This window comes from Mirounga leonina, unplaced genomic scaffold (assembly GCF_011800145.1).
Source record: "Mirounga leonina isolate KUSES-001 unplaced genomic scaffold, KU_Mleo_1.0 Mir_114, whole genome shotgun sequence".
NCBI classification, from domain to species: Eukaryota; Metazoa; Chordata; class Mammalia; order Carnivora; family Phocidae; genus Mirounga; species Mirounga leonina.
Genome location: NW_023270265.1, coordinates 23,786,493 through 23,855,771, shown reverse-complemented (window position 1 = coordinate 23,855,771; position 69,279 = coordinate 23,786,493). Strand labels below are relative to the sequence as shown.

At 51.1% G+C, this 69,279-nt stretch overlaps 3 protein-coding genes across 3 annotated transcripts; 2 read left to right on the top strand and 1 right to left on the bottom strand.

The window, feature by feature from the left end:
- The first annotated feature begins 1,337 nt into the window (after positions 1-1,337).
- On the top strand, positions 1,338-30,252 carry RRP12 (ribosomal RNA processing 12 homolog). The gene is made up of 34 exons (XM_035026302.1): positions 1,338-1,555; positions 2,092-2,321; positions 4,514-4,597; positions 6,074-6,150; positions 6,634-6,739; positions 6,946-7,062; positions 8,172-8,310; positions 8,416-8,543; positions 9,422-9,520; positions 10,189-10,280; positions 12,375-12,486; positions 12,722-12,819; positions 14,042-14,156; positions 15,373-15,515; positions 15,720-15,841; positions 16,773-16,837; positions 16,928-17,090; positions 17,525-17,679; positions 17,928-17,995; positions 18,551-18,644; positions 19,241-19,399; positions 19,537-19,617; positions 19,841-19,946; positions 20,172-20,279; positions 20,792-20,949; positions 22,321-22,412; positions 22,551-22,715; positions 22,837-23,015; positions 23,235-23,372; positions 25,823-25,872; positions 27,379-27,451; positions 28,936-29,003; positions 29,298-29,380; positions 29,734-30,252. The coding sequence occupies exons 1-34, from the start codon at positions 1,417-1,419 to the stop codon at positions 29,834-29,836; spliced, it is 3,909 nt and encodes a 1,302-aa protein (XP_034882193.1). The 5' UTR covers positions 1,338-1,416; the 3' UTR covers positions 29,837-30,252.
- A 20,343-nt stretch (positions 30,253-50,595) lies between these two features.
- On the top strand, positions 50,596-52,804 carry FRAT2 (FRAT regulator of WNT signaling pathway 2). Its single transcript, XM_035026289.1, has one exon. It carries the CDS (start codon positions 50,625-50,627, stop codon positions 51,405-51,407), a length of 783 nt encoding a protein of 260 aa, XP_034882180.1. The 5' UTR covers positions 50,596-50,624; the 3' UTR covers positions 51,408-52,804.
- An 8,125-nt stretch (positions 52,805-60,929) lies between these two features.
- FRAT1 (FRAT regulator of WNT signaling pathway 1) lies at positions 60,930-63,381 on the bottom strand. The gene has a single exon (XM_035026276.1). The coding sequence runs from the start codon at positions 63,350-63,352 to the stop codon at positions 62,501-62,503; it is 852 nt and encodes a 283-aa protein (XP_034882167.1). The 5' UTR covers positions 63,353-63,381; the 3' UTR covers positions 60,930-62,500.
- Positions 63,382-69,279: the final 5,898 nt, after the last annotated feature.

Genomic DNA, 69,279 nt, shown 5'->3' with positions numbered 1-69,279 from the left:
GAAGTGAATTGCTGGGTTATAGAGAAGGTATACATTAAGTTTTACCAGATACTACCACACAAAAGTGGGTGTATCAGTTGATACTCCCTCCAGTCGCATATTTGGCCGGTGGCTCCACACCCTCACCAACACTTACTATTGTTAGTCTTGCTAATTTTAGCCATTCTGGTGGGTTTGTAGTAGCATTTCATTGTGGTTTTAATTTGCATTTCTCTGTTGATTAACGAGATTGAGCATTTTTCCATTTGTTAATTGGCCATTTGGATATCCAGTTTTGTGAAGTGCCTGTTTATGTCTCTTGCCCATTCTTAGTGGATTGTCTCCCTAGTTCTTATTGATTTGTAGGATTTCTTTTCTTTTTTTTTTTTTTAAGGTCTTATTTATTTATTTATTTATTTATCTGACAGAGAGAGAGACTGCGCACAAGCAGGGGGAGTGGCAGGCAGAGGGAGGGGGAAGGAGGCTCCCCACTGAGCAGCGAGCCCCACATGGGGATCGATCCCAGGACTCTCATATCATGACCTGAGCCGAAGGCAGATGCTTAACCCACCCAGGCGACCCTGTAGGATTTCTTTATATATGCTGTGACTGAGACATGTGACTCTTAATCTAAGGGTTGTGAGTTCAAGGCCCAAGCCTACTTAAAAACAAAACAAAACAACTCACCAGGATCCAGCCATAGTTTGACAAAATCAGGTTTGTTGATTTGAAGTGGGGGAGGGAATTCCAGAGGAATCTTGGAATGCTGCACCCCAAGACAGGGGAGGAAAGTATCTTTTTAAGGTTTGGGTTCCAGCTAAATGGTTTTGGGGAGGGTCGAAGTGAAAATCAATTCAGGATTGGTTGCTGGTTCTGATGTGGGATTATAAGAGATTAGTGAGAGGGTCTGAGTGCTGCCATGAGGCAGGGGGTTTTAGCAACTGGGTATCCCCAGTACTAAATGAAAATAACTAAGCGGGTTTAGAGCATCACTGGCTGCTTTTTTCTCGTTTCGGGACAAACTGATTTTCTACTCTTTCAGGTCTGGCCAGGTTTTGACTCTTTCAGATAAATTTGTTTCCAAGCTTTACTTTCGAAATTAGATCTTAAAAAATAATACAAACAGACGTTTGATTGTTTTTTAACCTGCAAAGTAACTCTAGTTTTACAAGGCTCACTCTTGTGGCCAAGAACCGATGCCCTGGAAGATAAGCCCTAGGGAATCCCTAGCACCCCATCTCTGAGCGTCTCAGGGATCGGGAGCCTGGAGGAAATGTAAAACCGGATGTTGACTATTTCGCCATAGAAACAGACGCGAACCCGGAAGTTACGTCAGAGAAAGAGGAAGTGAAGTAGTCTACTTATCCACGTGGGTTCTGCGCGTGTTTCCCGGTGTCTGGTAGCCGGTGCTTTAAGCTCTGTCCCGGCGTAGTCGACATGGGTCGCTCGGGGAAGTTGCCCTCCGGTGTCTCGGCCAAGTTGAAACGCTGGAAGAAAGGCCATAGTAGCGACAGCAACCCTGCCATCTGCCGCCACCGCCAGGCCGCCCGCAGCCGCTTCTTCAGCCGGCCCTCAGGTAGCGGGGTTGAGACTCCCGACGAGCGGACGGCGGGCTTGTGGCGGGCCTGGGTCTGATGGTCTGCGCTTCTCTGGAGGCTCCGGGGCCCAGGCGCTGGACGTTTCTTCTCGTAGAACGTCGCATGTGGAGCCTGCTGTAAAGACCCACCCTCCCCGTTTGACAGATGGGGAAATTGAGTCGACAGTAGGGAAATGACGCCCTGGGTACCACGGGTGTCAGAGTTGGGACTTGGCCATAATTAACTTTGGGGGAGTCTTTACAAAGTGTTTCCACCTGCGTTTATTTCCCCGCGCCGGCTCCCGCCCGCACTTAATCCGTCGGGACACGGGAGCAGAAACTTTTACCTGGCGGGTTCCCTGCCTGGGTTTCCTAAGTTCTGGGCATATAGTGGGCCGGTGAGGCAGGCCATGTTCAGAATTCAGCCTCTCGAGCGAGGGGCCTGGACCCTGCTAGTTTTTGGCGTGTGGGTGGATCCCGGCCAAAAGGAGGTTCGGGTGGAAGTGAGGGTCTCACCTGTGCCTCCGGGTTTTCAGGAAAAAGTGACCTGACAGTTGATGCGGTGAAGTTGCATAATGAGCTGCAGTCCGGGTGCCTGCGTCTGGGCAAAAGCGAAGCCCCTGAGACGGCCATGGAAGAGGAGGTGGCCCCCGCTCTCACGGAGAAGTCCTCGGGCACCTTCCTGAGCGGCCTCTCGGACTGCACAAATGTCACCTTCAGCAAAGTGCAGCGCTTCTGGGAGTCCAACTCGGCTGCTCACAAGGAGGTAGGGGGGAGGGTCAAGAGGACTTGGGATGGTGAGGAGGAGCCAGACTCAGGCTTTTTAGTTTTTATTTTCTCCCAGTGCTGGCTCACTGCTGCCCTTGACAGCTGGTATTTTTGGATGGCGTGTCATCTCTCCCACCCTTTGTGTTCCCTACTCACTAGCCCTCCTAGGGCGGGTTCCACTTTCTGCTTTTTTCTAACAACATCTCCCCTACTCAAGTGTAGAGTCCTTCGGGTTAGAAATATTTTCCAAATACTTATTTTATCCACTGTACCTAATGCAGGACTTTTTACATAGAATATTTTCAAGACACATTTGTTGAGTAAATTAGTGCTGAGTAACAATGGATAGAAAATGTCTTATCTAACAAGAACCAGATTTTATTTGTAATTTTTAGGTAATGCTTTTAAATTATCCATATTTATATTCATTTTTTAAATGAAAAACGTCGAAATTATAAATGGTACCAAAGTGACGGGAGTACAATAAAACGTGAAAGTTGTTCTCCCAACTTAACTCCTTCGTGGCAGTTAGTGTTGATGGCTCATCATGTGTCTACCTAGCCCAGCACTGTCCAACACATGGCACAAGCCACATAAGTAATTGTAAAGTTTTAGTAGCCACGTTTAAAAAAAGTAAAAAGCAGGCGCCTGGGTGGCTCAGTCGTTAAGCGGCTGCCTTCGGCTCAGGTCATGATCCCAGAGTCCCGGGATCGAGTCCCACATCAGGCTCCCTGCTCAGCGGGAAGCCTGCTTCTCCCTCTCCCACTCCCCCTGCTTGTGTCCCTGCTCTCGCTGTCTCTGTCTCTGTCAAATAAATAAATAAAATCTTTAAAAAAAAAAGTAAAAAGCAAATGAAATTAATATTAATAAACTTATTGTATTTAAGTATTGTCATTTCAACCTATAATCAATATAAAGTGAGATGATTTACATCTCTATTTGGATGGTAACTCTTCTTTGAAAGTACTTGATTTGGTCATGAAATTTATAATTTCAGAAGTAGATTCGTATTTCCAAGTTGTTCTAAATCTGTGTTTTCATAAAACTTATAGTCGAAAAGTAGATTCATATATCTAAGTTGTTTTAAATCTGTGTTTTAAGGGTACCCGGGTGGCTCAGTCAGTTAAGCATCCAGCTCTTTTTTTTTTTTTTTTTTTTTTTAGCATCCAGCTCTTGATTTCGGCTCAGGTCATGATCTCAGGGTAGTGGGATCGAGCCCTGAGTTGGGCTCTGTTTTCGGCGGGGAGTCTGCTTGGGATTCCCTCTCTTCCTCTGCCCCTCCCCACCACTTGCATGCATGCAAGCACTCTCTCTCTCAAATAAATAAAATCTTAAAAAAAAAAAAAAGTGTTTTCCAATAACTAGATCAAGTATTCATTTTTTTAAAAAGATTTTATTTATTAGAGAGCGAGAGTGAGAGCGTGCGTGCTTGTGCACAAGAAGGAGGGGGGAGGGGCAGAGGGAGAGGGACAAGCAGGCTCCCCACACAGGGCTTAATCCCAGGATCCCGGGATCATGACCTGAGCAGAAGGCAGACACTTAACCACTTAACCGACTGAGCCACCCAGGCGCCCCTCAAGTATTCATTTTTAAACTTAAAATTTACAAAGTAAAGATTCAGTTCTTCATCACACTAGCCATGTTCCAAGTGCTCAGTAGCCTCTTGTGTTCTAGACTTTTTTGTATATTTTTTTATTTAGGTTTACAGATTATATTTTATATGCAGTGTTCTGCAGTTTTTGCCCCACTGAAGAAATATATTAATATATTTATATTAATATATTTTGACTGAATTAATATAGCATTGTTCCTCATTTTTTTCAATAGTCCTGTAGTATTTGAATCAATCATTACTTATTATGTAGCAATAGTACTTTATTAATCCTCTGCTGATGGCTACTGTGTTGTTCCAGTTTGTTGCTGCAGTGAGTACACTTGTACCTAAATGTTAGCAATTTTGTGCAGGTATTCCTATAAGAGACAGAGTCTTAGAGGTGGAATTTTGGCAGACATGTCTGCCTGTTTGCTAGGCCTTATGGTGTGTACGCCTGGCTTTGAATGCAGTTCATCTTATCTATCTCTAGGCTGTGTCAGGAGAATAATTTGTGAAGGAGTAAGGAAAAGACGCTAGCCCGGGGACAGGATTGGACCTAAAATAGATGTCACAGGTGCCTTCTCCCTTACGTGCAGATCTGTGCTGTTCTGGCTGCCGTCACTGAGGTGATTCGCTCCCAAGGAGGGAAGGAGACAGAGACTGAGTACTTCGCTGCACTGGTGAGTAGGTGTGACTTGGGAGTGGGTGTCCAGAACAGCAGGTTATTCCAGCTGCAGAGAGAAGACGGGTGCCCTGGCATGAGGAGATAGGGCAGGACATCCTTGGATAGGCGAAAGTGCTTCAGGGGCACCTGGCTGGCTCAGTCGGAAGAGCATACGACTCTTGATATCTTAGGCCTGTGAGTTCAAACCCCATGATGGACATAGAGATTACTTAAAAAAAAACAAAAACAACCCAGAGTGCTTCATTCATTCTCAGGTGGTGGCTTGGTAAGGCTGGGGGTATTTGCTACACTATCCTTACAGAACAAAAATCCACTACTCTGGTTGTTGCTGTTGTTTTTTCTTCCCTGATCCATGGAGCTGAGTTAGGCCCAGGGGATCCTCTAGAAAAATGGTTGGCAAAGTGTGGCGGGGGCGGAGTGATGGGTGGGGTGGTCCTGAGACCCTTTTCTGGGGTTTGTGGGCTATCAAAATTATTTTCATAATAATACTAGAACATCATTTGGCTTTTCACTCTCATTCTCTCATGAGTATACTGTGGAGTTTTCCAGAAGTTATCTCATGTCTGATGATATTATTTCAACAGCTAATTGTGCTTTTGTATGCTTCTATTTTAAAAATTTATCAGTTTTAATTTTTAACGTGTTAAGTATCAGTAGATATCACCTATGTAAACAAAACCTCTTTGGGGTATCTTCAAAAAACTCTAAGGGTGTAAAAGTTTGAGAACCACTACTCTGGAACGGGTTGGCAGACTATGGCCCATGGGAATAATCTGATCCGTGGCCTGTTTTTGTACAGCCTGAGAGCTAAGAGTGGTTTTTACTTTTTTCTTTTTTTTAAAGATTGTATTTATTTATTTATTTGTCAGAGAGAGTGTGAGCACGTGCGAGCACACTAACAGGGGGAGCGGCAGGCAGAGGGAGAAGCAGGCTTCCTGCTGAGCAAGGAGCGTGGTGTAGGGCTCCATCCCAGGACCCCGGGATCATGACATGAGCCAAAGGCAGACACTTAACTGACTGAGCCACCCAGGTGTCCCTGGTTTTTACATTTTTAAAGGATTGTTCAAACACACATAAAAGAATATGCAACCGAGACCATATATGGCCTGCAAAACCTAAAATATTTATTATCTGGCCCTTTACAGAAAAAGCCTTCCAACCCCTGCTGTAGAATAATGAAGTAGGTTAGACAGTAACATATGGTCTATTATGTGCCAGGCGATGTTGTGATCAACACATATGAATTCGGTGCAACCTTGCAACAACTTACTATCTCTGTTTTATAAGGAGGGAACTGAATCACAGAAAGTTTGAGTTGCTAGCCCAAAGTCACACAGTGGCAGAGCTAGGATTTGAACCTCTGACACCAGTGTTCTTGGTCATCACCATCCTGCTGGGCACAGGGTGGCGCCAGCGCCTCATCTGCCCAGCTTACACACTTCCCACTCACCCCCTGTGGTCTGGCCCTCAGATGACAACGGTAGAGGCAGTGGAGTCTCCCGAGTCTCTGGCTGCTGTCGCTTACCTGCTGAACCTTGTCCTGAAGCGGTGAGTCCTGCCCCTGGTCTGAACCCGGAGTCTCTTGGGGAGAAGGGACCCATTAAGTACCAGCTGGCGTTCTTCAACATGAGGCTCCTGGGGTGGCTTGGGATGTTGTACCGAGTGTGAGCGCCGGCGCCTGGGAAGGGAGCGGCCCTGCTCCCGTGAGGCAATGGCAGAGGACCCCTGGAGGCCTGCCAGTGCGGGGAGGTAGGGAGAGGACTGAGGTGAGCTGGTGAGGGCCCATCTCATGGGTAGTAGGGAATGGGTAGTGGGGAAGGGAGGAGGCGCGGAGCTCAGGTGCCACGGAGAGCGCGCTGGAGTGGTGTCCAGAAGAGTGGGCTCCTGTCCTGACTCCTGCTCGCTTGCTGAGGGACTGGGCCAGCACTGCCTCCCTCTGTCTAGCCTCTGCCTTCAGACCGGGGCTGGGCCTGCTCCAACTGCGCTAGGAGGCCCCCTGGGGTCTTGACCGTGTCTCTTCTCCCCGCACAGCGTGCCCAGCCCTGTGCTCATTAAGAAGTTTTCTGATACCTCCAAAGCCTTCATGGACATCATGTCAGCCCAGACCAACAGTGGCTCCACCTCTGCCCTCCGATGGGTTAGTGTCTCGGTCTGTTTCCCCTCCGCCGTCTTCCAGAGCCCCGCAGATTTGGCTGGAGCTTGGATACTCCCTGGGAGGGGTATAGGCACTATGTGGACCTCAGATGGATCCCCGTGCGATTTTCTGGAATTGGTGAGAACCTGGGCTCTTTTCCCAGCTGGCTGAAGCAGGTGAAGCTGAGAGACTCTGACTTTGTCTTCAAGGTCCTTTCCTGCCTGGCCACCCTTCTGCGGAAGCAGGACCTGGAGGCCTGGAGCTACCCCGTGACCCTACAGGTGTACCATGGGCTGCTGAGCTTCACGGTGCACCCGAAGCCCAAGGTGAGGCTGCTGGGCCCCCAGAATATGGGGGGGGGGCAGCCGTTCTAGTAAGTGGGCTAGGGCTGGTCTGTCTGAGTAGGGGGAGTAGGAGAGGTTGCCCTGAGGCCTGGGCTCTTGCCCCGAGGTTTACTTTTTGCCTCTGACACCTTCTTTGCTTAGTCCTAGAAGGTGAGAGGCAGCTCCTCATCCTACAAAAGGGGTGTTCACTGTCAGGCCCTCCTGAGTCCCTGCTGCCTCATTGGTCAGTGACAAGTTTAGCTACAGTGGCAGGAAGGGGCAGAGTGGGGCTTTGGAGTCTCATGGACCTCAGTTGGATACTGCATTCACCGCTCGTGCTGTGACCTTGCGCAGGTTACTTAAGCTCTCCAGGCCTCGATTTCCTAGTGGCAGAGTGGGGCTGGTAATACCAACCTCGCTGCAAGGGTGTGGGGTGACTCCAGCGTCCCTCACAGGCTGGTGCTGTTCCTGGCTGAGAGCAGGCGTGCAGCGAATGGTGGCCAGCCACCCCATTTCCTCCTAGAATGTAGGGCAGAGAGCGCGTAATAGCCCGCAGTAGCAACAGTCCACGGTCATTCAGGGTGCTCAGCGCACTTCCCCAGGTAGGGTCATGCCTCCCTCCCTGTGTATTCACGAGGCCTGTCCCGCACTTTCCTCAGGTCTCTGCTGCAATGTCACTTCACTGGAGTGACACTTGCCTGACCAATGTGTAAAAAGTAACAACCCTTGCCGTCTTGTCTGCAAAGTACTTTTACCTTCCAGTGTACGTGTGTTTGTTTTCTGCCTGCCAAGAAGAGTGTGAGTTGTTTGCTCTGGTCGCTGCCAGACTGCCAGCCCCAAGGACAGTGCCTGGCTTGGTCACACTTGATATCTTTACCCCTGGAGTAAAGAGGAGGACACTGCAGCTCAGAGATGAAGTGGTTGGCTTGCTCGAGGCCATTTGGGGAGTTAGCGGGAGAGCAGGGGTCGGAGCTGAGCTTTGTCTTACTGCGCAGCTCAGGAGTCTGCACACGGGCAGGCCTGGGTCCAGCTTTGGCCGTGGAGGAGGCATGCCGTTGGTGCGGCTGGGCGTATGCTGACCCGGGCCCGGCCCCCCTCTCCTTGCCCCTCAGATCCGGAAGGCTGCCCAGCATGGAGTATGCTCGGTCCTCAAGGGCAGTGAGTTCATGTTTGGTGAAAAAGCCCCTGCCCATCATCCTGCTGCCATTTCCACTGCCAAGTTCTGCATCCAGGAGATTGAGAAGTCTGGAGGTGGGGAACCAGGTCGTCGGCAGGGTGGGTGGGGGCCGAGGCCAGCCTGGGATGGGGCTCACTGCAGAGGGTGGGCTGGAGGCTCAGCTATGTCGTGTCTGCCAGGCTCCAAGGAGGCCACCACCACGCTGCACATGCTGACTCTGCTGAAGGACCTGCTGCCCTGCTTCCCGGAAGGCCTGGTGAAGAGCTGTAGTGAGACTCTCCTCAGGGTCATGACCTTGAGCCACGTGGTGAGCTCAGCCTGGGAGCCAGAGGAGCGTGCCGGGGTCGGGGGCTGAACTTCAGATGGTGCTGATGCCCACGGTGCTGATGCTTGGGAACTTGCTGGTCAGGCCAGAAGCAGGGCCTGGGGTCTCCCCATCCCAACCCTGCTCTTGCCTACAACCAAGGACGCCAGCCATTCTTGGTGTCGGATAGACCAGGCTGTCTTCAGGGTCCCGGTCCTTTTGGGAGCTGGCCTCGGGGATCAGGTCGAGGCACCAGCCCTCTCCCTGCTTGAGCTATGTTTCAGCTGCAGGCATGGGTCTGTTTTCTTTCTTGCTTGCTTGCTTTTCTTTCCTTCTTTCGCTTATTTACTAACAAATTGGTACAGCGGCTTTAATACCTAAAACGATCCTCCCTGCATTTCTGTCATGCTAGCATAATTCTGTTAATCTTTGTATATCCTCTTGTAGTGTTTGTGTACGTGTGTATTTTAAAGTGTCTATTATGTGAGTAACATGATCATCGTTTAGGAGGAAAAGCCCATTCAGAATAATTTGCTGTGTATCCTTTCAGACATTTTTTTAGATAAACATAGATAAAAACCTTTGAAAATACAGCCATAATTATAGCCTGCCCACCACTTATAGCCTGCTTTTATAGCCCATTCCGTTAAAAATGTTTTGTTCATGTTCCTCTGTTATCTTTGTTTAAATCATTTAAAAATTTTTCAGTAGCTGCTAAGCCTTCATAAAGTGACAGTCCTCTGAGTGTCCGGGTGTGGGGGGCATGCTTGAGGTCAGGGGCCTGGGTCTCTCCCCAGCCCACTGGCTGGAGTCAGAGGTTGAGGAGCCCGGGGCAGCCATGGGCTTTGTGGTCCCCCACTGAGCCTACATGTCCTCTCCAGTTGGTGACAGCCTGTGCCATGCAGGCCTTCCACAGCCTCTTCCACGCCAAGCCCAGCCTGGGTACCCTGTCAGCGGAGCTCAATGCCCAGATCATCACGGTGAGGCCTGAAGGTGGAAGGGTATGGTGGTGGAGGGGTATGGGGGTGCTAGGGTGCAGGGGGCCTGTTACTTGTCTACAGAGTGAGCTTCAGTGGGCTTACTGGACTGGCCCAGTGGAGGAGGCTAGTAGTCAAGCAGACAGGAAGCAGGCAGCTAGGAGACTGGCCACCAAAACCACATCAGTGTCCACAGGAGATGGGGCCTCCAACTCTTCACTTAGTTAACTTAATACACTATTTCAGCATGGTCTCATGCTCTAACCTATACCTTGAGCAGAGGCTCTCAAATTTAGGGAATCCCTGGATGGATTTGGGGAAGGGGGCATAAACATCCCCCAAATCGTTTGCAGAACGTGCGTATGTGTGCCCATGTACATTTTTCCCAAGAAAGGCTCTGTGGCTTTTGTGAGATCCAAAGGGTTGTGTGACCCAAGTTTTACTCAACTGCTTCTAGAGACTCTGACCCCATAGGAGCAGAATCGGGAGGGTTTCATGGAACAGGGAAAGATAGGACCTGGGAAGAGCAAGGGGCCTGGGAGTTCCAGGGCCACGTGTGCAGGTCTGTCACTGGGACATGCTGGTGTTCGGGGAGGGGAAGGGGTCATTGTCATTAGGCCACAGCAGATGCACTCACTCAGTCCCCTGCTTATTCCCTGTCCCACCTCTAGGCCTTATATGACTATGTTCCCAGCGAGAATGACTTACAACCCCTGCTGGCCTGGCTTAAGGTCATGGAGAAAGCCCACATCAACCTGGTCCGGTAGGTGTGGTGGAGAGGTGTCCTAGGGCCTCCAGCAGGCCACCTGCTCTGCGGTGCAGGTGGGAGGGACGCGAGCCGAAAGCTGGAGATGGATGGCAGTGTCTCCTTATCAAGTGTGCTGTAGACCAGCTCTGGTTCCGAGGCACAGGGCAGGATAGTGTGGCCTGTGTCAGCCACGGCTGGTGCTTTCCCGTCAGAGCAGTTAACCAGCGAGCTCTAAGGAGAGCAGGTGGGCTAAGCGCACCACGCTGGGGCCCTGGGGGTGGGGTCTGGGTTCTCTCCTGAGTCTTGTCACCCCCTGACTGATTCCTGTGCGGTTGGTTTCCTTCTCAGACAATCTCATGCACTTTCTGTGGCTTCACCCCTCTCCCCACCTGGGTTAACAGTCCCCTCCTCTGGGGTTCACAGTCCTGCAAGCCCAGTGTCTGCTCTGTGTCTGTCAGAACACTCACATGTGAGCTTGGCCACTTCATAGTAGCCACTTGATGATTCCGCTTTTCCAGAATAAGGATGAAAAGAAAATAAGTGTATCAGTTGGTGACTTGCGTTTTGCCTGGAGTGAGGGTCTCTAAGGGTCTCTAAGGCCCTGGGGCCCCACCACACTGTGTCAGCCCTCCCCTCTGCTGAAGGGCTCCTTCGGCCTGTTCGTTCAGGCCTCGTGCCGAGTGCTTTCCATCATTGTTCATGTCATTCATCATAGCCACCCCGGGAGGAAGGTTCTAGCCTTTTTCGTGAGCCAGAAACGGAAGTACCGTGCGGTAGCTAGTCTTGCCACTGCTAAGGAGCAAAGCAGGTCTCCAGCCCACGTCTGCCGGGCCCACATCCTTTTTTTTTTTTTTTCTTTAAAGATTTTATTTATTTATTTGACAGAGAGCGACACAGTGAGAGAGGGAACAGAAGCAGGGGGAGTGGGAGAGGGAGAAGCAGGCTTCCCGCCAAGCAGGGAGCCCGACGTGGGGCTCGATCCCAGGACCCTGGGATCATGACCTGAGCCGAAGGCAGACGCCTAATGACTGAGCCACCCAGGCGCCCCTGGGCCCACATCCTTTATCTGCACTATCCATCTTTTACCTGGAGGTGCCAGAAAATGGCAAAATAGCCTTATTCTACTTCTCAGGATTCTTTTTTTTTTTTTTTAAGATTTTATTTATTTGAGAGAGAGAGCGCGCATGGGGGAGGGAGAGAAGCAGACTCTCCACTGAGCAGGGGTTCGATCCCAGAACCCTGGGATCATGACCTGAGCCAAGGTCAGACACTCAATTGACTGAGCCACCCAGGCGCCCCCTCCACATCTCAGGATTAATCCTACCAACAAGCCTCCCACAATTGTGCCATGATATATGTCCCAGGCTGTTTGTTGTAATGCTATAGGTAACAGCAAAAAAACCTAGAAACCAAACACAACCTAAATGTGTCCGAGGAGAGGACTGGTCAATATACAGTGAGATGTTATGCAGCCATTTAGAAGTTACAGAAGTAGAGAGGTATATGCTGACACAGAAAGACCCCCAAAACGTATTGAGAACGGCATGGATGGTGTGACTCTGTGTACTCTGGAGTGAGACTACCAGTGTGAATCCTGACTCCTCCCTCCCATTTGCGACATGGCCTTGGGCAAGTTACTTGACTTTTCTGTGCCTCAGGTTCCTCACTTATAATAAATGGGAATGGTCATGGGACTTAATCTCGGTTGTCACAAGGTTTAAGTGAATGAATGTATATCAGATCAGTGCTTGGCATATGAAAAGTGTTACATAGACGTTAGCATACGTTACTTTCTACGTTTATACATGTGTAACACCTTCTGGAAGAGTATTTGAAAAACTTAACCTTGATTTTCCTCCGGAAAGTGCATCTGAAGGTCAGTCTGGGAGAAAGGTGTGATAAAGAAAGCATACTCTTTATTTTATATTCTGAAGACCTACATGAATTTTTTACCACGTGTGGCTATTAACTTGAATGACAGCACTTTTAAAAATTGCCCATTAGAAGGGCCCCGTAGAACCCTGCAGATCAGTGATTGTCACTGGACCTGGACCACGTGGGTCCCTGAGGCCCAGGACCAGGCCCCACAGAAGCCTTTTGTCTTCACAGACTGCAGCGGGACCTGGGGCTGGGTCACCTCCCTCGATTTTTTGGAGTCGCGACCACCTGCCTCCTCTCCTCTCACTCGCAGGTGGTAACAGCTGCCACTCAGAGCCTTCAGGTACCCCAGCCCCAGCCCCAGCTTTAGGGGGGAAGCAGAGAGTGCAGAGGGTTCTCCTGGCTGCCCTGTCTCTCCTGGATCTCACCCCAGACTTCCAGCTGCATCCTGGGGAGGAGGTCCTTGGGATGAGGCTAGGCTTCCTAGAAGTGTCCAAAAGCAGTCATTTTTGCTAGAAGGGCTGAGTGGTGTTGGGAGGCTGCTTTAGGCCCAGACAGCTGTGGCCTCTTTTTTGTAGGAGCTCCTGAAGGAATGTGTCGCTCCCCACATGGCCAGCATTGGCTCCGTGACCTCTTCAGCCTCCAGCCCTGCCCAGTATATCTCCAAGATGTTCAGGTGAGAACAGAGCATCCGCCTTAGGAGGGAATAAGGTGTACCTTCTAGGAAGTTCCTTGTAATGACAGGTGTTCCACTTGTCACTTACTGTGGGCATGTGCACAGTGCCAGAGCAGCTGCTGTTGATTCGAGCACTGGCCACATTCCAGGTGCATTCGAGTGGTGCTCATGAGTATGGATTCCGAACCGGTCATCGGGGGCAAGTTCCCCCATGTCTTCCGTGTCAAATACCGCGGGGTCCTCATCAGTCGAAGGTTACTGATGGACGTGAGGATTGAATGAGGGAGCGTGTATAAAGTTCTCAGAACTGTATCTGGCACGGAGTTAAGCACTCAGTGAATAAAAACCGCTAGTAGTCTTTGTGGTTCTAGGAGATATGTACTGACCCCCACTTTGCAGATGGGCAGGCTGAGGTCACCCCACTAGGAAGTGGCAGCCTGACAGCAGAGCCCGCTCTTGTTCACGTGCTATGCTGCTCTCCACACCTGCAAGAGGAGCCGTCCACAGACATGGCCACTGACCCGTCCTCGCTCTCCCTGCAGCCAGTGAGGAGCTCAGAGCACCACAGACACTGCAGTGGTCCCGGGAAAGGAGCTAGCATGCTTGGTGTCTCCTCTGGGCATGTGTGCTCAGCTCCAAAGTGTGGTGCTTTGGGTACTGCTCCTTGTGAGGAAATGGACCTGTTGCCTGTGGATACATCTGTGGTGAAGTTTCAGGAAAACTCAGAAATAGAGCCACCTCTAGCTCACGCATTTCCCCGCATTGACCTCTATCGGCCATTCTTGCCTCACATTTCCAGGAGGCTGGGAGATAGAGCCAGCCTGGTGCCACTCTCCCCACTCGGCCCAGACCACCTGCTCTACCTGGGCATCCCATCCTGGGTCGGACTGGGAAAGCACGAGACAGTGACCGAGCATGGGCTTTGGGGGCCCAGTATGGCCACTAGCAGAGTGACCCTGGCAGGTTATTTCATCTCCCTGAGCCTCAGTTAAGATGGAGGAAACAACGTACCTCACAGAGTTCTCCTTAAGCAGTAGGATTACATCAGTGAAACTCAGCACAGGGGTTACATCATAAATCCTAGTTCTCCCCCTTGGCCTTTCCTGGGGCTCCACACATACTGGCCAGCTGGTGGTCTGTAGCTCATGGTGCCAGCCGCTGACTTCCTGATGGGGGCCCAGGTGAGCGTGAACTTGGCCCTGACTGTCTGTTCCCATGGCAGGGCAGTGGAGGAAGGCCTGACGTACAAATTCCACGCAGCATGGAGCTCCGTGTTGCAGCTGCTGTGTGTCTTCTTCCAGGTCTGTGGGAGGCAGGCCCATCCTGTGATGAAGAAGGTGAGCTGGGGAGCTGCTGGGGCCAAGGCAGGAGGTGGTGATTAGGCTGCTGGACTGTGGGCTCCCAGAGTGGTCACCTGTCTGTTACTTCTGCACTTTACCCCACGTTATACCCCCAATGGCTCCCACAGCAGGTGCCCAGCACTGTGTCTCCAGGAAGGTGTCTGAGCTGACATGGGAGAAACAGAAAGGGGTGGGACCTCCCCTGGCCCCTCGGCCAGTAACTGCTCACTAGTCCTGGCTGGAGTGGATGGCTTTGAATAGGGAACCAGTGTGACTCTCCCTTACCCCTACCCCCTATCTTTTGTTTTTAATTCTCTGAATTTCCTATAACAAGGGATTATGGTGTTTTAAGCAGCCTTAGGTCCCAGAGAGATTACTATAGCCCAGAGTAAACCATTTAAGGATCAGGGATCCCCTTGGGATCCTCCCCAGCTAGTGAGGCAGGGCCCAGACCCCTCATCAGCAGCTCCCAGGCTCATGGGACCTTCGCTGACTTCCACCATTGCTGGTTGGAAGAATGCCTGGGATGGCAAGGGCTGATGCCTGGGATGGCAAGGGCTTCCTCAAGAAACCTGGCCCCTAGTAGGTTAGATTGATGAACTTGGCTTCCTACAAGTGAGGCCCTGGGGGGCTGGGGGGCTGTAGTGGGCCAGAGGGCACAGCTCTGTCTTGAGGGGCATCCACTCCTCAGCATCTGCTAATTTGCTAATTGTCACACATGGCTGTGTCTTTTCCCTTTGCCAGAGTCCCATTTTTCAAGACAAACTGGAAATCTATGTTTGTATGTGAAATGTGATTTTTACATGTTACTAATAAATACAGAATTTTTTAAATTCTTGGGGGCATTGGAGACAGGTGAGACTTCTCAGTAGGTTAGATTTGGTTATTGGGGGGTGCCTGGATGGCTCAGTCGTTAGGCGTCTGCCTGGGTCGTGGTCCCAGGGTCCTGGGATCGGGCCCCTCATCGGGCTCCCTGCTCAGTGGGGAGCCTGCTTCTCCCTCTCCCACTCTCCCTGCTTGTGTTCCCTCTCTCGCTGTGTCTCTCTCTGTCAAATAAATAAATAAAATATTTTTTTAAAAATTTGGTTACTGGTTTGTGATCTCTGACCTAGAGCTTAACCTCATCTTCTTCGAGAATTTGGCCCAGACTCAGCTCTGGGTGCCTGCTCTGTGAGCATGCCTTGATGTATCATCTCCTTTCTTTTTGCTCCAGTGCCTCCAGTCCCTGTGTGACCTGCGCCTCTCCCCCCATTTCCCTCACACGGCAGCTCTGGATCAGGCTGTGGGGGCTGCGGTGGCCAGCATGGGACCCGAGGTGGTTTTAGAGGCTGTGCCTTTGGAAATTGATGGCTCTGAGTAAGTGAGATTCTGGCTGGCTTCCTTACGAGCCCCGGGGCAGTCAGCCAGCTTGTTCTCCTGCAGCAGGCCATTCACTCTTTGGGGTGCAGTCTGTGTGTGTCGCATGGAGGTCAGCGGGAAAGGCCCCAGCAGGGCTTGAGCAGCAGGCCGTGTGGTGCTGGGTATGCTGCCTGCTCACCGGGCCTCGCCTGCCTCTCCCAGGGAGAATCTGGATTTCCCGCGGAGCTGGCTGCTGCCTGTCATCCGGGACCACGTCCAGGAAGCGCGACTTGGTTTCTTCACCACCTATTTCTTACCCCTGGCTACCACCCTGAAGAGCAAAGGTATGGGCCCCGCCTTAATCCTAAAGCCTTGGCTGGAAGGGGTCAGGAAGGGCTCCTAGGACATTGGGCCCTGTCCCTCTGCCAGGCAGGTGGCCAGCCAGTGCTTGAAGGCCTTCCTCAGGGGGGCTGTCCCTCCCTTTGCTTAGAGGCGCGGCCAGGCATCTCCCCTTCACAGAACCCTGCCCTGTGGCAGGCCAACAGTGGCCTCCTCTCCTGCTAAGGAGATAATTAGACAAGTACACAACAATTTATATATATGCAGAGCTGTTCCTAGTAAAAAATCTGACCCAACCCACGTGTTCCTCAATAGGGTTCTGGTGAACTTAGTTAATGATGAAGCCCCATTGTGGGCCACAGTGTGGTCTTTGTGGAGAGGGAAACCTTACGCGGGAATGGGCATGTTTAGGAGATGGCAAGTTGAATGAATTAGATTCCGATCTCAGCTGAGCCACACCACAGGTGGGTGACTGAGCACGTTGATTCAACTCCTCTGGGTCTGCTCCTCATCAGTGGACTCAGCGATAATTGCTGTGTGAGCAGTAAATGCAGTAGGTCACATACGTGCACAGCACACAGCCTACCACTTAGAAACCTTACTGTCAAGTAAAACCAGGTTCCGGAACAATGTTTGTATAGTACGGTCCTGTTTCTATTTTTAAAAGTGTGTGTGTGTGTTTAAAGAAACGTAAAGGAGTCAGAGGAGGTCGTGGCTATCCCTGGGGGAGTAAGATTATGAGGGGATATCCACTGCCCATTCTATGTAGATCTTTTAAATTTTTTTAGAGTGAACAAGTATTATGTTTCAATTTGTGGGGAGGGAGGAATCACTCACATTCCTGTCCTCATAATTGGGCTTTTGGTTTTGGTAAAAATGAGGCCTGCTGGCCTGAAGGGTACCCGGGGTCCCACCATGTCCTTGTGTCACACACAGCAATGGATCTGGCACAGGCGGGCAGGACAGTGGAGTCCAAGATCTACGATACGCTCCAGTGGCAGGTAGGGGTTCAGCTGAGGGCGACGTGGGTTGGATGGCGCAGGGGCCTGAGTTGCTGGGCATCACTCTCCTTGACCATCACCCCTCTGCAGATCTGGACCCTCCTGCCTGGGTTCTGCACGAGGCCCACAGACGTGGCCGCCTCCTTCAAAGGGCTGGCGCGGACGCTGGGCACGGCCATCAGTGAGCGTGCAGACCTGAGGGTCACTGTGTGCCAAGCCCTGCGAACCCTCATTACCAAGGGCTGCAAGGCAGGTATGTGTGGGCTCTGGGGCCAGGGGTGAGGAGGGGGATGGTTGCGATGGCCCAGGTCTCCTGGCCTGCTGTGCCTCACTGCCTGAGCCGTAGCTAACGCTTTGCAAGGACCTGGGGCTTCTGCTGGGGACCCAAGGAGTTAGTAAGGACAGTAAGCTGCCCCTTTTCTCTCTTTACCCCCACTGTGCTGACAGCTGCTGGGTGTTGTCCAGTCAGTGTTAAGGGCTTCATCATGTGTGTGGCTCTCGGCTGACCCACAGGACAGAGCTGTGGAGGAGCATAGAGCATGGGGACACCTCTTGTCCCAAAGAAGCCCCAAATCCATGGGCTCCAGGTCCTGTCCTCCAAAAGGATGCCTCTGGGCTGCAGCCCTAACAGCCTTTGAGGTGGGGTTGATTCCTGCCCTCTTATGCAAACTTTGGTCCTCCTGCCAGAGGCTGACCGTGTGGAGGTGAGCCGTTTTGCCAAGAACTTTCTGCCAATCCTCTTCAACCTATATGGGCAGCCTATTGGAGCTGGAGACACCCCAGCCCCTCGCCGGGCTGTGCTGGAAACTGTCAAAACCTACCTGACCATTACAGAGCCTCAGGTGAGCTGGTGGGGGGAGGGAGAGCACTGTCAGGTGAATGACTGTTGGGTTGTGTGTGTCGGCAAGGTCCCCACCTGCCCAGGCTCACCTGGGCTCTGCCACCCCGGGGACAGGGCACCAGATACCAGCAGCAGCTGGGTCGAGGCTTCTAAAGGAGGTTGGGGGGGGGGTGCAGTTCTGTGACCTGCTCCTGCTCTGTGTTTCTCTCTTCACCAACTCCCTCCTTTTCATCCCCTTGGGGATGCCAGTTGGTGAACAGCTTCCTGGAAAAAGCCAGTGAGAAGGTGCTGGACTCTGCTAGCTCTGACTTCACCAGGTAAAATGCCCTGCTCGAGCTGGGGCAGCCCAGGGAACCAGAGGGTATGCCGAACAGAAGCCCTGTGGCTTCTCTCTGGAATTATTTAGGAAAGTCTTGAGATAGTGAATGTCCCAGCTCTACAGTGAAGCCTGATGGGCTCCTTCCTGGAGAGGCATTAGCGCCTGCTAGGAAGGACGTGGACCCTGGCGATACACCGCCCAGGCTCAAATCCCAGCTCCACTAGTTACGAGCTGTGTGACCTTGGACAAGTTACTTACCTGCTCCATGCCCTCTGTGTCCTCATCTGTGAAATTCTGCACGATAATAGACTTGCAACAGAGCTGTTGTGAGGACCGAAGGCTTGAATGCACATAAAGCCCCTGGAACCACACCTGCTTCCTTATGGCGAAATTGGGTACAAGCTGTGATTGTTGTTCACAGGCTCCTTCAGGGCCCCTGGTCCTCCTCACCCCGACTTCTCCCACCTCTGTACCCTGTAGATAGAAAGGCACTGATAATCTGTGCCCTTCTCCAGCCCCCCTAAGCCCATCCTTGGTCTCTTGCCCTGAGCAGATTGTCTGTGTTGGACCTGGTTGTTGCCTTGGCTCCTCACGCAGATGAAGCTGCCATCAGCAAGCTGTACTCCACCATCCGGCCCTACCTCGAGGTGAGCCGTGTAGGCTGGAGTCCCACGTGACCACATCTGGGGGAAAAGGGGACTCCTTGGAAAGGCTTCTTGTCTGGACCATTCGGGCGGACACGAAAGTCCAGGGCGGGGCCAGCTAACCTCAGGAGAGTTGCTCTAGGGGGAGTAACAGAGCTCCTTTGCGATGGCAAGGAGTTAGGCAAAGAAGGGGAGAGGGCAGTGCTCCAGCCAGAAAGGTGCGTGGGCACACAGGCCTTGGTGTGTGCCAGGCACTGCACGTTCACGCTGCTGGATGAACGTCACCTGAAGCCGGTGAGTGGAGTGGAGTGGAGGCTGGGGTGGCCTCTCTCCCTGCAGCATCCCCTGCCCGGCACAGAGTTAACACCCCCCCCCCCCCCCCCCCCCCGCCCCTGCGCTGCCCCCCCCCCCAGACCCCTGGGGCCCCGGGGGCGGGCCCTGGCCCCGAATCCCCCCCCCCCCCCCGCCAGTGCTGGTCACAGTTAATGGTGGCTGTTCTCTGACTCTTGTTGGACAGTGGTGGGGGATGGGTGGATGGATGGATGGGGGGCCCCGGAGTCCCCTTCCTCACCTAACCCTGATCATATGCCCCCTCCCAGAGCAAGGCCCACGGAGTACAGAAGAAGGCCTATCGGGTGCTGGAGGAGGTGTGTGCCAGCCCTCAGGGCCCCGGGGCCCGCTTTGTGCAGAGCCACCTGGATGACCTGAAGATGACCCTGCTGGACTCGTTGCGGAGCACTTCCTCCCCTGCCAAGAGGGTGAGGCCTCCAAAGCAGCCACGCTCTGCCTGCAGGAGGATGGGCAACACCAGGGGAGGACCACCCTGGAGACCGGGGACTCGAGGGGCACAGGTGGCATTGAGGGGTCCTAACTGTCATTCCCCCCTGCCCTGCAGCCCCGTTTGAAGTGCCTCATACATATCGTGAAGAAGCTGTCAGCTGAGCATGAGGAGTTCATCACTGCCCTCGTCCCAGAGGTGAGGGGTGCAGGAGGAGGGTGTATGTGTGTTTTGAGGGGTTCCTTGGAGTGTGGCTTCTGAGGACCTGTCAGGATCAGGAGAGAGCAGTATGGGGGTTAGGGGTGACTCAGTTCTCTGCCTGGGAGCGTGGGTGCCCCTCCTGCCCCCTTCTGCCTCAGGCCACCAACCAATCCCATGGTGGCCAGCTCCGGAGCACGTGTTCAAGGGGTTGTCCGGGCAGGTGATCCTGTGTACCAAGGAGGTGTCGGTGGGTGCTCGGAAGAATGCTTTTGCCCTGCTGGTGGAGATGGGCCATGCTTTCCTTCGGTTTGGCCCAAACCAGGAAGGTGAGGTGTGGGTGACACGGGGCTGGGGTAGATGGTCTGCTCACAGGCCTTGGGGAGGCACCCCTCCAAACCACTGGCCAAAGAGAAGAGGTGGGGAGAGCTTCCTGGCTCTGGAGCTGGGCAGGCTGCTCCTCTCTGGCTGGGAGTCCCCTTCCCTGGGGAGTCCAGGGCGCGAGGGCAGAGGGGCTCTGGCCTCGGGTGACTATCCTCGTCTTACCCTCCCAGAGGCCCTGCAGCGCTACCTTGTCCTGATCTACCCTGGCCTCGTGGGAGCCGTGACCATGGTCAGCTGCAGCATCCTGGCCCTGACCCACCTCCTGTTTGAGTTTAAAGGTGAATGTTGCATCCTTGAAAGCCTGGGGAGCCCTCAGGGTAGGAAAATGCCCAGAAGGTCAGGATAAGGTCATTACCAGAATAGGGTAGCTACCACCTTCCTTCCTCGAGGGAGGAGAAAGAGCCAGAACCAAGCCTGGCTGCCTGTTGTCCCCTCTGCTGCCCATGTCATCTTTCCTGCCCACCTGCAGCTGCCTCGTGGCCCACTGTCAGAGTGGATCAGAGGTCAGGTGCCGTACCCAGATGTTAGTCCTGGTTCTGCCTCTTACCAACCATGGGACACCTTGAGCAAGTTTATGGACCTCTTAGAACTTCAATTTCTTACCCCTAATATGGGGGAGAAAAACAGGACTTGCTAACAGGTTGGCTATACTCTATGGGGAGTGACTAGGACCGTGCTGGGCACGCAAAAGTCCCCCAAATGTTAGTTCCACCTCATGTGACCTGACAGGGATCTTGGGTCTGGATGGGGTCCTGGGCATCTCTGACAGTGGCCCTCTGGTCCCCCACAGGTCTCATGGGGACCAGCACGATAGAGCAGCTGCTGGAGAATGTGTGCTTGCTCTTGGCTTCCCGCACCCGTGACGTGGTCAAGTCGGCCCTGGGCTTCATCAAGGTGGTGGGAGTTGTCATGGACGTGGCGCACCTGGCCAAGCACGTGCCACTGGTGGTAAGTGCCCCCTTTCCCCTCAGTGGGCGGCAGCCTGGCCTCTGGCCTGCTGGCATGGACCCAGTGAGTGCGAGGCCAGCAAGTCCCAAACATGTGTTTAGCTGTGCACTATCTCATGGAACAGGTCATGCAGGAGCCCTGGAAAGGACCAGTAGGGTAACATGTACCCGGTGGGAGTGAGGAGGGTGCGTGGTGCCAGGTCACCTCTTGTGACCCGCCCCCTCTCCCTCCATAGAAGCAAGCGCTCTGCAGGCCAAAGGCCAGTAGGCAGGGCCACCTTTGTTTTACAGATGGAGAAACTGAGGCCAGAGATTTCCCCAGGTCACAGTGCTAGTGAGAGGGGCCCTGGGACCAGAACGCAAAGCTCAGAACTGACCCCCAGGACTCTCCCTCAGCGGGGCCCCTCATCTTGCTTTCCTTTTCCTCACTTGCATGTTGACCTTCTGGGTTCAAGGAAGCTCCTCTGGACAGCCCTGCTGGCTGCAGAAGGGCCCACAGAGCCCCCTGGGGTTGGGTCCCAGCCCCTCAGCTGGGTCTGTCCCGCCCCTGCCTCCACTGCCTCAGTGTTTCCCTTCCAGCTGGGCAAGGTCGCATCAGACCTCCAGGTCCCTCTTGCCTCTTGTCTTCATATCGGGCCTTGGGTCAAGGCAAGAAAGGGCAGGTGGGGGTCAAGGTAGCCTGCCCCTACCCTCCCAAGCCACCTCACTGGGGACCAGGGATGAGAAGGGCTAAAGCAGTGGTCTGTCATGGGTGCTGAGAATTTATAAAAGCCTTTCAAAGGATCGTTAGGGCCCTGTGCCCCCAGCCCTGTCTGGAGACACTGCAGAGAGTGAGATCTGCCACCCATTCATGGGTCCCAGCCCAGCCCGACGAAGGTGTGAGAATAGTCCAGCCCGAGATGAACGCAGGGTGGTAGGAGGGATGTGTGGAACCCAGAGAAGCCTGGTGGTGTTGGGGCATAGCGTGGGCCATGGCATCAGAGAGACCTGGGCTGACTGCTGCCCCTGGTCATGGAGCAGCCACTTAACTCTCTGTGCCTCAGTTTCCTCGTCTGTAAACTGGGGGTCATGATCGATCTGCCTCATGGGGTTGTTGTAAGGATTCAGTGAGGTAACGCAGGTGAGATGCCAGACACTGTTCAGAAGACTCTGAAGCTGCAATCTCGGAAGGGTAGTCGTGGATTGTCACAGAGGAGGCTTAGGGGGAAGGCGGAGGGCCGCCCAGGTTGTGGAAACACAGTCGGACCAAGGGGTGGGCAAGGAGCAGGGTTGCTGTGGCCCTCGCCCCTTCGCCGTGTGCCTGGTCTGCAGCGCAGTGGGAGGGCAGGCAGGGCGGAGGGCGCCCCTGACTCCTCGCTGCTCTGCCCGGCAGATGGAGGCCATCGGGAAGCTTTCAGACGACATGCGGCGGCACTTCCGCATGAAGCTTCGGAACCTGTTCACCAAGTTCATCCGCAAGTTCGGGTCTGTGCACCTGCCCGAGGGGGGAGGGCCAGGAAGGAGTTGGGGGGGGTCCGAGTCCCTCCCCTGTGGCTGAACGCTCCTACTTCCGGAGAGCACTCTGTGGCCAGCGCGCCTCAGGAGCCCCTCGTTGCCCCGCAGGTTTGAGCTGGTGAAGGGGCTGCTGCCTGAGGGGTACCACAAAGTCCTGGTAAACATTCGGAAAGCCGAGGCCCGCGCCAAGCGGCACCGTGCTCTGAACCAGGCTGCCATGGGAGAGGATCAGCAGGAGGAGGGAGAGGAGCCTGCCCAGGGCAAAGGCGACAGGTAAGACCCATAGTGGGGTCCTGGGGACCTGGTCTCCCTCAGCCTGCAGCCTGCCCAGGTCATGCTCAGCTGCCCCCGCCTTTCCTGGGAACACTGGGATGTGCCACTTCTCTGTCCTTAGCATTGAGGAGCTCTTGGCTGACTCGGAGGAGGAGGAGGAGGAGGAGGAGGAGGAGGAAAGGAGCCAGGCCAAGGAGCGTCGGAGGCTGGCCCGACAGAGGAGCCAGGCGTGGCTGAAGGAGGGTGGCGGGGATGAGCCCCTCAACTTCCTGGACCCTAAGGTAGCCCAGCGAGTCCTAGGTAAGCAAGAAGCGGCTGGCACGTGAGTCCAGAAAACAGGCTTGCCTTGGTGCCGAGCTCAGGGGTTAGGGGTGAATTCCACGGAGGCCAGCGGGCACCCCTCGCCACCACACACCCACATCATTGTGCAGCAGGCACCCGTCTTGTTGGTCAGGGTGAGGCTGTGGGTGGGTTAGGACTGACCGGCCACCACCTCACTGCCCGACTCTGCCACGCCAGCCACACAGCCTGGGCCCGGCCGGGGCAAGAAGAAGGACCAGGGCTTCAAGGTGAGCGCCGATGGCCGCCTCATCATCCGGGAGGAGGAGGAGGACGATGCTGCCACGGCCAAGACGGAGGAAGAGGAAGGCACGAAAGGTGGGGCCATTGCCCATTCTAGGGACACAAGTCTGACCTGGGCAGGGTTGCACTCGCTTGTTCATTCATTCCCTCCTTGTTGATTCCCTCATTCATTCAGTGCCCACTTGCTGGGGAAGCATAGGTAACAGCAGAGACAAGGAGCTTGGAGCTAAGGCGACTCAAACTTTTTTTTTTTTTTTTTTAAAGATTTTATTTATTTATTTGAGACAGAGAGAATGAGAGAGAGCACATGAGAGGGGGGAGGGTCAGAGGCAGAAGCAGGCTCCCTGCTGAGCAGGGAGCCCGATGCGGGACTCGATCCAGGGACTCCAGGATCATGACCTGAGCCGAAGGCAGTCGCTTAACCGACTGAGCCACCCAGGTGCCCCAACTCAAACTTTTTTGACCACATTAAGAAATCTTTCTATTGCAAACTAGCCATTTATACAGTACACATATAATTCAAACAAAACTTTCAAAATGCCTGACTTCCTCTTAAGCATGCGTGACGCACTTTGTCAGCCTCTGTTCTGTTCTGCTTTCCTTCTCCCATTTTTTTCTTTTCTCTTCCTTTTTTTTTTTGTTTCTTGTTTTGTTTTGTTTTTGGGTTTTTTGTTGTTTTTGTTGTTGTTTTTTGTTAATGTAAACTTGGCTGAGGCCTGGAAGCTCATTTAGAGGTCGGAAGACCCAGGCTTGGAGCCTGTCCCTTTCCTGACTGCATGGTCCCCTGTTGTTCAGGAGCCACCCTGGTGGGAAGTCAGTCCTGTGGAGTCTTTTCCTGCCCCACCTCCCCTGTGTCATCCATTGGATCAGAAAGCCTGTCTTCTAACATTTATCTGCCTGCCTTTTTTTTTTGTTCCCACTGCCATGATCCCTGAGCCCTTGACTCACTGCAGACTCCTAACCAGCGTTCTCATGGCGCCCCCTACACCCGGCTTACCTCCTATATGACCAGGGACAATCACTAACCTCTCTGTGCCTTAATTTCCTCTCTCCAAAATGGATCTCATGCCAATACCTACTTCAGATGTTTGTAGATGAAGTGGATAGCCAGAACAGCCGTGTCTGTGTTTGGTGGAAGGGTGACCACACTGGTTCCAGATTCGGTCCCGCAGCTGTCCCCTCTCACTGCTCTCTACGGTCCAGTCTCCTTGCTCCCTTCTTTCCCAGACATCCTTGGTGCTGAGAACACCCCTCGCTTCTCCTTCTGCCTCCCCGCTCTTTAAGATCCAGCCTGAGTGCTTTTATGTGGCCTGTCTGTGGCCCCAACCTTCTGGCCTCATCCCCCCATGCTTCTGGAAAGCCTGGGTACTGCCCAGCAGGGGGCATGTCGTCCCAGGTTGTCTTGTGACATTATTTGCTTGTTGATTGATTTCGCTTGAGTGTGTCTCCCCCCGCCAGCCCATCAATTTCATACTTTTAAACTGATAACTTTTTTAGAAAATTGTGGGAAAGTACACGTAATATAAAACTTACCACGTGAAACCGTTTTTAAGCATGCGGTGGACTGGTGCTCAGTACGTTCACGTTGTCTTACAACCAATCTCCACAACCCTTTTCAGCTACAAAACTGACACTCTCTGCCCGTTAAACAACTCCTCCTGGCCCCCACCCCAACTCCTGACAGTCACCATTCCAGTATCTCTCTCTAATCATTTGAATTTGAGTCCGAATCTAGGTGCCTAATGTAAGTGGAATGAGGCACTGTCTTTCTGTGTGTGCCAGCGTATTTCTGTCAGCGTGGTGTGTGCAGGGTTCATCCGTGCTGAGTGTGTGGCAGAGTTCCCTTTGTCTACACAAACCCTCGGCTCGTTTTAACTGAGATGTTTGTTTTGTGTTGTTGAGTTGTGGGAGGCCTTCACATAGTCTGCATGTTGACCCTATATCACCTGTATGATTTGAAAACACGTTCTTTCCTTCATTCTGTAGAATGCTTTTTCAGTTTGTTGTGTCCCCTGACACACGGAAGTTCTAAAGTTTTGCGATAGTCCATTTTATCTATTTTTACTTGGGTTGTCTGTGTATTTCCTTGGTTCAGACTTCTTTCGCTCATTCCCTCACAGCGCTCAGCACATAGAGGGCAAAAAAAAAAAGGGGGATTCTCAAGTAGGAGAACGAAGCTGTCCTCCTGGTAAAGCAGAAAACATCTGTGGGGCTGGGACGTGCCTGACTCCCCAGGAAACCCAGGGCTTTCTTAGGGTCTCAAAACAAGCTGTGTTTATCTCGGAAGTGGGCTCACCACTTCCTTAAGGGGCCGTCATCCCTGGGGCCTAGGATGGGAAAGATAAAGGGGCGGTCGGTGTTCAGGGGTCTTGTCTCCCCCAGAAGGACACGGGTTTTCTGGGGCTGGAGTTGCTGGCTCTGTCAGCCTGAAGAACCAGGAGGAGGAAGGGTGAAATGTGTGTGGGCTTTGGGCAAACAGAGGTGCTCCCTGCCTGCTCACAGGCCTTTCTTCCTTTTGGTTCCAGGGGAGGATGAAGAGATGGCTGACCTGATGGAAGACATGGGTGTCAGGAGTGTGAGTACTTCCTTTGATGGGGGGCTGAGCCTTCAGGGCAAAGCCTTGGGCTGACAGCTTCTCGGCCATCTTTCTGTAACTCTCCCCTCCCCGCCGCCACGCACATACCCACCTGCCCTGCTTCCCGAGTGCACAGGAGAGCCTTGCAGTGGTGTGGGGGGGGGGCAGTCCAGAGGGTGTGGTGTGCGTTACAGGACACAGTGTAATGGGTGACTGCTCTGTGGGGCGTGGGGGGGGCTCTGATGCACCCGATGCTTCCGTGTGGGCTGAGCTGTCCAGCTGAAGGAAGAAAGGCAAAGCCCTTTATCTCTCCACCGACGACACAGGCTGTGTGAACTGCAAAGTCAGCAGCTAGCCAGTGTGTTCCAAGGGGCAGGTTCCTGCACGGGCAGAGGCAGCCACCACTGAGAAGTGCAAAGGGCCCCACGCGTCACCTCACCTAATCCTCAGAGGTGACGGAGACTCTTATCCCCATTTCCAGAGGCGGCTTACAGAAAGTAAATAGCCTGCCCAAGGTCGCAAGCGTTGTTAGATGCAGAGCAGGGATTTGAACCCTGGCCTTCCAGCCTCCTGAGCCCAAGAATTTAACCCCCTTGGTACCTCCCAGGATGGAGTGCAGCCTCTCACCTACCCCACCTGAACCAGCGAGGGTGATGTGGGCCCAACCCCTCACTGTCCTTCCCAAGCCCAGCAAACAGCACTTCTGGGGGCATTTTGGAGCAATGTCTTCCCTCTCTGTCCTCTCAGACTGTGGCCGGTCCGTCCAGCCTTCCTGGGTGTCCCCCTTGGGACAGGGGGATAGGCAGGGGATACAGTATTAGTAGTGAAGATGCAGTCCTGGGGTCCCATTCTGGCTTCAGCCTGACCTTCCAAACTCAGTTCCTCACCTGTAAATCTTGTAGAATTATTGTGCTGGCTTGAGGAGATTGTACATGTCAAGCGCACGAGTATAGTATCTGGTGGTCTTTTCCTCAGATTACTGCTTTCGTTAATATCATATTCACAGATGCCCTGTCCCTAGCCAAATGTTCATCTTCCCACCAGGGCCCAAGGCGCTACCTTGTTATCGGAGCATTGCACCCATGCAGAATTCCATTTGGAGACCTGGGTGAAAACCAGACATAAAAGACCAGAGAATTACAGGGTCCGAGGGTAGCTGAGGGTCTGAGAGACCCCTGATGCAGGAGGCCCCCTCTGAATAGGAGCGTGAGCTTAGGTCAAGATGCCCACACAGGCACTTGGAGCCCTGGGACAGGAGTTCTGTGTGAAGCAGCCAGATGAGATTGCAGTCAGGGCCCGGGCTGGAACCTTGCTTCTGTGCTGTCTAGCTGTGTGATCTTAGACAGTTCTTACCCTCTCTGAGCCTTGGTGTTCTCATCTGTAAGTGGAGGGTGGAGTGCTTGGCAAAGAACCTTTTCTGCTAACACAGGTTGCTTGCTTTTACTGTGAACATTAATGAGGATGATCATATTCCCTTGTTAATGAACTTTGCTCACCACTTTATAGAAGAAACACCAGAAGCTCAAGCATCAGAAGGAGGCTGATGACGAGGAGCTGGAGATGCCCCCTCGGTACCAAGGTGAGGCCTCCACTCTTCTCTCTTGGGACACTGTGTTCCCTATCCCCTGCATTGGACAGGGGAGTTTGCATGGCCCCACTGCAGTCAGTCAGCACCGACAAAGATTGGCCGATATGTCACCCAAGACTGAGCTAGGGGCTGAGAGTGTCGGGGCCTGAGGGTCAGGAGACCTATGCATGGAGCCCCCAGCCCTTCTGGGGAGCCCCTGAGCCCCATCTCTATCCCACCCACCTAGGCCTCCCATGAGGCTTGTGGCGCAACCCTTTTCCTGGGAGGTGTCTGCCTCTCTTGTCCAGCCCTGAGTCAGGCTGGGTTTGGGGAGACCACCTTAGCCTGTATGGAAGGTGGCAGCTGGGAGGGTCAATATTGGGCCTGCCCAGGGGGTTCCCCTACACATTTGTCTCTGGTCCCCTAAGCTGTTCCTTTCCCCAGAGCAGCTGCTAGAGATACCAACGTGGCTGCCCAGGGCCAGGGGAGGTCTCTTACTCACTTCTGCCTCCTTCCCCTGAGGGCAGCCCCTGGCCTCGAGTCCCCAGAGCAGAGCCCCTGCTGTGCATCTGGAGGGACAGGGGCTTCTGTAGAAAGTCCCCAACCCCAGGAGCAGGTGTGTCCTCAGAGCCTTACAGCATCCTAATCCAGCTAGAGAGCCTCATGGCTTCTCCCTCTGTGGCCTCACTACCCAGTTCACCTCTGCTCTGAGGGGATGTGGTGCAGAACCAGACTGTGGAGGAGGGTCAGGACTGCTTGCTCTCAGCTGTGAGGCTGACTTGGCCCAGTCCTGCTGCCTCTCTGAGCTTCTAGCTTCTCACCTGTGAAAGAAAAAGTGGGGTTCATCCAGATCATCTTAGAGAGTCCTCCTGAGTCATCGTTGTAGAATTCCACCCATGAGTGTGTTAAAATCCAGACTGGAAATGACAAGTGACTTGGAAGGCACCGGGGATTCTGTACCCACAGTTCTCAAGTCTGTACAATGGGACAAGAGCTGCCTTTCTCTCTCAGTGTTGGTGTGAAGCTCGAATGAGCTGAAGCCTAAAGTACCTCATTTTACAGATGCGGTTAAAAGCTCCAGAAATTCAGAGACTTGCTGAGGTTACAGCCAGTTGTGGTTCAACAGGGAGTTGAATCTGGGTCTGTCTGACTTCAAAGCCTGTGTTCTTTCTCCTAGAACAAACAGAGCAGATTTAGCTTTGGAGACTGGGGGGTGGCTTATGTTAGTGGAGAAGGTGTATGTTCTCAGAGGTCACTTGTAGGTCTCTGCAGCTTCAGGTCAGCCTGAGGAGCCCACTGGTCTAAACCATCAAGCCACCGGACAGTCCCTTCTCGAGGAAGGTCTTTGTCCTTGCTTGGTAGGGGACAGAGCTATTTGCTAGCCTTGATTTGTCTGCTCCCCGGCAGCTCTGCAGAGAGAAGGTACCCATTGCCTTCTCCTGGGAGGAAGCTGCCCTGGCTTTGCCTGATTCATGGCCTCTGTGTTCCCCTTCTAGCCGGAGGCTCTGGCATCCACCGCCCTGTGGCCAAGAAGGCTACGCCTGGGGCTGAATACAAGGCCAAGGTAAGAGCTGTGAGTAGAGACAGAACCTCTGGGAAAGGACGAGGGCAGCTGTGCCCATCCCCCTTCTGGAGAGGCATACTTGTGGGCCAGACTCAGGCCACAGCGAGGGGCGCACTGAGGACTTGTGAGCATCTGGCATCTATGCCCTTGTTGGGTGGCATTGCAGGGCTACAGGAGCCCATTGGTGCCACCAAGGCACAGAGTGAAGGGGAGGACATGGGTCCTGTTAAGTCAAGAGCAGGGAGGAGGGGCAACCCTGCACTTCTGGCTGATTCTGTGTCTTTGGCGGAGCAGAAAGCAAAGGGTGACGTGAAGAAGAAAGGTCGGCTCGACCCCTATGCCTACATCCCCCTCAACAGAACCAAGCTCAACCGCAGGTACGTGCTGGGTCGCGCAGGCTTGGGCTGGGATGGTGCGCGCGGGGCCGGGGAGCTCCGTGCTCCAAAGAGGGGAGGGCCTCAACTTAATGGCTCAAGTGTTTCCCGGTTTTTTAATTTTTACTTTTTAACATGCACCTTCACGTCCTTGGTACACACAAGTGTTGTTGACTTGAACTGCTCTTTCAAGCAGGGGAGCGCCTGGTCTACCCAGATCACGTGCTCCCCACTGCCAGGCAGCACCCTTTCCCCCCCCATTCCTCCTAATGCTGGGGGAGCCATCTTTCAACATTATGGCGAGGGGGACTGCTTGTCTTCAGGGAGACGTGACTTTTCTGTTCCTTTCCCTGCAGGAAGAAGGTGAAGCTGCAGGGACAGTTCAAAGGCCTGGTGAGAGCTGCCCAGCGGGGATCCCAGGTGGGACACAAACTCCGCAGAAAGGATCGTCGGCCCTGAAGCCCCAGGGCCCCCAGAGCTGCTCTGTGATCCAGCCTAAGGTCTCTCTGCAGCTCCCAAGCTGCTTTGACATCAGTTGCAGATGCTTGAGGTTCTGGCACAGTGTGGACTCAGAATGACTTGTTGGACAGGGCTTGGCTTCCAGAGAGGCACCCAGGATTTTGGAAGCTCCAAACTGGAATCACCCTTCAGAGATGTCCCTAGGGCCTAGAGATGGGAATGTGGCCTCGCTGCCTCCAAGCAGGCCAGTGAGGCTGCTGCGCTTTCTGCCCAGATGGCCATGTGCACCAGAGCAGTTTCCATTTCTTCCAGCCACCTGTAGCTATGTGACCCTTAGCCTGGCTGTGATCTGGGCATGTAAGATTTGCTGTGACCAGATGTAGAATAAACATGCACACCATGCACTATCCCTAGAAGCACTGTGTTTTATCACCTGCCCCTCCAGGGCCAAGAACCGTGTCCAGCTATTGGCAATGGTAGCTTGACCGCTTCTTGGCCAGTCCCGGCATCCGGTCCAAGGCACTGCAGGCAGCCCTGCGTCGGGCCTTAGAACTTGCCCAGGGACACCCGCCTGTGTCAGGAGGTCTCCCTGGCTTCACGTGACAGCCCCAGTCAGAAGGCGACATTCGGAGGTGCAGGAGGGGCAGTGAATGCTCTGGGGCCAGTCTGTAGAGTGGCTGAAAGTTGCTTAGAGCTACGGCGCTGGCTGCCCCAGGCTGCCCCGCGCACAGCTTTCTCCCAGCAGCTTTGTTCGCTGATTCACTGAGGTGTTTACTGAGCCCCTCGGAGTGCTGAGCGCAGCTGGATCACCCGCCTCCCTGATAATCATGTCCTGTTTTTCTCGGGCGGGCAAGTTGTGCAAAGAGCAGCGTGATTCTCACTGTCCAGCTTTGTTGGTCTGGAGCCGAGGGAGTAGTGCTGACCTCCCATTGCCCCTGAGGTCATTTTATCGGCCAGGGGACCCCTGTGTGTGCTTTCCCAACGGGCATCAAGAAGCAAGGAACCCCGGGGCTATTCCCAGCAGGAGGAATTGTCCCCTGGCATTTGGTCCATATCTTTACTCATCTCAAATTCTCCCCGTTTTAAGATAAGACAGCCCCCCCCAACACACACATTCACTAGTTTCCTTTCTGGTTTCACGCCCTTGGCTCTGATAATGCTCCCAGGAGGCCCTGTGCACAGTTCTGTTCATCCTCCAAGGGAGTTCCAGTCTTGATTTGATCCATCCACCCCTAAATGAGGGCATTTCCTCCTAGTGATTTGGGGGCTAGGAAGTGGAGAGGAACCACACTTCACACAGAGGTGGCGCTCTTTCCATGCCTTATTCACAGAAAGTCTGGGCTTGGAGAGCAAGGAAGGTGGTCACAAGAGGTGGCTATTAGAGATTTGCAGAGGTGGTCTAACCGTGACCCCCCTGGTTACAGTTCGGGACAAACTAGGCCCTTTGCTATTTCCTATCTCAGGAAATTCGCTGCAGGCAATAGGATGCTCCATGAGAGCAGGAATGGGGAGGAGCCGGGGGCCCAGTGTCGGTATCTTTAACAAAAAGTTTGAAACCAACTTGCTTACTACAGCGTGCTTTTCAAGGATCTGTTTTCTTTCGAACGTGGGGCTGGAGCAGGTGACTAGAAAGGTTGGTGTTGCTGATGTGCTGAATTCCATATTCTTGTGGGAGTAGAGTTCAAATGCAAATTATCTTGAAGCAGAGGCAAGAATTAATCTGCCCCAGAAACTTAAGGTGCCTGAAACATTTGTTGTGAAAGTCAGTGCTGCTTTTGTTCCGTCAGTGGGGGTGAAGGGGAATTGGGAATATTTATCAACGCAAGGCTCATTCAGTTTCCAGACAACTAGAAAAGCTGAGGGGCTCCACCAAGATCCAGATCTACTGCTTTAATTTTGTTTTTTTTAAGATTTTATTTATTAATTTGACAGAGAGAGACACAGCGAGAGAGGGAACACAAGGGGGAGTGGGAGAGGGAGAAGCAGGCCTCCCGCAGAGCGGGGAGCCCGATGCGGGGCTCGATCCCAGGACCCCAGGATCATGACCTGAGCCGAAGACAGATGCTCAACGGCTGAGCCACCCAGGTGCCCCTCTACTGCTTTAATTTTGTTATACTTTTGGCAAAGTCCGAATCCGACTTCTTCTGGCTTTTCTGGGGTCCCTCCTCTATTCCTTCTCAGAAATGAAATGCAGAACACGCGTGGCCTGCCTGACTGCACCCTCACAGCAACTCTTGGGTTGGCCGAGGAGGCGTGCGGCATCGGGGGCTTACCAAGGCGGTCCATTCGTGTTCCCCACAGTCCTGATGCCTGTGGACACAGGTGCGTCTGGTTAAACCGACCTCACGCCCTTCTGGGAAATGCAGCTTCTCGTGACTGTGGCAGCTTCTCGGGCCTGGGGGCAACGGCTCCCAAAGCTCACTCCTGGAGCGGCTGCCACCTTAGGTCCGCTGTCATCTTTGCATACCTGCCTCAGTCTACATGCTTCGTCACGTCTCTGTACTGTTGGCAACATGTGAGAAAATTGCCTGCAATGTTCAAGTGGCCTCTGTTTTCATTCTTCTTCGTGCTTGCTTATGTTTCGTCACAGGGTAACTTAGGAAATTGGAATGTATTCTCTATTTCACTATAAAAGTAATAAAGATTCACAGAACATTTGGAAAAAAACAAAAGTAAAAGCAGGAGTTAGAATCCTTCCACCAAATTCTGACTGTGAATCTTAGTACAGGTGACCCTGGAGCAACACGGATTTGAAATGCATAGGCCCACTTTCCCATGGATTTTTAAAAAATATTTATGTATTTATTTGAAAGAGAGAGAGAGAGAGAAAACATGGGTAGGGGGAGGGCAGAGGGAGACAATCTTCAAGCAGACTCCCAGCCAAGTGCAGACCTCGGTCTCACAACCCATGAGATCATGAACTGAGCTGAAACCAAGAGTCAGATGCTTAACTGACTGAGCCACCCAGGCGCCCAAACTGTTTTTGATAAATACACACAGTACTTACTATCTATGTGCTTTCTCTTCCTTATGATGTCCTTAATAGCATTTTCCTTAGCTTGCTTTATTGTAAGTATATAGTATATAATACATACACCGATATGTATTATTCAGCTATGTTATCAGTAAGGCTTCTGGTCAACGGTAGGCTATTAATAGTTAACTTTTGAAGGAGTCAAAAATTGTATGTGGATTTTGGACTGAATGGGGATTAGTACCCCTAAGCCCCATATTGTTCAAGGGTCAGCTGTATCAACTGTATATTTCATTCCTGTTTTTTAATACATGAGGGGTTTCTTGGATACAAAAATAGACTTATAAAATACAAGTTTATATGCTATAACTTGCACTTGACTATCACAAACTTTTTACTCTACCAATATAAACACCTGATAAACATTGTTTTCAATGGCCTGGTTCAAACATCTTCCCAGTGGATGTAGGTCAGTTTATTTACAAAGAATCTTTGAGCCCAGAAGTATGTTGCTCCTTGACGTACACAGGAGTGTAAGGCCATCACTCGATGCAGGATCATGTGCAAAGCAATATTTAGAAAGTGACACTATGACTGTTCTTTGTTCTATTTTTGCTCTACATTATTATGAATAGATAGATGAATGTACTCCAGAAAATAATCCTGATTTGGGTGCTATAAGCTGCTTGCCATTTCCTGAAATCATGCTTACTGTAGCTTCTGCCATTAGAGCCATTTACCACGCGGTCAGGCTGGCCAAGTTGTCCTGGGCCAGGGCTGCAGTGGCGGAAGGTGTTCCCCCATTCCCAGTCCCATTGATTGGTCGTGGAAGTGCCTAGCAGGATTTTGAGGCTGTGGTCAATAATGGGTAAATACTGATTAAAAATGTAGGGGTGGGGAGGGCACCTGGGTGGCTCTGTCAGTTAAGCATCTGACTTGATTTCTGCTCAAGTCCTGGTGAGATTGTGCCTCAGGCCGCCCTAGGGCGTGGAGCCTGCTTAAGATTCTCTCTCTCCCTCTGCCCGTGTCCCCTGCCCCCCCCCCCCCCCCCCCCGCCCCGCTCTCACATGTCCATGTGCTCTCTCTCTCTCTCAAAAAGAAAAATACTTTAAACAAATGTGGATGGGGAGTATGGTGGCACACTCAGGCTGGCCTGGGGCCTGGATATCAGCTTTACAAGTCTCAAATCAGAGTTGATCATGTTCAGAGGGGAATAAAGAGACTCTCAAGAAGCCTAGTCAAAATGATGGTTTATTAATCATAATTGTAATGAGAACTGTAACTGCCAAGGGGCCTGAGACTGGTGTCATGGCGACTGCTCAGCACACGCTCCCCCCCCCCCCCCCCCAGGAAGTCAGAATCAGAGGCTTCAGTGAGCACGGAACAGGGCACGGGGAATCGTGTGCAAGATACATTGGTCATGTCCCTGAGATGGGACAGTGTTCTCTCTGTGGGATATACCTGCCCACCGGGTCCCCCTCTATTCTGGTTAGTGCCAGATCCTTCCTTTTGTGTCTTCTAGACCCTTCAGAGCCCCTTACCTGCTGTTCGGGAGCTTTTCTGAGCTTTCATCGGCTCCTGCTTCCTTCACACGCAGGCAGGCCTGGATTGAATTTCCAAGCCCAACTCTTCGGGCTTTCACCAGGGAGACATCCTGTTCTCTCTGGGGCCTTGTGCACATAACTAATCCTATCTGTCGTGTGTGGACTTGAAGGGTTTAACTTCTAGAGGGCAGCTTGATTTCCAGATTCCAGGGATGTTACCCTGTAGACCCAAAGGTAGCAATTACAGAGCTGATAGGATTTGGGGGCAGGATTTCAGAGAGGGCCCAAGGCACTGAGGCCGGGCGGATGGATTTGTGAACGGTGCCAGGAATAGCCGGCACGTCCTTGTGGCTCCTCTGTTGGTTTTACAAAGCTCTTGAAGAGCCTTGCTTTGAACCAGACCTGTTGCTATGCCATAGATCTTGGCCTTGAGCCTGAAATACATACACAGCTGATAACTTGGGACCAGCCCTCCGTTGTAAATAAGCTCATAAAAATGAGGTGCAGCATTACCTGAGAAGATTTTACACAGCTGCGCGTGTCGATTGGGTCCTTGTGGTAACACTTATCTAAAAACGCCTTCCTGAGGCATTCCTGCCCCTAGTTCAGCTCTTCACAAGTAGGTGGAGGTACCTCCAGAACAAGTAACTGGCTAGCTGAGCTGGCATCTAGTATCTATTCTGAAGAAAATCCTTCCCTGCCCACACGAGGACTGTCACAGGGGGCACGTGGACCCTGTCCCTCAGGACTTCACTCAGGGACACAAAGCTGCTCAGGCGCAGAGCGCCCCAGTTTACCGCCAGACGTGCCCGCAGCCACTATCTCCGGATCCCCGCAACGGTGGCCTCTGATTATGGCTGTCATTTTCATGATCCTTCACAGCCGGGAGCCCAAAGGCAGAGCTAAGTCGTTGCCATGAGGTGGTGCCCAGGCCCCCAGAGTTCAAGCCCACACTGCTGCGCCCCGCGTAACCCAGCCCCGGGCGGACACGGTGTTGCAAGGAGGCTTAGCGGGGCCTTTCCTAACCCCGCCTGCGGTTGGGACACCGGAGTCTGTCTCCTTTCCCTTCGTCCCCTTGCAAGCTTTTTACTCCCAAAGCCCTGCCACTCTGGGATTAGAACCAATTACAGAACAGGTTTCTTTGTCCTTGGTGAGAGGAGGGTGGAGTTGTACCAGGACTGACTTTCTTGACAACTGGGGGGGGGCCCTGCTTGCCGGGCATTCCTTCCTCTCCTTCCTCTTCCCCTTTCAGAGGGCGATGGAGTTGGTCTGCAGGTCTTTCCTTTCTTTCTACCATTCTCTTCTACCACATTCCTTGTCCTCTTCCTCACCTCTCCCTCCCTCCCTATCTGTCTCTGTCCCTGTGTATCTCACACACGCACGCACACACACACACACACACACTTGCATTGTGTCTTTATTCTGAGCAAAGGACTTTTCAGAAAAGCATTTTGTGGGACAGGAGATACAGTTGTAAGCCAGATAGAAAAGGATCTTTGCCTTCATGAAGTTTATGAGGAAGGGACAGGTCAAGAAAGAATAAAAACAGGTGATCGGAATAGTGCTGTGCGGATGCCTTGAATGGACCTGATTTGGATGAGGAGGCTGTGGGCAGAGCCTCTTGGAGTAAATGATATTTGTGTAAGACCTGAAGGGTGAGCAGGCGTTAGATTAAGTCATTTGCCTCAATGACCAAGGCTCCAAAATTTCCAGATCGTGGGGCCTGTGGGCAGCAATATGATTGGAAGGTGGGCTTGGGCAGGACCTGTCTTGAAGCTCTGCTCCATACCAGGCTCACTGTTTCACTTAGAGAGAGAGAGTGTGTGGTGAGGGATGGGGGTTGGTGGGGCTAAAGCTCCCCTCACGCACATTTGGCTCAGGAATAGCATGTGCAGAGGCCCTGGAGCCAAGAAGAGTTTGGCCCCTTCAAAGAACTGAAAAGAAGCCAGGGTTGCTGGACCAGGGGGCCGGGGGTTAGGCGTGGGATGGCCACAAACTGGAGGAGCTGCTGCTGGGGTTCACAGGGCCTTGGATTAACTTAACTCAAATGTGTGCTAGGGGCAGAGGCGATGTAGGGGACGGACCTGATCTGACTTGCTTTTTTTTTTTTTTTAAGATCACTGGCTGCTGTGTGAGTCATATATTGGAACAGGGCAAGAGGAAACAAGGCGGCCTGTTAGGAAGCTGCTGTCAGAATCCAGACCAGAGGGGATGGTGCATGTGGCTTGGGGGGGGCGGGGGGGGGGCGGCTGCCAGCATTGGAAATGGCGGGAAGTGGCTGTAGGTGCAAGCTGAAGTTCAGTGCTCTTAGTGGAGGGACCTTCCGCTTCGTGAGAGGGCAGCTGGGCCCCTTGCTTACTGGACCACAAAGGCTGAATGAACCTCATTCAATCATTTAAGCCCTTTTGAGTTTTTGCTCACTGTATGTCAGGCACTGTCCTAGGAACTGCAGATACACCAGAGAATAAAACAACAACTCCAGCTTTCATGGGAAGATCAAACAAAATAAATATGAAATTTTAGGGGCACCTATGTGATTCAGTCGGTTAAGCGTTTGCCTTCGGCTCAGGTCATGATCCTAGGGTCCTGGTCAGGCTCCCTGTTCAGCAGGGAGTCTGCTTCTCCCTCTCTCTCTGCTCCTCCCCCTGGCTCATGCGCATGCTCTCTCTCTCAAATAAATAAAAAAATCTTTAAAAAGGAAGAAATTTTAGCCTGCTAGATAGTGGTAAGTATCCTAGAGAATTATAAAGCAGTAAAGGGGATAGGGAATACTGGATAGAAGGGAGGGGTGGTGTCAACTTTAAATTGGCCAATCGGAGAAGGTGGTTAAAGACTTGAAGAATTGAGCCTTTAAATAACTCTTCAAAATGAAATAAACAGCAAGTGCAAAGGCCCTGAGGTAGGCACGTGCTTGTGTTCAAAGAAAAACAGCTGGAGCTGAGAGAGTGAGAGGGAGATGAGATCAGGATGTAAACTGGGGCCAGATGGCATAGTATCTTTTTTTTTTTTTTACATTTTTTTTATTCTTATGTTAATCCCCATACATTACATCATTAGTTTTAGATGTAGTGTTTCATGATTCATTGTTTGTGCATAACACCCAGCAGATGGCATAGTATCTTATAGGCCATTGTGAGGACTTTGACTTTTCTTCCCAATGGAAAGAGGAACCATTGGAAGATTGTGAATGTAGGGGTCACATGATCTGAAGAGGCCATCATCTGAGACGGGAAAGACTGCAGATGGAACATTTGGGGGCAGGAAAGACAGGAGTTCAGTTTTAGACATATTGAGTTTGAGATGGTGCTAGGTATTCAAATGGAGATGGGGCAGCTAGAGAGAGGAATCTGGAACTCAGGAGGGTTCCAGCATGGCTGTATACACTTGAGAGTTGTGTGTGTACATTGTGTGTGTGTCTTTCAAGCAAATAGACTGGGATATCAACAAGTGGGTGAGTGCAGATAAAGAAGAGAATGTTCTCTAAGGTCTAAACTTGGGATACCCCAATATTAAAAGCAGATAGAAAGGAAGAACTGCATGTCAGCTAGGCCAGTGAGGTAAGAAAAAACAAACCAACAAGACAAAACAAAAGTTAAGAGAACAGGGTATTCTGGAAACTAAGTAAAGGTAACATTTCAAGGAAAAAGAGGTTATCAGCTGCATCAGATCTGCTGAGAGGTCACATAAGATGAGGATTTGCTGGATTTGGTAACATGAAGGTCATTGGTGAGGAGTTCTGGGAATCAGCAGTTCAGCCCAAACCACTCTCAAGTTCAGCTAAAAAGTAGGAGGAAACATTTATTTTTTTTAAAAAAAAAGTTTTATTTATTTATTTTAGAGAGAGAGCACAAGCAATGGGAGGGGCAGAAGCAGACTCCTCGCTGAGCAGGGAGCCCGACGATGCAGGGCTTCCTCCCACGACCCTGAGATCATGACCAGAGCCGAAATGAAGAGTTGGATGCTTAACCGACTGAGCCACCCAGGTGCCCCAAAATAAACTTCTTAAAAGCAACAAAGAGCTAGCTGGAGAGTGAAGAATTACCTAGCCAAACCCCAGGAGTAGATAGGAGCTGGCAAAGAAAGCCCAGCAAAAGGGGAACTTGAGCTTGGGCGGGCAGGTGGTGATGCAAAGTAGGAAGAGTCTGTTAGAAGGCCGAAGTGCACTTTTGGAGGCCTCATGGGATTAAGGGGACAGAAGTTGGAGTTTGGGAACCACCAAGAGTGGAAACTCAAATAAATTACACATGCACACCTTAGTCTGGGACCCTAATGGGCAACAACCTAGGTGTCAAGGTAAATCTAAAGCACATCACACATGCTTGGGAACTACCATCATGTCGTCTGGGTGGTCCAGCGAATCTTGAGGCTAGGACTTGGATTTAGGTGGTTCTGGACTGCTAGCGTCCCCAGGAATTTTGCAGAAACAAACATGGCAACAACATCCTAGGTTCCAAATTATTTCTACAAATAAGTTTTCAAATACAATATCTCATGTTCAATCAAAAATAACCAGGCATACTAGGAGACAGTAAAGTATGAGTGAGAAAAAGCAGAAATAATAAATGACAAGAATATACCACAGGCAATGTGTTCACACCTCTATGATCTCACTGGTCACATTGTGTTATTATTTTTTGTGACTCTTTTTCGATGGGGAACATTTCTTGGTTGCTTCTCCAGCATCCATTCCATCCTTTTCCCTTCCCAACACTCTTAATTTTCAGTTCTGGTAAGAATGTGGTACTGGAGAGGCTGACCTATGACCAGCTCTAGGAGTGAGGCGTGTGAGCTATCCACTGAGTCTATCTTCTTGTCCTCAGGATTGATTCAGGGGTGACCATGTCAGCTAGGCCAGTGGGTGAATCCCAGCCCTTTTGAAAAATGCTGATACGTAATCTCTGCTCGTGGTTAAGGAAGCCTGTCCCTCTAAGAGCCGCTGGCTATAGGATGAAACCCACCCCACAGAAGACCAAATAGAGAACTGGAAAGAAATCCGGTCTTTGGTGACATCATTAAGCTGCTAGATCAAGGCCCATCTGAAGTTAGACCTCCCTCTAGTGCAGCAGAAATATAATGTAAGTCATCTATGTAAATTAGCTAGTAGCCACGTTAAGAAGTGAAATAATTTTAATCATATATTTTATTTAACCTAATATCCAAAATAGTATCATTTTTATAAATGATCATTAACGTAAAATACTAGTAATGAAATATCTTCCATTCTGTTTTTCATGCTAAGTATGAAATCCAGTTTGTACTCTCAACACATCTCTATTTGGACTACCTATATTTCAAGCATTCAGTAGCCCTGTGGGGCTGGGGACGATCAGACTGACACCACAGCTCTAGAGTTTTCTTTTATTGAACCAATAAATTCCCTTACAACCATTTTTAACAGCTTTATTGAGATATAATTTCTTTTTTTTTTAAGATTTTATGTATTTGACAGAGAGAGAGACGCTTTACCCAGGCACCCCTGACAGAGAGAGAGAGAGAGAGAGCATAAGCAGGGGAACCTGTAGGCAGAGGGAGAAGCAGACTCCCCGCTGTGCAAGGAGCCCGATGCAGGACTCGATCCCAGGACCCTGGGATCACAACCCAAGCCGAAGGCCGATGTTTAACTGACTGAGCCACCCAGGCACCCCTGAGATATAATTTCTTTACCATAAAATTTACCCGTTGTAAGTGTACCGTTCTATGGTTCTTAGTAAATTTATAGATTGTGCAAACATTCCCCACCTCTAATTTTGGAACATTTCCATCACCCCAGAAAGTTCCCTCATGCCTCTTTGGTGTTACTCTCTGTTACTCTCTGTTCCCATGCCCCAGCCCCAGGCAATCACTGGTCTTCTTTCTGTCTCTATAAATTGTCCTTTTCTGGCTATTTCATGTAAATGAAATTATATAATGTGTAGTCTTTAGCTTCTGACTTCTTTCACTTAGCATAGCGTTTTTGAGATTCGTGCATGTTTTGGCACATGTCAGTACTTCATTTCTTTTTATTGTTGACTAGTATTCCAGTGTTCGGCTACACACACATTTTGTTTATCTACCGACCAGTTGACAGACATGTGGATTGTTTCCAATTTGGAGTTATGACTAATGCTGCTATGAACACTGACGTCCAAGGCTTTGTGTGGACATATGTTTCCATTTCTCTTGAGTCTTAGGAGTGGAATTCCTTGGTCATATGCTAAGTTTATGTTTAATCTTTTAAGAAACTGTTGAACAGGGCCTCCTGGCTGGCTCAGTTGGTAGAGCATGTGACTCTTGATCTCGGGGTCATGAGTTTGAGCTCCATGTTGGGTTTAGAGATTACTTAAAAAAAAAAGTTAAGACTGCCAAACTGTTTTCCAAAGTAGCTGACTATTTTGCGTTCCCACCAGCATGTCTGAGGACTACTATCTTTCCACATCCCTGCCAACAGTTGGCATTGTCTGTCTCTTTTAATAGCCTTCTAGTGGGTGTACACCGGAATCTCATTGTGGTTTTAAGTTGCATTTTCCTAATGACTAACGACATCAAGCATCTTTCTGTGTACTTATTGGCCATTTGTGTTTCTTTAGTGAAATGTCTATTCAAATCTTTTGCCAATTTTTAATTAACTTACGGTATTTTATTTTCTTAGTGATATCTTTTCTTTTTAAAGCGAGAAAGACAGCGAGAGAGGGAACACAAGCAGAGGGAGTGGGAGAGGGAGAAGCAGGCCTCCCACGGAGCAGGGAGCCCGATGTGGGACTTGATCCCAGGACCCTGGGATCATGACCTGAGCCGAAGGCAGGCGCTTAACCGACTGAGCCACCCATGTGCCCCTGGGCCAGTTGATTTTCAAAGCAGGAGGTTCCAGGGAGCCCTGTCTTGCCAGAAAAGTCAGTTCTGGTTAAAAGTAAGACGTAGGCACCCTTCACCCTGGGTACTCTTTTTTTTTTTTTTTTTTTTAAGATTTTATTTACTTATTTGACAGAGAGAGATACAGCGAGAGAGGGAACACAAGCAGGGAGAGTGGGAGAGGGAGAAGCAGGCCTCCCACGGAGCAGGGAGCCCAATGCGGGGTTTGGTTCCAGGACCCTGGGATCATGACCTGAGCTGAAGGCAGACACTTAACGACTGAGCCACCCAGGCGCCCCTCACCCTGGTACTCTTAAATCAACTCCTTTCCTCCTCCTGTAAGCATGGGAAGTGGCTTGGCTAATAATACTTTCTTAGGGATATTATGGTGGAAAAGAGAGTGAAAGGTTAAAAAGTTATACCTGGTAATAATTGTAATATAAATAATAATGACCGCTATTATCGTAAAAACTACCATTGCAGAATGTCCCCCGAGACAATACGCTGAGAACCCCTGAGTTGTGACCAACTGTCCTGGCTTGCCTGGGCCTAGGGGGGTTTCCCAGGACCAGACTTCCGATGCTAAAACCAAGAGAGGCCAGCCACACTGTGGTAACTGGTCATCTAAATCCAGTCTCACACTTGTGAGCTGTGTGGCCGTGGATGCTTCTTCTACTTCTCTATTCCCCAGAGATAATATTCTCAGAGAGAATATCTAACTCATACATTTGTTTTTGTTTTTTTTTTAAAGATTTTATTTATTTATCTGAGAGAGAGAATGCGAGACCGAGAGCATGAGAGGGGAAGGGTCAGAGGGAGAAGCAGACTCCCCGCTGAGCAGGGAGCCTGATGTGGGACTCGATCCCGGGATTCCAGAATCATGACCTGAGCCGAAGGCAGTTGCTTAACCAACTGAGCCACCCAGGCGCCCCCTCATACATTTGTTTTAAGGATAAAATAAAACATATGTAAAGCATTAAGCTCAGTACATGGCATATATTAATTACAAATAAGTGTTAGATATCATTACCTAAACTCCTATCTAATTTAACCTTGCAAGTTTTGTTTGTTCTTTTGGGGAGACAGCAGTTTTTGTTTATTTAAATGTATAGCCCATCTACATCCACAAATTTATATAATAAAAGCCAAAAAAAAAAAAAAAAGCCAAATATACAGCAAGACCGCTAGAAAAAAGAAAATAATAAAACCACACAGTAGGGATGCCTGGGTGGCTCAGTCATTAAGCGTCTGCCTTCCGCTCAGGTCATGATCCCAGGGTCCTGGGATCGAGTCCCGCATCGGGCTCTTTGCTCAGCGGGGAGCCTGCTTCTCCCGCTGATGCTGCCCGCAGCTCTCCCTGCTTGTGCTCTCTCTCCCTCTGACAAATAAATAAAATCTTAAAAAAAAAAAAAAAAAGAATTCCATTAAAAAAAATAAAACTACATAGTAAAAGAGAGAGAAGAACGAACCCCAAATCCAGGCCAGTAGGTATCTAGAAGTGTGCATTCAGTGGGCCTGGATGATGAGGGAAGGGCCATCATTTCCTTGGGATTGGGAAGCTGATCACAAGGTGCAGCTGACTCTTCCTTTCCTGCTTAAAATAGATCCTGAATTAGATGTTTTTATTATGTCTATTTTACAGAGTTGGAAACAGAGTAAAAAGCACAGAGAAGTCCACTTGTTCCCTCATCATCTTTTTCGGGACTAGCTTCTGGCCATCTTAATTTTGTCAGAGGAATATGAGAAAGCTCAAGAAATTATGAGCCCAGATATCAGCCAAGGTGCCACCCAGTCTCCTAGAGCCAGGGAATGCTCTAGCAATCGAGTCCAAAGCCCTTGCTTTGCAAATGGGGCCACTGAAGCCCAGAGCAGGGGCTACCTTTCTCAGCATCCAGGTACTAGAAGAACCAGGACTAGAACCCAGCTCACCAACTCCCAACCCGGTGTCCTCTGCTAAAGGTGGTCACGACTATAGAGGGAAGCTGGAGGCCACGCACAGCTCACTCGGCCTAGGGATGTAGGCCGGAAACAGCTAAGAATGAATTTAGACAGTGTCCTCAAGTCTGCATTTCCAAATGGGCAGGAAGGGGGGCAGGATTTATGTTTTTCCAAATGAGGTCATGTAGTTCTGTGGATGAGACCAGCAATGTCTCCAAGGAGGGCCTGAGATCTGCAGGCAGGAATCTGAAATGGGAAAGAGAAGGCCTCAAGTGTCCTTACCAGGTCGGGGTCTACAGATGCATGGACTCACCTATCCCGCCCCCTTTGCCCCCCAAAACCAGAAGCAAAGCTACTCAGGGAGGGAAACCCAGAATGGCCTACTTGAAGCGACCTGCCCTTTCTAGGACAAACTCGCCAAGATTCTGTGAAACACAGGGCCTGTGAGACTTGGGAAATGGAACTTGTGTCCCTGGGAGGAAGGCCAGGGTGACATGGGGCTGCTGTGTGGGAGAAGGAAGGGGTTGGGCTGCACCCATCCGGACCGTGGAGCCCTTCCTCACACAGGGAGGCCTCGACTTGCCATCAGTCTGAACAGGCATCTGGCCTTCGTGTTCACTCCTTTGGGGTTTGCCTCCTGGGGGGGCGGGTACTGCCCTCTTGGAAATGCAAATCAGGTCCCCTCACTCACTTGTGCCCACAAGTGGACACAGTGCTCTGCAGCGCAGCATCCCTATCCTTCACGTGTCCCTTTCTCACCTCTGCCACTCGGTTCCAGGCACCCTGAGCTTTTCCAAGTTGCTTCGGTGTGCTACTCTCCCCACTTCTCTCTCCCCTCTTAGCCTGTCCCCATCTCTATTGATTAGCGTGACGCCATTTGCTGTAACAAATCTCAAAATTTCCGTGTTTAACACAAAATCGTTTTCAGGTTCTCCTGACAATCTGGATTGGTATTTCCGGATGTCGTGTGATGGTGGTGAGGGAGGGGGCTGCCATCTTCCCCAAGATTGCCCCAGGCATCGACAGACTGTCTGCACAATGGGAGGGAGCACCGGATGGTCCTATAAGGGAGGTTTTCATGGGTCAGCACACATTGTTTTTGCTCACATTTCATGAGCTAGAACTCTGTCATTTGGCCACACTTCACTGCAACGGGGTCTGAGCAATATTCTAGCTGTGTTCCCAGCGAAGAAGGAATGGGTTTTTGTGAACACTGCCACACCATCCTTGAGTATTTCCTAACTCATTATGACTGGGTGGAGCTGCTCCTTTGGGGTTGAACCACCACGCTTGGAAGCCAATCCTTTTATAACCCATATTGAAGGTAGAGTACAATCATGGTTTTTTACACATTTTTCTGCGTTAGAACGTGTATTAGTTTCCTATTGCTTCTGTAACAGATTACCACACACTTGATGGATTAAAACAACATAAATTCATTTTCTTACAGTTCTAGTGTCTTTTCCACAGTTCAAGTGGGTCTTACTGGGTTAAAATCAAGGTATTAATAGGGCTATGCTCCTTTCTGGAGGCTCCAGGGGGCGGGGGTCTGTTTCCTTGCCTTTTCCAGTGTGAAGGGTTTCCTGCACTCCCTGGCTCACAGACCCTTCCATCTTCAAAGCCAGCCATCACAGTCTCCTTCTCTGCCTCTGACCCTTGTTCCTCCCTCTTATAAGGACCTTTGTGATTACATGGGGCCTACCTGGACAATCTGGGATAAATTCCTCATCTCAAGATCTTTGACTTAATCACATGTGCAGAGTCCCCTTTGCCATGTAAGGTAACATATTCACAGGGCCCCCAGGGATTAGACCACAGACATCTTGGAGGGCCATTATTTTGACCACCACACACTGTTAAGCTTTGTAAGGACTGCCTCCAGTGTTTGTTGCTATGTGGCCTTAGAAATAGGCACTGTACCTGGGACACTGTAGGTGTTCTTCAGTGTGTCAGGTGATAGAATGGGTAGGGTTACAGCCTCCCAAAGTGAGCCCCAGGCTGTGGCAAACATGCCCATTTCTCTCTCCCCACGAGGCCCAGGCTGGCTCATGGCCAGCAGCCCATTTGTCATGGTTCCTACTTACTACGATGTGGTTGACAGAAAATTCATAGGGCCTATGGCCTTCATGTTCCAAGGCAAATTTTTAAAAATCAACCTTTTTGGGGCACCTGGGAGGCTCAGTCAGTTAAGCATCTGACTTCAGCTCAGGTCATGATCTCAGGGTCCTGGGATCAAGCCCCACGTCAAGCCCCATGTCGGGCTCCATGCTCAGCAGGGTTTCTCTCTCTGCCTGTCCCCCTATTTGTGCTAATAAATAAATAATATAAAAATCAACCTTATTGAGGTATAATTTACATATGATTAATTCATCCATCTTAAGTGTTCATTGAGTTTTGACTAACATGTACCCCCACGCAACCACCACCATAAGGTGCATGTGTGTTCATGGTTTCTTTTGTTGTTTCAATGTACAGTTCTGAATTTTAAGATCTATATATAGATGTATGTAACCGTCATCACAATCAGGATACTGAATGGTTCCATCACCCTCCAAAATTCTCCTGAGCTCCCCTCAGCCTCCCTCCAACCCCCTCCCTTAACCCTTGGCAGTCGCTATTCTGTTATCGGAACTTAGTTTTGTCCAAGGAAAAATTTTTTAAAGATTTATCTATTTTAGAGAGAGCGCAAGCGTACAATTCAGTGATGTTTAGTACACCCACAGTGTTGTGTACTTACCATCTCTATCAAGTTCCAAAACACCTTCAGCTTCCCAAAAGAAAACGTTGTACCCATTAGCAGCCATCTCTGTGTAGCCTCTCACATTCCCACCCGCCCAGACCTAAGCAACCAACAATCTGCTTTTTGGCTCTATGAATTACCTCTTCTGGATGTTCCATAGAGCTGGACCATACTCGACCTTCTGTGCCTGGCTTCTTTGACTTAGCATAACGTAGCATATCAGCATTTCATTCCTTTTCATGGCTGAGTAATATTCCACTGTATGGATATGCCACAATTTGTCTATCCATTGTCTGCTGATGGCCCACAAAATTTGCCTTTTTTTTTTTTTAGAATTTGCCTTATTTTTAATTTGAACATCACTAATATTATTTCTACCCCCCAGAGCCTAACTCTAATGTCACCCCTTAGGGCCCATGTGCTTAGCCTTTCCATACATGTTCTCATGCCATATAACATTTTTATTTATTTATTTATTTAATTTTTTTTTTAAAAGATTTTATTTACTTATTTGACAGAGAGAGACACAGCAAGAGAAGGAACACAAGCAGGGGGAGTGGCAGACAGAGGGAGAAGCAGGCTTCCCGCTGAGCAGGGAGCCCAATGCGAGGCTCGATCCCAGGACCCTGGGATCATGACCTGACCTGAAGGCAGACGCTTAACGACTGAGCCACCCAGGCGCCCCTATTTATTTATTTTTAAAGATTTTATTTATTTACTTGAGAGAGAGAGAGAGAATGAGAGACAGCATGAGAGGGAAGAGGATCAGAGGGAGAAGCAGACTCCCCGCTGAGCAGGGAGCCTGATGCGCGGGACTCGATCCCGGCACTCCAGGATCATGACCTGAGCCAAAGGCAGTCGCCCAACCAACTGAGCCACCCAGGTGCCCCGCCATATAACATTTTTGTAAAGAAGGGATCATCCCCCATTTTACACATTCAGAATCTGAGGCACAGAAGGATGAAGTTTCTGGATCCAGATGGGATTATAAGCCTAGTGTCCATCCCACTGCACCCCAGCTGGTATCTCTGAGAGCAAGTAACTGAAAGCAAAGTCCATGTGGAAAGCAAATCCTTGGGGAATATTTCAGTGCAGACTAATGCAGAAAACCCTTGAATTCTGTGCCCTTCCACGGGGTGTTCTGAATACCCTCTGTGTGCATCTCTCTCCAGGCAGGCAGCCACCATCATCATCACGTCCTTTCTTGATGCCCTCTCATTACTTTTAATTGCATCTGAGCCTCTCTAGCATCCTGTATTTTGATTCCTAATCCAGGGCGTTTCTCTGCCTCCCACTGGTCCAGCACAGCACTTCCTTTTCTCAGAGCTCCCCAGAGAAGTGCCCCCAGAAAATGGAGTTGGTCTTCTCTAATGAATTCATCTCTATAATGAAGAGTATAATAACCAAGCCCCGGCATATTTACATAGCAATCTTCACACAAAAGCAACATTACAAAGGGAAGATTTCTAAAAGAATGTCATCTCAAAGCTCCATTTCCTATAGTACTAAGAACACTATGGGAATTACCCTGACAAGAAGACAGAACCGACTCCCAGAGATGCTGGGTTAGAGACAATAGCTACACCAGCTCCATTAAGGTTTAAAGTCGATGGAGCATAAAACTGCTTTTCTCTATTTATAGGCAGGCATCATCTTACAGAGAGGAGGGAAAAAAATTACCATTTAACTCTAGTGAAATCCTTAAACCCTCCCCTAATTTTTATTCCCATTGAAATTCTCCATAAGTACCATCAGAATGAAAATGAGAATCGCTCTCTCTGGGGGGAATGGCTTCCAATCCTCATCAGTAAGTGTGTCTTCAGAGCCCTCCACGGAGCCGGAGGAGGAAGGCTGCCAGTTGGGAAAGGATCTGTCCCCAAAACCTGCAAAACTAGCTGTGGTGACATACCTCGGGACTTGGGAGCCTCTGGGCTGACTTCAGAAGGTCTCAAAGAAGCGCAAGTCAGGGTAGACAGGAGGCAGAATTCAAGGATAAATGGAAGGAAGCAATGCCTTCAGGGTCCATTTTACTCAGTGGGCTGCAAGGGGGAACATTTATCATTAATATATTAGCCGTTTTCCTGGGGGAATTGCTGGATTTGAGCCAGGCCTCTGTTAGTAAATCATTGGACCTAATCCCACATTACATTTGTGTAATGCCTGACAAAGCCTGTTCCCATTATCTCATTTGATCCTGAAAACAATCCTCAGAGGGAGGCAGGGCAGGGATTATTTTTCTATTTTACAAGTGAAAACACTTGTAAACTGATTTGCCAGGAGCCACACACCCAGGACGTGGCAGGAATGAGAGACTTCAATCTAGATCTTCGTACAACCTGTTCAGGGTTCTTTTGACTCCACACAGCAGACTGATCAAAATATTCCCAGTCCCACCCAGTCCTCACAACCCTCAGCTTAACCAGCAGCCAGGAGCTCACGGGGACGGAGTTTGTGTTCATACTGCCCACACACCTCTGTTCTAATGAAGACATACAGGCCAGACCAGCAAACTCTCTGGGGGAAAAAAAATTTCTATCGTCTCCCTACACCAAAGACCAAAATTAATCCCAGATGGATTTGAAAAAAACAAAAACGCACAACCACAAGGCATTAAAAAAAGTAAGGAAAATAGAACTGAATATTTTTTTTTTTTAAGATTTTATTTATTTATTTGAGAGAGAGAGAATGAAAGACAGAGAGCATGAGAGGGAGGAGGGTCAGAGGGAGAAGCAGACTCCCTGCCGAGCAGGGAGCCCGATGCGGGACTCGATCCTGGGACTCCAGGATCATGACCTGAGCCGAAGGCAGTCGCCCAACCAACTGAGCCACCCAGGCGCCCTAGAACTGAATATTTAATAACTTTCTGGAGACAAGACTCTAAATTTAGCATTATGTTAGAAGTCTCAAGGAAAGGGATTTTGTAGATTTAGCTACATAAAATTTGTTAAGTTTTAGTAGAGGAAAAAAATGACTGTACAGGGCCAACAAAAACCTGAAGAAATAGAGCAAAATGTGAAAGAAAAGGGTTAACTTAACTTCTGGTGTATAGAAGAGTCACGCAAATACATAAGAAAATCTCAAGAGGAAAAATTTACTAGGAAACAGACAATTCACCAAAAAAGGAAGTACAGTTGGTTAACATTTAGAAAAGTGCTCTACCTAACTAAACATCAAAGGTATGAAAACACAAAGGAGATGTCAGTCTCACCTATGAAATCAGAAAAATTTTTTTTTTAATACTCAACACAATGATGGGAGAATAAATGTACTCAACTCTTGGAAAGTAGTTTGGTACGTTTATCAGAAACCTTAAAATATCCATATCATTTGACCTAAAATTCCACTCCTGGGAATATGGTCTTAGGAAAAGAATCATGAACATGGAAAAAGTTTTACGAAAAGAAATGTTAGTCACACACTCAGAGTGGTGAAATTTGGTAAACAGCAAACGCTAAAGGAATTGTTAAATAATTTATGGAACAGCAACTTGATGGAAACTTCTGTAATCATTATAGGTTTTCAAAGTGCATGCAATAACAAGAACACCATTTATGGTGTAAGAGAAGTGGAAAAGCGTTAACACTGTATGTGTGGTTGTTTGTAGGATACACTTTGCTAAAGAAAAGCTGGAAAGGGAAAAAAAATTAAATGTGAACATGTTTGAGTCCTATGATTTTTTTTTTAAAGATTTTATTTATTTATTTGAGACAGAGAGAATGAGAGAGAGCACATGAGAGGGGAGAGGGTCAGAGGGAGAAGCAGGCTCCCTGCAGAGAGGCCGATGCGGGGACTCCATCCAGGGACTCCAGGATCATGACCTGAGCGAAGGCAGACGCTTAACCGACTGAGCCACCCAGGCGCCCTGAGTCCTATGATTATGAGAGATTTTTTTTCCCCCACCGTCCTATATTTCTATTTAACTTTTTTTTAATGAACAAAATCAACTCTTCTTTAGCCCTGCGTGGGGGCGCGTCCTTCCCTCCCAGTGTCCGTGGGGACCTGAAGACAACGCAGAGGGGAAGTCTCAGAGACCAGACCCTGTAACGAACCTGCCCCCCTTTGCAGTGACCTCTCTGCTCCCCAATTCCCTCCTCCTTTCCCCGCCCCCACCGCGCCGAAGCCGGACCCCCGGCGGAGCCCGCCCCTCCCCCACTACGCCAGGTCCGGGTGACTGCGGGCGCGCGGGGGAGGAGCGGGCGGGCCCCAGCGTTGCTGACACGTGGGGAGCGAGGAAGCGGCGGAGGCGGCGTTGGGTGTGTGGGTGGGTGTGTCCGCGAGTGGGAGAAACCAACCCAGACCACCTCAGAGTCGGCGTTCTCTTGTGCTGCTTACCGGGCCGAGGAAGTACGCAGCTCTCCCCACTCCCGGGATGCCCTCCTAGGTAGGTACCGAGAGCAAACGCCAGGAGGCTCCGGCCGCGGCCCTGCACTGCCCGCCACGACCCGCAACTCGGCCCCTGCTCGCGCGTCCCCCTCCCCTCGCCCGGCGCGGTGGTAGGGCCCGGCGGCGACGTCACCCATTGTTTACAAATCAACCCGAGCCGGTAGGATTCCGGCTCCCGCGGCTGCAGGCGCGCGGCGCGAGTGCCTGGCGGGCTCCCGCTTCCGCGTCCGCCCCGGGCCCCGGGCCCCCGCCCCCGCCCCCGCCCCCGCTTCGGCCTCAGCCCCGCGCCCCGCGCCCCGCGCCGCCGCGGCCCACCGAGCCCCGCCGGCCGCCGGGCCGCCAGCGCCGGCCGCAGAGCTCCGGGTGCCCGGGCGGGGGGCCATGCCGTGCCGGAGGGAGGAGGAAGAGGAAGCCGGCGAGGAAGCGGAGGGGGAGGCAGAGGAGGAGGAGGAGGAGGAGGACAGCTTCCTCCTGCTGGAGCAGTCGGTGACGCTGGGCGGCTCGGGCGAGGTGGACCTGCTGGTGGCCCAGATCGGCGAGACGCTGCAGCTGGACGCGGCGCAGGACAGCCCGGCCTCCCCGTGCGCGCCCCCGGGGCCGCCGCTGCAGCCCCCGCGGCCCCCGGCGGCCGTGCGGGCGGACAAGGCCCGGCCCCCGGCGCTGCCGCTGCTTCTGCCGCCGGCGCCGGCCGAGCCGCTGGGCCCGGCGCCCCCGGGGGCTCTGCGCTGCGCCCTCGGGGACCGCGGCCGCGTGCGGGGCCGGGCTGCGCCCTACTTCGTGGCCGAGCTCGCCGCAGGCCCCAGCGCGCTGTCCCCACTGGCCCCTCAGCCCGGCTTTGACGGGCCTTCGGGAGCGGACAAGCGGGGCGCCCCGCAGCCGCTGTCGGGCCCGTGCCGGCGAGGTTGGCTGCGGGGCGCCGCCGCCTCCCGCCGCCTGCAACAGCGACGCGGGCCCCAACCCGAATCCCGCACGGGCGACGACGACCCGCACCGGCTCCTGCAGCAGCTGGTGCTCTCGGGGAACCTCATCAAGGAGGCGGTGCGGAGGCTGCAGCGAGCCGTCGCCGCCGTGGCAGCCACGAGCCCCGCGGGCGCCTCTGGGCCCGGAGGCGGCCGCAGCGGACCGGACCCTGTCGCCGTGCAGCCCTCCGGCGCCTTGCACTGACCCGGGGCCCCAGGAGGAGGAAGAGGACGCCAATGCGCAGACCCAACAGCGTCCTGCCCTCCCCAGGCCAGAGCTGAAGCCGCCGTCGCCGTCCTGGGAGCGACCGCCCAGGCTGCGGGGAGACGCTTGGGGAGAGACCTCAAGGCGAGAAGTTAACTGGCCCCAGCGAGGCTGTCGGAGAACAAGAGCGTGTGAAATGCACCGGCCAGGGCGCAGACGTGCCGCGTGAGAATTTCCCCGGCCACCTCGGGGCCAAGGACCTGGGATAAACTGGGAGAACTGTGGCAGCTACTTGCATCGACCTGTACCTGACTTAACCCTTGGGGGCGGCGTGTGCTTGGATTGTTTAAAGATTGGGCTCCAAGGGGCGGATATCGCCAGGGCTTTATAACAATACTTGAAAACTAATGATACGCATACATTTTCTTTATTTTCCGGTGGAAGAGCTTAGTGAAAATGGTGCTACAATGGCTGTGCAAAGAAATTCCGGAGGGAAGAAGAATGTAAAAGCTTGTTGGTGGGTGGGTTGCCATCACCCCCTTCTTCCCACCTAATTGGTGTTTGGTGGCTGTGGGAGATGGAGCTCCTGTTAGTGGGTTAGAGGGAGGTGGAGAATTTTGAAGGTGGGTAGAGTTGGAGTTGAATGTGGACTTTTAACTGACTTGACCTTGCCACCTGTGGGTCAAGGTCACAGTGTGCTGTGCGCGGAAGGCTGTGGGGTTCCTGGGACAGCTAAATTCACCCTTATGTCTTTTCTTTCTCTTGCTCCAAGAAGAGCGCTGTCTGTGCTTTGAGTCTGCTGAGGACACACAGAGGCAGAGAGGGACAAATGGGGAGAGTGATTCTGGGTTTTTTTTTTTCTGTTTTCCTCTTCCCAGAACTCCTCCTCCTCCTCCTCTCTCCGGGCCACTCTTGGCCATGCCATGAGCTTTCTCAGAAAGTCATAAACAGTCTCCCTGTCCCCCCAGCCAGACTTTCTTATTCCACCCTTCCTGGTGTTTGCATGGGATAGATGAGACCCTGGCAGTTTTTCTGCTCTGTATTGGCCGTCTGTGGAGCCGTGGGCCTGAGCCTTTGTGGGTCCTCATCCCTCACAGTTTCCTCCTGTCACCAGCTCTTCTTGTGAGTGACTGAAACCGTGTTTAAAATGTGACTCTCCGAGAGGAGAACCCGCTGGCTTTACCCTTGTGAAACTTGACGGCACTTTAAGTGAAGTGCCACCCCCAAACTTAAGGTAGCTAAACCAATTTTAAAAAACAGATTCAATGGCTTGTTCATCCTCCAGATGTAGCTATTGACGTACACTTCGCACCGGAGTGTCAGAAATTGTTGTGGTCCTGATTTATAGGATTTCTTAATTAAAATGTCTGCTGAATAAATTTGGTTTTTGTTTTGGAGCGTGGTTTTGGCTTTTTGGTGGAAAGCGGGGAAAAGAAAAACACATAGGGGATATCTTCGTAATGGAGAGTGTCCTCAGGGGCACCTGGGCAAATGGCTGGAGCCAGCTTTGCTCAGCATTGAACATCGGTAGGGCTCCCGTCCTTCCTTGTTTCCGGGTTGATGTTCCACGAGATCAGCGGATTAAGTCCAGGTTTTTGAAACCTGCTGAATGGGCTTCCATTCCCTTTGTGAAATAAGAACATATTCCAGAAATGTTTTCTAGGCTGGAGGGCAGAGGCCCGGTGACTCGCTGTGGTGTGGAGGGAAGTGGTTTTCATCTGGATTTTTGTGTGTGAAGAATGGGGAGGGCACAGGCAAAGCCATCCTGTTTCCTCTGTCGCCACTGACCCAGTGTTGAGCTATGGGCTAGGAAAGGAAAAACAGTTTCACAGCCATGCATTTGGTAGTTGTAAATGGCTTGGTTAGAACATGCAGGGGTTAGGTTAACTGAAGCTTTCCTGTCCTCAGGCCCAACCTCCCCAAGGAACTCTTGAGTCCCTTCCTACTTGGTCCAGCGCAGAGGTCTGCCAGCCAGCTCCTTTAGGTCCTGTCCTGCTTAGCACCTCTTCCTCCCTGGCCTGCCCACCACTCACCCACGCTGGGGCTGCAGGAGAAAGCTGGTACTCAGTGACTGGGTTTGACTCAGCTCTGCGACTCATCAGCTGTGTCATAATGAGCAAGTCACTGCTCTGTGCTTTTTCCTTCTCGTTAATAAAACAATACTACTTACAGGGTAGTTGAGAGGATGAAATGAAGATCTGGATGTCTGAGATAACTTCCATGTTCAAAAAATGATATGGCTGATTCCTGGCACCACCACGGTCCCTTCCTCCCAGGGGGCCCATATCTGTCTCCCAAATGTGTACAACTTGCCCTCACTAACTTCAGCCACCATGAGCACAAGCTGTCCCTAGCCTTTTGCTACTGTACCCTACAAGTCTCTCTAACTCCCAGAAGGCTGCTTCCACATAACCTTCTAAACCAGTCTGTCCCTCTGATTTCATCATTCTGGGGGTAGCATTCACTGGGCACACGTGTGCTAAGTACTATTCTGGGTGCCTTAAATCACTGTATCATTTCATTATGTCATGGTTTTATGGGCCATGAGGTAGGCGCTGTTGTCTCCATTTTATAGATGAGGACACTGAGGCCCAGGAGACTGAGTGATTTGCTGGAAGTTACCACCTTTTAAGTAGACGCGCTGGGATTTGAGCCCAGGCAGCACCTGGTTCTGGGATCTCCTGTTCCTCGACCAGATCTTCTGGTGTACTGTACCACCCGTATGAGACTTTCTTGACACCATTTTCTCCCATGTTGGATTTATTCAGTTTTCTTAAGAGCATCCCACAGACCTTGACCCACTCAGTACCTTAATACAGTAGCATCACTGTTCTCAAACTTGTCTTGAATGCCAGCCACGAATGTGCAGGGTCCTGGGGGATCTGGGGTGGGGCAGGGTTTGAGACATCCTGAAAGAATTCACAAGCAAATTTGGGGCCAAGGCCTTCCCCTAAAGTAGTAGGAATTGCATAAGAGAGGCATGGACAACAAACAGTTTTTAGCTGCTGCTCTTGGAACCTCAGTTTTTTTTTTTTTTTTTAAAGATTTTAGTTATTTATTTGAGACAGAGAGAATGAGAGAGACAGCACATGAGAGGGGAGAAGGTCAGAGGGAGAAGCAGGCTCCCTGCCAAGCAGGGAGCCCGATGCGGGACTCGATCCCGGGACTCCAGGATCATGACCTGAGCCGAAGGCAGTCGCTTAACCAACTGAGCCACCCAGGCGCCCTGGAACCTCAGTTTGTCTGTAAGATGAGGACATAGGGCCAAGATGGTGCAGTCGCACCCAGTGCCCATGTCTGGCGGTTTGCACTATGGCCAGAACAGCGCTCAGGAATGAAGTTAGGGTGGTGTCTTCAGACAAGGAGAGAGGATCTACAGGACCTGAGAAGCAAGGGAGAGAGGGAAAGAGAAGTGATACCCGTTAAGGGCAGGTAGTCTGCTGGCACCTTTCATAAGGTGTTACTTTGCTCTTTATAATGGAGAGAGGTAGGAATTATTGGTGGTAGAGCAGGATCTGAACTCATGGCTCTTAAGCTGCTCCCCTGGCCTCCTGCCTGAACCTACCACACATCTCATGAACAGCCCCTGCTCCTGATTCAGCCATCTGCAAAGACTGTAGAGAGCCTGGGCCGGGGCCTGGGCAAGTGTCTCTGTGTCGAGGCAATGACCATTTGCAAGGGGTTGCAGCTTGGGATAGCCCATTCCTAGTACTTGGCCCAGGAGTGACTGTGGCTGGGCTATCCCTAGCCCTTTGGAGTGGCTGGGCACAGAACCGGGGGTGTGGGAGCCAGCAGAATTGAGGCAACTCTCATCCTCTGAAGGAGCTGGAGCCTAGGTTTCCCTGGTAACATTCTGCAAGTCTTGAGCACAGAAGGTCCAGAACAATAGGGAAGTGGCCAGCCCAAGTTGGTTGCTGGAGTGGGGGATGGGGCTTGATTAGGAGTTTCATGTGGGAAGTTAGAGGGACAGCAGCCTGGTGCCTCCTAAGTGACTAGAAGCCCGAGAGAGAGCAGGGCTGAAGCTAAGGACTTGGCAGAGCTGAGGCGGGTGGATGGCGCCGAGGAGATGCCAGCGGGTGGGAAGCCGTACTGGTACGCGACGCCTACCCAGTACGTTCCGACGACCAGCTTATCCCATCTGCGTGGGAGGAAGAAGAGTAAATAATAGGAATGGACGGAAAGTAAGAGTAGAACCAAGGGAGGCTGCAAGGTGGACTGTGAGGCATGGTGGGTGTGCGTGGGTGTGCATGTGTGTCTACACAGGCTCAGTACACACACACACACACACTCCTGTAGCTACATTATTTCAGCGTACATCCTCTGTGGTTAGGTCCAGGCTATATGGAATCAGAACGTGCTCAGTGACTTTCACTATCTTTTTTGCACCCTGAAGTTAACTCAATTGCCCTCCTCGGCACCATTAAGCGGTGTGTTTTGAATATCTGCCCCGGGAGTTCCTCGCCTCCTTAACCCGGCTGAAGCCAAGTACTATGCCTGGTGCATCTGGAGAAGGGTGATCATGACTCCAGTCCAGGGAAAATTTTTGGGAAAACCTAGGAAATCAATTTTTAACCAAGTTGGGTTGTGGAATCTAATTTAGTAAAAAAGAAACAGGCAAAAGGCAGGCCAAAGGTAACAAGATGATAACCAGCTTGTGATTTTTTTTTTTTTTTAACCCACCCAAATCAATAAGTCAAACAAACTGCCTGAACAGCCTATCAGTTGGGGGTTGTGAATTTTACCGCCTATGAGTCAGTTAATTGATAAAGGGGAGCAGTTAATAAACTCCTTGATAGCAGATTTAGCTTCCATTCTATTGTGGTGTAAGTTGCAGAGAAGGATTCCTTCACACAAGAACACCGGAAGCATCCACCGTGATCCGGGGCACGTAGGGTGATACACACTGGTTCCAACGGCCAACAGGTCCCCGGCCCACCGTGGCAGGATGGTTTGTGACATAAGGTGCTGTCAAGTGAGACAGCCACCCCTCTGACCCCCCTGAACCCTGCCATTCAAACATGTCCAGACTGGGCACGCTGTGCCTTCTTGCCTCCTCAGGCCGGCTTGTCCCCTCCAGTGTCTTCCCTTCAGTTTCTCCCTCGGCCCATCCTCCGTGACAGCTGGGCAAGCACAGGTCTCTCCTGGTTGAGCAGATCCTTCCCTTGGCTCAGTTTTTCCCTTTTAGCTGCTGTCCTTCCTTTTCCATCTTCTCTGAACTTCTAGGAACCACAACTCCTCACCCTAAGCACCCCACTCTCCTGGGCTCTACAAGTCTGTTGAAATCACCCCATTTGTTTGCTCTGCAAATATTTACTAACTGCCAACACCCAGGCAGCATTACTAAATGCAGCTTTTTGGGACAGTGGCCCCAGTATTTTTACTAGCATGAGCTCGGTGAATCCTCACAACCCTATGAAGCAGGGACTTTATTACTATCGGAATTCACAGATGAGGAACTCGAGGTTAGGTTAGGTGACGTGACCTGCCCAAAGTCACAGGAAGGAGCTTTAAAGGAAAGAGCCAGAATTGGCCACCCAGGCAGTCTGCCTCCAGAACTGACATTTTAGATGCCACAAGGTACCGCATGAAGGCCTATGGTTTTTTTCTTTTTTTTTTTTTTTCTTTTCAAAGCGTGTCTTGTCTTTTCCTCTCTCTTCCCACCAAGGTCCTTATCACCTGGTGCCTGGATGTTACAACAGCCATTCAACTGATCTGGCTGACCATAAATGTTCTCCCCAACCTCAGACCCATCCCCCATGCTGAATGGCCTGATAATCTGCCCAACACATCCTTCTCATCTTGTCCTCTGCCATCAAAAAATATCTAATCTCTTTGGGAAAAGAAGACATTCACATATGAGCTCCTGAGATAACCCAAAATGACAGTAAATAAAATGAAGAGTAAGAACAAAATGAACTCCAGGATCACTCCCTGCAAAGAAATTGCATGATTTTTCTCAGTACAAATTAGCAACAGGAGTGGACAGGGTGGGCATGCAGAACTTCAGCTGAGCATTGAATTTGAATTAGAAGGGGATGGTTTTTCTGATGGGAGCATTAAGAGCTGTGGTCCCAGACTGTCCTCCCCTTTTGTCATATTCCCTGCTGCTCCTACTCTACCAGTCCCAATCCTGATCTGCTTTCAAGGTTTAGGATAAAGGGGGTTGCCACCCTTTTGAGATTAAACCTCTTCTAGACTGAATATTCCCTTCCTTTATACTTGCCTTAGCACTTACCTATATGTACGCTCAAGCAACTAATCTTCAGAGGAAACAGGTTTATGATTTTTTTAAAAAGATTTTATTATTTATTTGTTTGTTTATTTGAGAGAGAACACAAATGGGGGAGCAGCAGACAGAGGGAGAAGCCGACTCACTGCTGAGCAGGGAGCCCGATGAAGGGACTCCATCCCAGGACCTTGGGATCATGACCTGGGCAGAAGGCAGACGCTTAACTCACTGAGCCACCCAGGTGCTCAGGTTTATGCTTTTTAAGAAACAGATCGAAGAAGTCTTTTAAAAGGCAGGATTTTCCACAGAAAATAAAGTAGTGGCCTTCATGCAATAGCTTCCAGGATTGATGTTTTATTATTTGAGTGTTTACTATTTGTTTCCCCTACATTATCTAATTGAATACTCACACAATTTTTCAAGGTGGGCTCTATTCCTGCCCCATTTTGCAGATGAGTTCGTTGAGATCATTGAGATTAAGGACCCTGCCCCGAATCCCAGGGCCGCCTGTGGGGAGGCAGGGGAGGGCTGCCTGCAGAGCCCGCGCTCTGATCTCTCATGCTTTCTGGGAAACTGTGAAGGGCAGGTCACTTGTTCTCCCTTCAGTTATGGATGGAAGACCAGGACGACGTGCTGCACGGGACAGGTTTTGCCCCTTTGCCTGGACCAGCCTGCATGGTGTTCCAGTGAGTGCACCTCCGAGTGGAAACCTCTCTGGGCTTCCATCGCTAAATGAGGCAATAGCACTAGACCACCTGAGGCTGAGCTCTCCCTGGGCTGACATTCTGTGATTACTGAGCATTGGTGGAAGAGGGGGGCAGCTAATTGAGTGAGTTAGTAATTTGGTTGCCAGGGTAACTCTTTCCTGATTGGAAGGAAGGGATCACAGGGTTCAACACAGACTTTGCTGGATAGGAAAGTGGTGTCTGATCTTCGTTCCATGTCTCTGCTTATGAGCTGAAAAAGGAAGGGTGAAAATTGAACCCAAATATTGTAGCATTTGGGCCTAATTTAGAACGGAATCTTGGGGTGGCAGACTCTGCAGTCCTCCGTGAGGCGTACCATTCTTTTCCTCACAGTGCTTGTTATTTGCCACTTTCTGTGTTTTAATTTATTTTGTATTTTTTTCATTGACTTTAGAGCTTGGTCTTTTTTTTTTTTTTTTTTTAATCTGAGAGAGAGAATGGGAGACAGCATGAGAGGGGGAGGATCAGAGGGAGAAGCAGACTCCCCGCTGAGCAGGGAGTCCGACGCGGGACTCGATCCCAGGACTCCAGGATCATGACCTGAGCTGAAGGCAGTCGCTTAACCAACTGAGCCACCCAGGTGCCCAAGAGAGCTTGGTCTTTTATTCCATTTTCTGTGCCAGCTAGCTGTCTTCATAGGATGCTGAACATTTTGTTAAGAAAATGGTTGTGGCATAGCTGGCTTTCTCTAGTTCAGCCTAGGAGTCCGGGGTAGGGTTTTCCGGGTTCCGTGGGCAGGGCCGCCAGGTTGGACAATGGCAGGGGTGTCATTCCTGTGTGATGTTGTGCAGTGACCAATATTGGACTGCGTGTGATGGTACGAGGCTACTGGAAAGAGGCCTGAGCCGGGAGCCCGGAGACCTGGGTTCTAGACTCTGTTAGGCCTTTGACTTCATAAGTGACTTCGGTAGGTCACTCTGCCCCGTCCCCTTTTGGGACAATTTTTCCACCTATAAAATGGTCTAATAACTTAAAATCATTTGTGTACACCTTGACTTATTCCGAAAAAGGATTTTGGGGGTGACTAGTAAGAGCTGCAGGATTTTTAAAAAGAGGGACAGTTAGGGTTATAGTGTATTTAAAGTGCCTGATAGTAGGCATTCGTTTTCTCCAGTCTTCCTTTTTTAAGGAGGGAGTAGTACAGCGTGACCCCATGGTTGAGTCTAGCCTTAATCATCACAAGAAGCCAGCACAGGTTGTGCAGGGGCATCGAATCATGGCCAGTTTGGCCCTGGACTGCTCCTAAGCCTTTGACCTCCAGGAAACCCCATCCCCACTTAAGTAGTGGGGCTGAGGACCTCAGGGCTCCTCCAGTGCCAGGGGCAGCCAGCACCTGACCACTTCCCTCCTGCTCAGTGCCCAGAGGTGGCAGCCACGTGCACCCTTGGAGGCGCCCCCCCCGTCTCTCTTCCTCAGTCTGTGTAGGAGCCTCCATAATCAGCCTTCCCTTACCGAGCGGCACTGGACAAGCCTCCCCCAGCCCTTCTTGGACAGCTTGTGGGAACTAGCTGGCTCGGTGTGTTCTGGAGGTACTTCTCACAGGCCATCAGGGGCTGTGGGTGTATTTGAGAGAATGGGGAGGTACAGACACCAGGCAGGGAGTCCGAAAGGGTGTTAGAAAATCAGGACTATATCATAGCAGTCAACCCAGAAAGCATTGTTAGGACCATGGCATGCTCTTCTTCCATGAGAAACTGAGGACCCAGTCGTTTGGCTACCAAGAGGCAGTCCTGGGAAGGAAGGAAGTAGGGACTAGAGACTGTTCATCTCCAGTACGTGCCAGTCACCATGAACCTTTTCCTCTTCTCACTTCTCGTCTGTTTTATGGAGGAGGAAACCAAAGCCCACAGAGGTTGAGCAACTTGTCCAAGGACCCCATGTAATAAGCAGCCTTGAACCCTGGCTGTCGCCTAGTGTGGCTCCTTCCGGGAGGGAACAGACTGAAGTAACTCAGAAAGGGAGGGGCAGACGGGCTGTTAGGTCACCGCTTAGGGAGAGAATGGCAGCAAACATGCCAAGGGCAAAGAGAGGAGTCCTTTCAGACTCCGCCAGCCAGCTTTCCCACAGTGGGTTTGTAGCCTGATCAGCCCCTACCCAAGAGCTGCCCCAGCCTTAAGGACTGTCTTGTGAAACAAGTCCACTTAATGACCACAGTAGAAAGGAAAAAAAAAAGGGATGAGCCTCCCAGTCCGCGGTGATGGGCTGATCTGATGTCCTCTGCAATACACGCAGAGGCAGCTTCATAAAACAGCTCCATCACGGACTAGTAATCCAAAAGGCTCTAAGGTTTTAGTGAATGGGATTGGTCCAAAACCTGACCTCACTTTCATTTAATTTCATGCCAGCACCAATACACACCCAGCCACGCAGACCCTGCTTAACTAGGGAGCTGCTCAGACACAAAGGCACTCTAATTACCATCCACAAGCCAGGCTGACAAGGATTTCAAGTGTTTTTAGGTTTATGGATTAGAGAAATGTGTTCTGTGCATCTTTCCGACCGGAGGCAAGAGTAAGATAAAATCAACCAACCAACCAACCAAAAAACCCCAACAAAAACCCCAATGCATTTATTAAAAACAAGTATTTCAGTTAAGTTAAAATCCTATAATCAGGATAGCCACAATTCCAGACACTCCGGTGCGAAGTGTAGATACGTCAATAGCCACATCTGGATGATGAACAAGCCATTGAATCTTTTAAAACTAAAACACCAACAAAACGGTTTTCGATCCCTCGGAGTAAGTGAACAGTATGTTAAAAACACTTCGCCACGCTTCACAATAGCAAAGCCTGCAGCTTCTCCGTTTGGAGGGTCACATTTTCTACTCGGTTTCCTTCACTTACAAAGGCGAGCTGGCATGGCTGGGGGAGGGGCAGAGGGAGGACATCAACTCCGTCTATCCAGGGAATTGCAGCTGTTATTGCAAATGGCCCCGGAGAGTCCATTATAAGCTGCTGTGCGAGGCTGTGTCCCCGGAGTGCCCGTCACGTGGCGTCTTCCCAGCCCCCAGCCGGGGCCCCAAGGAGCGCCAGCGCCACCCGCTAGGAGTAGGACAGCAGAGCCGAGCAGGAGTGCCGGGCCCCGAGGCTAAGACTCTGGGCAGTGTCTATGAAAGCCCCGGGCGCGGCCGCCGGCGGAAGGCACCGGCGCCCGGCACGTCCCCGCCTCCCCCACACCCGCGGTGGCCGCGGTGCGCGTGTCCTTAGGAGACTCCAGCACTTGCAAAACACCGAGCACTTCTCCCGAGTACAGGCGGAACCCGGCAACTCTTCTGCTCTCCTGGAGCCCCGGAACCCTGCGGGCGCTGAGGAATCAGAGACCTTGAACCCGAGGAGGGGGGGCCGGCTGTGGAAATATTTTAGAGAGGAAGGAGGTTCGCTCCGGGGCTCACCTTACCCTTGCCGCCGCAGCGCCCGCTCCCGCCTCCCCTCCCCAGCGCGCGCGGGACCCTCCCCCGCCCCTCCGAGAACCGCAGCCAGTTGCAACGCGGAGGCAGAGCAAACGTTACTCCTATTCAACTCCCCAAAAGGTCCTTTCATGGCACCGCGTGTTTTGTATTAAGAACCAGCACCCACAAGACACGAGATGGGTTTTTTTCAAGAGTCGTAAATGTTCAAGTCTGGCAGTTTGAGGTTCTCCCTGAAATGATGGCCTGTCTACTCATGTTCCCCTCCCCCAAAGTGGATCAGGAACCAGCCCTGAAAAGGTAAAGCAAGTAACTGGGATCATCCTCGTCCTTTGGGCGCTCGGCGATCCTGGGACGCGTGGAGTGTGGCCACATGGTCGCCGGGCTGGAGGGCCCCGAGAGAAGACGTGGAACCGCACGCTACACCGCTGGGGCTGGTCACGCCAAATAAGGAGTAGTACTGAATGTGAGCTTGGGGTGCGTTCTGTAATCTGCCTCAAATAGGGCCAAATTCTTCTGTTTTTCAAACGCATCGGGGCCCTCCATTAGTTCCCCGCGAAAATATTCGCGGTTTTTCCATTCCTCGTCTCCATTAGCTTATTTTCCCACTTCCAAAAACGCGAGTTCACCAGTCTGAGTAGAGATGCAGCCCTCAGGGGAATCCCATGCCCTCCGGGCAGAGGCTGGCGCTGTGGCCACTCCCGGGGTGTTAGCTGCCGGGGACAAGAACGCCGTCGCCAGTTCTTAGCTGCGCCCTCCTCCCGGACGCTCCGGGGTCGCTGCAGGCCGCGCGAGGGCTGCGGGGCGAAGGGGGCTCATGCACTGGGGCCGACAGAGGCCCGGTGAGCGGGCGTTGGGGAAGCTTTGCGTGTAACTGCAGCCGTCTCGAATGAAGCCTCCGCACCGCCTCCTTGATGAGGTTCCCCGATAGCACCAGCTGCTGCAGGAGCCGGTGCGGGTCGTCGTCGCCCGTGCGGGATTCGGGTTGGGGCCCGCGTCGCTGTTGCAGGCGGCGGGAGGCGGCGGCGCCCCGCAGCCAACCTCGCCGGCACGGGCCCGACAGCGGCTGCGGGGCGCCCCGCTTGTCCGCTCCCGAAGGCCCGTCAAAGCCGGGCTGAGGGGCCAGTGGGGACAGCGCGCTGGGGCCTGCGGCGAGCTCGGCCACGAAGTAGGGCGCAGCCCGGCCCCGCACGCGGCCGCGGTCCCCGAGGGCGCAGCGCAGAGCCCCCGGGGGCGCCGGGCCCAGCGGCTCGGCCGGCGCCGGCGGCAGAAGCAGCGGCAGCGCCGGGGGCCGGGCCTTGTCCGCCCGCACGGCCGCCGGGGGCCGCGGGGGCTGCAGCGGCGGCCCCGGGGGCGCGCACGGGGAGGCCGGGCTGTCCTGCGCCGCGTCCAGCTGCAGCGTCTCGCCGATCTGGGCCACCAGCAGGTCCACCTCGCCCGAGCCGCCCAGCGTCACCGACTGCTCCAGCAGGAGGAAGCTGTCCTCCTCCTCCTCCTCCTCCTCTGCCTCCCCCTCCGCTTCCTCGCCGGCTTCCTCTTCCTCCTCCCTCCGGCACGGCATGGCCCCCCGCCCGGGCACCCGGAGCTCTGCGGCCGGCGCTGGCGGCCCGGCGGCCGGCGGGGCTCGGTGGGCCGCGGCGGCGCGGGGCGCGGGGCGCGGGGCTGAGGCCGAAGCGGGGGCGGGGGCGGGGGCGGGGGCCCGGGGCCCGGGGCGGACGCGGAAGCGGGAGCCCGCCAGGCACTCGCGCCGCGCGCCTGCAGCCGCGGGAGCCGGAATCCTACCGGCTCGGGTTGATTTGTAAACAATGGGTGACGTCGCCGCCGGGCCCTACCACCGCGCCGGGCGAGGGGTGCGCCGAACCGTTGGGGGGCGGGGCGCCCGCTGGGCCCCGGTGCAGGGTGAAGCCTAGCTGGTTCTGAGCTCCCCAACCCGAAGTGGTGGGTGCAGGAGGGCGCTGGGGTGCGGATACTCGCTCTGTCAGCCGGGCGTCGTTGGCAGTTCCCAAAAATGAACACCGGCGTGGATTTAGTTGGTTTCTTCCACACACAAGCACAGACACTTACACCCACACACTCCCCTCCTCTAGGCGCGTCAATTCGTCTGGTTTTGGCATTTGCGCTTTAGAGGTCCGGGTGCCAGCGTCTGGGAAGTGATGACCCGGCGAGTGAGGCGAGGAAGGAGATCTCAGGCTAGGGATCTGTCTGGAGATTAGGGAAACGAGGCTGACACGATGAAAAGGAAGACCGGGGACCTTGTGGTTCGATGGGGGTGGGGGCGGGGGAGCGGTGGCAGAGTAAGAATTGGCGAAGAAAGGCCAGATGAGTGTTTTTTGACCGGGAGCATGGGTATATGCGGGCCTGGCCTGGGGCTGGCCGTCCTGGAGAGGAGGTCTTTTGTCTTGGGCGGGGGTGTGAGCTGAGCTAGAAAGTTCTTTTTTTTTTTTTTTTTAAGATTTTATTTATTTATTTCACAGAGAGATAGCACAAGTAGGCAGAGAGGCAGGCGGAGGGAGAGGGAGAAGCAGGCTCTCCGCCGAGTAGGGAGCCCGTTGTGGGACTCGATCCCAGGACCCTGGGATCATGACCTGAGCGGAAGGCAGCCGCTTAACCGACTGAGCCACCCAGGCGCCCCTGAGCTAGAAAGTTATTTTAAGAATGCCTCAACTCAGCAGGGGAGTATCCTCTTGGAGGGGGAGGCAGGGGAGGAATATGAGCTATGTGGGTGATAATGGAGATATGGATCGTTTTAACCCTTCAAGATATCATGGTTGGCTTAATGATTAACCAAGACTTCATTTTTTAAAAGGAGGAGGGATGGAAAAATGATCCTTTACTGTCTTGTTGCCTGGAGGTATTAGACCTTTATTCAAAATCCCAAATCCCTCAGGCCTAACTTCAAACTCTACACTTGTAGGTAGACTTTTGGTGGCCCAGTCCTTATGAGCCAACCAAGGGAGGTACATTTTTTTTTTTTTTAAGATTTTATTTATTTATTTGACAGAGAGAGACACATCAAGAGAGGGAACACAAGCAGGGGGAGTGGGAGAGGGAGAAGCAGGCCTCCCGCCGAGCAGGGAGGCGATGCGGGGCTCGATCCCAGGACACTGGGATCATGACCCCAGCCGAAGGCAGACGCTTAACGACTGAGCCACCCAGGCGCCCCCAGGGGAGGTACATTATCAGGGTGAGAGAAATATTCAAAACTGGATTATGGTGATGGTTGAATAACTTAGTTAATTTACTAAAAATCATTGAACGTTCTCTTAAAATGAGTGAATTTCATATGTAAATTATGTCAATAAAGCTATTTTAAAAATCAGCCACAATGCATGTACACACCAATATAGAAGCCGAGCGGTAGTATTTAGAACACAGAGCAGGACAGCAGTCTAATTCAGAAAGGGAGAGCCAGAGGAACTCTGGGGTCCAGATAAAGAGACTCTGGGGTCTTGGTGGCCAGTTCTAAGATGGGTAATTACAGGAGCAAACCTTCAAAGAGGGATGGGGTGGAGGGAATAGGTGGGTAGTTGTTTAAAAAGAGTTGGGGTTATTCTTTCCAAGTGTGGAGAGAAGAATGTGGGATAAAGGAAGAGGCAGTTAGAAGAAAGCCAGTGAATTTTTAAATCTTGGAAATGTGGACTTCTACAGGATGTCATAAAATTCATCACTTCTTTTTAGCAGGCGCCTAAGGATTTTCTCTCTATATAATCCTAACATCTACAAAGAAAGATAGTCTCTTTCTTTCTAGTCTGGATGCCTTATCTTTCTTGCCTAGTCGTCCAGCTAGAACCTCTAAAACAGTGTGGAGTAGAAATGGTGAGGGCAGACATCCATGTCTTGTTCCTGATCTTAGGGAAAAACATTCAGTCTTTCATTATCAAGTATGACGTTGTCTCTGTGTTTTTATAAAAAGATGGCTTCATCAGGTTGAGGACATTCCCTTCTATTTCTGGTTTGTTGAGCATTAAAAAAAAAAAGATATTAGAGAGAGAGAATGAACGAGCAGGGATGACGGGCAGAGGGAGAGAGAGAGAGAGAGTAGACTCCCCGCTGAACAGGGAGCTTGATGTGGAGCTCGATCCCCGGACCTGGAGATCATGACCTGAGCTGAAGGCAGATGCTTGACTGAGCCACCTAGGTGCCCCTGTTGAGCATTTTTTATCTTGAAAGGGCCATCCCCTCATTTTAAATCATTATTCATTTGAAAGTATGGTCAAGACAGACATTTATTAGTACAATATTCTGAACCTAATTATTTAAAAATCTAAATGCAAATAATTAGTAGCAGCTTACAAGCTGTGTTTTTATTCTTTGGTTCAAAATTTGTAAGCCTCATACATCATTTTGGACATGAAAAATAGTACAACCACTTTGGGAAGAGGTCTGGCAGTTTCTTACAAAGCTGAACATACACTTACCCTATGAAAGAATTTCAATCCTAGGCATTTACCTAAGAGAAATAAAAGCTTAGGTTCACATTGCGGCCTATTGCCAATGATGAGCATAACAGCTTTATTCATAAAAGCTGGAAACAGCATAAAAACAGCAGCTCAAGTGTTTATCAGCAGGTGAATGGGTAAATGATGGCACAGTCACATGATGATGGTGGCAGAATCCTCTTCAGCATGCAAAAGGACTGGAGTATTGCTACATGCAGTAACATGGATGCATCTCAAAAACAGTATGCTGAGTGAAAAGGAGGAGCACATACTGTATGATTCTGTTTATATGAAGTTCCAGAACAGGCAAAATTAATTTTTGGTGGGAAAAAAATCAGAAGACAGATTGCCTTTGGAGAGGGTGTGGTGGGGACAAGGACTGAACTGGAAGAAGCCTGATGGTTGGGTTTCACAGGCATATGCATGTGTTAAAACTCACTGAACCATACACTTAGAATTCATTGGATGTAGGGCGCCTGGGTGGCTCAGATGGTTAAGCGTCTGCCTTCGGCTCAGGTCATGATCCCGGGGTCCTGGGATCGAGTCCCGCATCAGGCTCCCCACTCTGCGGGGAGCCTGCTTCTCCCTCTGCCTCTCTCTCTCTCTCATGAATAAATAAATAAAATCTTTTTTTAAAAAAAAGAATTCATTGGATGTAAATTTTACCTGCAAAGAAAAAACCAAACAAATACTAGAATTCTAGTTAACAGACAGGCTGATGAGTGTAGGGGTGGAATGTACTGATGTTTGCGATTTATTCTCAAGTGTACACAAACACGAGATGGATTGATATATGGTTAGAAGGATGGTTAAGACAGGAGACAGGTAGATATACGGTAAAGCATGAATAGTGAAATGTGACATTAGTTACCATATGACCCAGCAATTCCACTCCTTAGATATGTACCTGAGAGAATTGGAAACCTATGTCCACACGAAAAATTGCACAGAAATGTTTGTGGCATTATTTGTAATAGCCAAAAAGTAGAACAACCCAAATGTTCATTAGCTGATGAATGGAAGAACAAAATGTTGTCTATTCATACAATGGATTGTCATTCGTCATAAAAAGGAACGAAGTACTGTTCTATGCTACAACATGAATGAACGCTGAAGACCTATGCTAAATGAAAGAAACGAAAACACAAAAGGCCACATCTTGTATGATCCTATTTATATGAAATGTCCAGAAAAGACAAATCCGTAGAGACAGAAGGTAGATTAATGGTTGGCAGGGGATGGGAGGAGAAGGGAATTAGGACTAACTGCTAATGCGTAGGGGGTTTCTTTTGGGGTGATGAAAATGTCTTGGAATTAGTGGTGATGTTTGTACAGTGTAATGAATATACTAAAGCCACAACTAGACACTTCAAAAGTATATGTCAGTTCTTTAAATGCTAAAAAATATTAATGGTAGAATATAAGTGCTGGGTAATAGGATAGTTCATGGTCAAATTCTTTCAATTCTGTTGACAGAAAATGTTTAGAATCAAGTGCTAGAAAAAAATAAGCCACACAAAAGAGCTGATTAATTTTACGACTTTCCTTTAGACCTGCCCAGGGCCTGGGGGGCTCAGGGCAGGCCACTGGGAAGGAAGGGAGCAAGGAGACACCCGGCTGGCGGGTTGCCTGCCGCCTGGCATGGGAACTGTGTAGACTCATTCTCCAGTGCAGAAAGGATGTAGGCAGTCTGCTGCAGGTTGATTAAGTTCTTGCGCCCACTGTGCAGGATTTCAAACGGTACGGCAGGAATGAGGCTTGACACTGTTTTCTGAGGCCAGCAGCATCCCAGAGTGCTGAGCGATGGGCCTCTGCCTCAGCAAGGCAGACACAGGATCACCTCTTTACCAGTCCCTTCATTGCTGCCCAGTGCCCAGACCCGGAGGCTCTAGGAGCTGAGTTGGTTGGGGAGGAGGGATTTGTACACAGAGAATTTAAGAGATTAGGGGATTCACACTGAGATGCAAAGAGGTGCTAATGAGATATTAAACACCTCTCAGTAAAGTAGCAGCTGAGGAAGCTGGAAACGGAGAAGTCAGAAGTTGAAAATGTCTTGAGGCTGCTGATAGGACGGGAAAGATAACCGGCCACTGGTTAAATGGGGTGCTAGGAAGAGTGGGGTCTGTAACTTGGTGGTTAAACTGGATAAGCGGCTTCGGGTTAACACTGATTCAGGAGTGTGAAATATTTTGCCATTTATAAAAGTAGAAAGGACTCAAGATGGGATGAGGTTGAGAGGGACAGAAGGGCAGGTGGAGACTTGAGTAGTGCACTGAGTTAAATGGGATTCCCCCAAATTCCTGTCTGCCAGGAACCTATAAATGGGACCTTATTTGGAAAGAGGGTCTTTGCAGATGTAATCAAGTGAAGATGAGGTCAGACTGGATTAGGGTAGACTCTAATGCAGTGGCTGGCATCCTTATAAAAGAGGGAAATTTGGACACAGAGACACACAGGAAGAATGCTGTGTGTCTGCCGAGGCAGAGGTTGGAGAGATGCTGCCACAGCCAGGGAATGGTAAGGATTGTCAGCAATCACTAGAAGCTTACAGGGAGCATGGAGCAGCTTCTCCCCCTGAGTCCCCAAGAAGGAACCAACCCTACTAACTGATACCTTGATATTCAACTTTTGGCCTCCCAAACTGTGAGAGAATCAATTTCTATTGTTTTAAGGCACCACGTTTTAGGAAATTTGTTAGAGCAGTGCTAGGGAACTGGAGCAAGTAATTTCAAGAGATTGCATAACATGTGTAAGCCACAGAGAAATTTACTGAGGTTCTGGGGAAGTTCTGAGGCTCAATGGAAAAATGGAAGGGCTGAGGGCCTCTCTGCTAGCTGTTGGGTTATGCTAGGCTCAGGGACATCTACCATTGGAACAGGAATAAAGAATGAAGAGATAGAAACACAAGGACCCAGTAAACCCTTACTGTGTGTTCGTCATAGGTAAACAGTGGCCCTATCAGGAGCACATCTCCACAGGGACTATCAGGTTGACCCCATATAGGCTGATGCAGTTAGCATTCCCATTTCTGGAACTGCAGAAAAGATTG

What these genes read in the sequence shown, in the direction of transcription:
- RRP12 (XM_035026302.1), top strand. Translation starts at nt 1,417, where the DNA reads ATGGGTCGCTCGGGGAAGTTGCCCTCCGGTGTCTCGGCCAAGTTGAAA. An exon ending in CTGAGTACTTCGCTGCACTG is followed by an intron (nt 4,598 to 6,073) that starts GTGAGTAGGTGT and finishes TCTGGCCCTCAG; the next exon opens with ATGACAACGGTAGAGGCAGT. An exon ending in GGTAGCCCAGCGAGTCCTAG is followed by an intron (nt 23,016 to 23,234) that starts GTAAGCAAGAAG and finishes CTGCCACGCCAG; the next exon opens with CCACACAGCCTGGGCCCGGC.
- FRAT2 (XM_035026289.1), top strand. Translation starts at nt 50,625, where the DNA reads ATGCCGTGCCGGAGGGAGGAGGAAGAGGAAGCCGGCGAGGAAGCGGAG.
- FRAT1 (XM_035026276.1), bottom strand. Translation starts at nt 63,352, where the DNA reads ATGCCGTGCCGGAGGGAGGAGGAAGAGGAAGCCGGCGAGGAAGCGGAG.